The 72,089-nt window shown below is 42.1% G+C and overlaps 2 protein-coding genes across 3 annotated transcripts; both read left to right on the top strand.

Annotated features, from left to right (window-relative positions):
- Positions 1-21,092: 21,092 nt before the first annotated feature.
- LOC124553989 (speckle-type POZ protein-like) lies at positions 21,093-36,655 on the top strand. The gene is made up of 3 exons (XM_047128013.1): positions 21,093-21,187; positions 36,178-36,578; positions 36,617-36,655. Exons 2-3 carry the CDS (start codon positions 36,189-36,191, stop codon positions 36,653-36,655), a joined length of 429 nt encoding a protein of 142 aa, XP_046983969.1. The 5' UTR covers positions 21,093-21,187; positions 36,178-36,188.
- On the top strand, positions 36,616-58,887 carry LOC124554117 (GA-binding protein subunit beta-2-like). 2 transcript variants are annotated; one of them, XM_047128182.1, is made up of 3 exons: positions 36,616-36,751; positions 53,350-53,487; positions 58,343-58,887. In XM_047128182.1, the coding sequence occupies exons 1-3, from the start codon at positions 36,660-36,662 to the stop codon at positions 58,833-58,835; spliced, it is 723 nt and encodes a 240-aa protein (XP_046984138.1). In that variant the 5' UTR covers positions 36,616-36,659; the 3' UTR covers positions 58,836-58,887. The 2 variants fall into 2 exon arrangements, with proteins under 2 accessions (XP_046984138.1, XP_046984139.1); XM_047128183.1 differs by lacking the exon at positions 53,350-53,487.
- The last annotated feature ends 13,202 nt before the right edge of the window (positions 58,888-72,089 follow it).

Below are 72,089 nucleotides of genomic sequence, written 5' to 3'. Positions count from 1 at the left end.
GTTGTGCCACAAACTTCTCTTCTCCCCAGTCCTATTCAATACTTTCTCATTAATTATGTGATCTACCCATCTAATCTTCAGCATTCTTCTGTAGCACCACATTTCGAAAGCTTCTATTCTCTCCTTGCCCAAACTATTTATCGTCCACGTTTCACTTCCATACATGGCTACACTCCATACAGAAACTTTCAGAAACGACTTACTGACATTTAAATCTATACTCGATGTTAACAAATTTCCATTCTTCAGAAACGTTTTCCTTGGCATTGCCAGTCTACATTTTATATCCTCTCTACTTCGACCATCATCAGTTACTTTGCTCCCCAAATAGCAAAACTCATCTGCTACTTTAAGTGTCTCACTTCCTAATCTAATACCCTCAGCATCGCCCGATTTAATTCGACTACATTCCATTATCCTCGTTTTGATTTGTTGATGTTCATCTTATACCCTCCTTTCAAGACACTGTCTATTCCATTCAACTGCTCATCCAAGTCCGTTGCTGTCTCCGACAGAATTACAGTGTCATCGGCGAACCTCAAAGTTTTGATTTCTTCTCCATGGTTTTTAACACCTACTCCGAATTTTCCTTTTGTTTCCTTCCTGCTTGCTCAATATACAGATTGAATAACATCGGGGAGAGGCTACAACTCTGTCTCACTCCCTTCCCAACCACTGCTTCCCTTTCATGCCCCTCGACTCTTATAACTGCCAGCTCTTTTCTGTACAAACTGTAAATATCCTTCCACTCCCTGTATTTTACCCTTACCACCATCAGAATTTGAAAGAGAGTATTCCAGTCAACATTGTCAAAAGCTTTCTCTAAGTCTACAGATGCTAGAAACGTAGGTTTGCCTTTCCTTAATCTATTTTCTAAGATAAGTAGTAGGGTTAGTATTGCCTCACGTGTTCCAACATTTCTACGGAATCCAAACTGATCTTCCCTGAGGTTGGCTTCTACCAGTTTTTCCATTCGTCTGTAAAGAATTCGCGTTAGTATTTTGCAGCTGTGACTTATTAAACTGATAGTTCAGTAATTTTCACATCTGTCAACACCTGCTTTCTTTGGGATTGGAATTATTAAATTCTTCTTGAAGTCTGAGGGTATTTCGCCAGTCTCATTCATCTTGCTCACCAGATGGTAGGGATTTGTCAGCGCTGGCTCTCCTAAGGCTATCAGTAGTTCTAATGGAATGTTGTCTACCCCCCAAAGCCTTGTTTCGACTCAGGTCTTTCAGTGCTCTGTCAAACTCTACACGCAGTATCATATCTTGCATTTCATCTTCATCTACATCCTCTTCCATTTCCATAACATTGTCCTCAAGTACATCGCCCTTGTATAGACCCTCTATATAATCCTTCCACTTTTCTGCTTTCCCTTCTTTGCTAAGAACTGGGTTTCCATCTGAGCTCTTGATATTCATGCAAGTGGTTCTCTTTTCTCCAAAGGTCTCTAATTTTCCTGTAGGCAGTATCTGTCTTACCCCTAGTGAGATAAACCTCTATATCCATACATTTATCCTCTAGCCATCCTGCTTAGCCATTTTGCACTTCCTGTCGATCTCATTTTTGAGATGTTTATATTCCTTTTTGCCTGCTTCATTTACTGCATTTTTATATTTTCTCCTTCCATCAATTAAATTCAATATTTCTTCTGTTACCCAAGGATTTCTACTAGCCCTCGTCTTTTTACCTACTTGATCCTCTGCTACCTTCACTATTTCATCCCTCAAAGCTACCCATTCTTCTTCTACTGTATTTATTTCCCCCATTCCTGTCACTTGTTCCCTTATTCTCCCCCTGAAACTCTGTACAACTTCTGGTTTAGTCGGATTTTCCAGGTCCCATCTTCTTAAATTCCCACCTCTTGGCAGTTTCTTCAGTTTTAATCTACAAAATATGTACTACAACCACGAAATAAGTACATCTTGTCTTACTCTGAAAAGAATCGAAATAAATAAATCCTTTTTTTCGTCTGAGTTTCCAACAACGTGGAACATTTTTGATCTCAGAAGAAAAATAAATGATTTGAATCTTCTTGTTCGAGCCCACTCCCAACGAAGTGTAGCTTTCAGCAACTTAAAATAATACGTTGTACTATTTTTGTATTTACTAGGTGCATTCAAGTTCTAAGGCCTCCGATTTTTTTTCTCTGGACTGGAAAGAGATAGAAACATGCGCATTGTTTTAAAATGAGGCCGCGTTCATTGTCAATACGTCCCAGAGATGGCAGCACCGTACGGCAGATGGAATTTTACGTCCAACGGCGAGAATGAGAACTGCTTTAAATACTTAAAATGGCGACGTTTTCCTTAGTTGAACAGCGTGCAATCATTCGTTTTCTGAATTTGCGTGGTGTGAAAGCGATTGAAATTCATCGACAGTTGAAGGAGCCATGTGGTGATGGAGTTATGGATGTGTCGAAAGTGCGTTCGTGGGTGCGACAGTTTAATGAAGGCAGAACATCGTGTGACAACAAGCCGAAACAACCTCGGGCTCGCACAAGCCGGTCTGACGACATGATCAAGAAAGTGGAGAGAATTGTTTTGGGGCATCGCCGAATGACTGTTGAACAGATCGCCTCCAGAGTTGGCATTTCTGTGGGTTCTGTGCACACAATCCTACATGACGACCTGAAAGTGCGAAAACTGTCATCCAGGTGGGTGCCATGAATGCTGACGGACGACCACATGGCTGCCCGTGTGGCATGTTGCCAAGCAATGTTGACACGCAACGACAGCATGAATGGGACTTTCTTTTCGTCGGTTGTGACAATGGATGAGACGTGGTTGCCATTTTCCAATCCAGAAACAAAGCGCCAGTCAGCTTAATGGAAGCACACAGATTCACCGCCACCAAAAAAATTTCGGGTAACCGCCAGTGCTGAAAAAATGATGGTGTCCATGTTCTGGGACAGCGAGGGCGTAATCCTTACCCATTGCGTTCCAAAGTGCACTACGGTAACAGGTGCATCCTACGAAAATGTTTTGAAGAACAAATTCCTTCCTGCACTGCAACAAAAACGTCCGGGAAGGGCTGCGCGTGTGCTGTTTCACCAAGATAACGCACCCGCACATCGAGCTAACGTTACGCAACAGTTTCTTCGTGATAACAACTTTGAAGTGATTCCTCATGCTCCCTACTCACCTGACCTGGCTCCTAGTGACTTTTGGCTTTTTCCAACAATGAAAGACACTCTCCGTGGCCGCACATTCACCAGCCGTGCTGCTATTGCCTCATCGATTTTCCAGTGGTCAAAACAGACTCCTAAAGAAGCCTGCGCCGCTGCCATGGAATCATGGCGTCAGCGTTGTGAAAAATGTGTACGTCTGCAGGGCGATTACGTAGAGAAGTAACGCCAGTTTCATCGGTTTCGGGTGAGTAGTTAATTAGAAAAAAAATCGGAGGCCTTGGAACTTGAATGCACCTCGTAATACTTCTGAAAACAAAGCACCATTCGTGGCATGGGGTAACAAGAGGCATAGGCAATTAGGCACGACGCTGGAACATGCGTTATCCGAATGGAGAGAGAGAAGCAGACTTCAGAGAAAGCGGTTGTGAGTCACGGGCTGGGAGCGACCGGCTGTGTGGCGCATCTTGAAACGGGAAGTCTAAACTAAATCAACAGCAGCGGGATGCTAAGGGCGGACAAGTTCTGTTACTTAGGAAGAGTACTCAGTAATCTGTGGGTGGCGACATGGCACTCTGTGGATAGATTAACATGGCGTCACTGATCGGTGACTGGGACACGGTACTGGACACGCACCTTACGACTGGCAGGATAGACTCTGCTGCAGGTGGAGTTTCGGAAATTAGTACGCTTTCTCAAGCGGGGAGAGATTCCAATGTTTCTCTTAAACAGAAACACATTGACATCCGTCTTTTTCGTACAAGATCAACTTTTGAATGTAAATAATTAAGACATGTTATGTATCTAATACTTCTACAGATGTACCTGGTAAAAGCGGCCCATGTTTCAAAAGTACACGTAATTTGCTTGACGCTAATTGAGTGTAGAAACAGAAAGTACAGTAACTAACGGATAAGTACTTGACAAAAATTGAAAGTAAAATTGTTAATAATCATGACACTCGTAAAGGAGTATTATACAAAGCCTTTAATATCATTATATCGATACCAAGAAAAGATACCGATGTTTCAAATGTGCAAAATTAGCGAAATTATCGATAAAGAGAAATAATTAAATGCAGGGAAACACATCACGCGTGGTCTACGGGGTCAGGGTTGCCACGTGACGTCACACGTCGGTGTGGGCCGCTGCCGTCTGTAAACGCACCTCAGCCGCTGTGGTCACCGTTAAGACTTCGTGAACGACTTAGCTGTCACTACAGCTCTGTGATGGAAGAGATCTAACACCAAGTCTTGGTATTATGCGCTTTTCTGTCGTTATTGCCGCCAAAACTGCAACATCTATTAACACTATGCGGTACGTAATTCGGTTCGCCCTTGTACTAAGTATTCAGTTTATAAGGTTACATATAAATTCTATGTAGAGGTAATTAGAAAATCATACCTGCGTCGGAACAGTAAATGCTCTGGCTGGAGACATGGTGTTCTGGATGATTACATGCTGGACACAAGACCGCTATCTCGTTTGAGCATTTTGCTCGTTCGTTGCCTAAGGAAGATACGAGAGCAGTAATAGTCGACTCCGACACGAATTACAGCCTTAGTTAAGAGTAGTTCTTAAGAAATACTCGAAGTCAGTTGTGTGTGAAATGAAATTGGCAAGGACGATAACTTTAGTGAATTGGTGTGTGGACGGCGCTATGTTTAAATCCGGGTTTGTGTACAGGTATTAACTAAGTCCCACAACGTGATTTATAGTTTAAAATAGCAATAAAGTACGAGGAACGTGCAGTTTCACTGCTAGCTGCCATGTTTGTTACTTCTTTACGTTTTTATTCATTTAATAGAATCCCAATTACTCCGGAGAAAGTCTCAATTTAACTGCCATCATTCCGTGGCGCCAACAGCAACAATCGACCGCTGATGCAGCGACAGAGCTCTGTGGTCTGCACGAGACGGAGAATTAACGGAAAGATGGACTCGGCCTCTGCAATACTGCGACTTGCATCTGCGATTAATGTCTAAATGTGCTGACAATCAGTACAGCGTCACTATGCGAATGTGATGCTGGTTTCGCGATTTTGCGGATCGCGTGCTGGCAGCATGGGTATGTGATTGTCTTCATTTTTTAAAGAAGTACTGCCTGGTCGGTCAGGTAAGAACGATACACGTGTAAGTAATGCTTTAAACTTATCTTGTTCTCATCGTGGCGATTTATTAGTCCAAACATTCTGTTTATGTATACATCTACTATAAGTTACCCATCATTTTGGGTAAAGACATCCCTCTGTTAGACTTCAGTTGCGTTCCTGTAGCGCCGAAGATATTCAGTTGCTATCCCTAGTTGCTATACTCAAATTCCTATGTTTAATGCTGCCTCTCCACCCTACACTTTTGGTCAAATTGTTTTGCCGCAGCCTGTATGACGATGCTGGATGGCAAACCTCGCACACCCAGCGCTGTTTCAATTATTCATTTTTTACCTGCGTTATACACACGTCTCATTGGCCCCCAGCCCGGTCATCCGCCTACATTCTGCCACGTCACTGGAAAGCCAGCACGCGATCCGCAAACATGTTGCGAACATCGGTTGTCCATTACTAGTCACGAACAATGTTATGAACAATGTTGCGAACTCAGTGTATACGCGCCTCAATATATTTTGTCTCCATGAATTTTGGTGCTCGTTTGTTGCAAGTCATATGTTCTGTCTTTTCAAAAGATACTTGCTGGTCGACTTTTTCCGCAGCTTCTTTCAGGAGTTCAATCTATTTTTTGCCTGTTGAAACGCTGCGAGTTATGATGGCCGGATCATCTGCAAATGCTAAGCAATCTACTGTTAATTTTCCTCTGCCGAGAGTAATTGCTTGGTCTATCTTGAGGACTGATTTCAGTTAGCGCTATTCTTGTATCACCTTTTCAAGAACGCATTTGAACAGTAGTGGAGAGAGTCCATCTTCTTGTCTTACTCCTGTTTTGATCAGAATAGGTTCAGAGATTTCTCCCATAAATTTTGTGTCTATTAATGTCTGTTATATGATTGCAAGTGTTTTCAGATCTAAAACCTGTTCTTTTAATATTTGGAATAATGATTGGCGATCAACTGAATTGTAGGCATTTTTTAAAGTCAACTAATATGCAAACTACATGTTTGCCACTTATTCTACGTTGTCTTAAGATTAGTTTTAAGTTCAGAATTAGCTCTGGACATGAACGGCCTGCTCGGAATCCAGCCTCATATTCTGCAATTTTTTGTTCTAAATGTTGTTGTGCTCTATCGAGAAAGCACTGGGATAGAATCTTGTAAGCTGCTGATATCAATAAAATTCCCCAATAGTTGTTTATATGCGAGCTATCTCCTTCCTTGTGTAGGGGATGAATTAATGCATTTTTCCAGAAAGCACTGGGATAGAGTTTTGTAAGCTACTGATATCAACAAGATTCCCCTATAGTTGTTTACATCCGATCTATCTCCTTTCTTGTGTAGAGAATGAGTTAATGCGTTTTTCCAGTCGTCCAGAATTCCTTCTGTTTGCCAAATGCCATGTATTATTTCGGTGACTTCTTTTATAGTATTTGGGCCTGCTGATTTGAGGATTTCCGCTACGAGTCCATCTTCAGCTGCAGCTTTATTGTTTTCAAGTCGTTTGACCTGTTTGGGGATTTCCTCAACATCCGGTGATCATGAGTTTGAGTTTGTGGATTCAGGTTCCTGAGGCGGAAATCTTTGTGTTTGTTCTGCGCAGTTCAGCAGTTTTGCCAAATAACTTGCTAGTTCTTCGCAATTTTATTGATTGTTTAGTGTAAATTACCCATTTCCTTTCTTGAAACAACGATTTTGCGGCTGATATCATGTGAGTTTTGTTTTGAAATTCTTGTAGAAATTTCCCATGTTATTGCTTTCAAAGTTTTTCTCGATTTCAAGTAGCTGGTCCTTTTCGAATTTCCTTTAGGTCTTTCTGATTAATTGGACTGTCTCTTTTCTCACTGCCAAGAATGTTTTTCAATTCTTCTCAGTCTTTCTGCTGTTCCAATTACTGTATGCTTCCTGTCGAGACTGGATTGCTTGTTCACATTCTTCGTTCCACCAAGGGAGGTTTTTTTCCTTTTTTGCAGAGGTATCAGTGTTTGTGCGGTTTCGATTAGTTTGCTTCTAATTGTTGGAGAGTTTTTTCTCTAATTCTTTTGTGAAAGATGGTTGGATCCGGCTAGTGTCAAATTTGAGGATTAGTGGATTCCTTTATGTGAACCTCTGAGTTTTTAACTGTAGTTTGATTCTCGTTAGGTAATGGTCTCGGTCTACATTTGCACCCTTTCTTACTTGGATATTCATCGTTTCTCTGTGGTTTGGATAGGAAATTGCTACATGATCAGTTTGGAATTCACCAATGAGTGAGTTAGGTCATCTCCGTGTCATTTGTTTTCTTGAGATACATTGATCTGATTTTAAGGTTGAATATTCTGAAGAATTCGACCAAGCCCCGTCCATTTTGATTAGTCCATTTATGTGCTGGGAAGTTTCCTATTGTTTTCCTGTATTTTCTTTCTTTGCCTAGCTGGGCATTGAAATCACCTACTAAGATTTTGACGTGGTTTTGTGGAATTTTTGATATTATTTCTTCTAGTGTTTCCCACGATTTGTCTACCTTTGCGTGATCTGTTTTATTGTCATCATTGATAGGCATGTGTACATTTATCAGTGTGTATGTTTTGTTTGCACACTTTATTGTGATTGTTATTAGTCTATTATTTACAGGCTTCACATAAGTTACCGAGTTGAGACACATGAGTTACCGAGTTGAGTATGCTCTTTTGACTGCAAAAGCAACTCCTAAATGTGGAGTATTTTTGAGAATACGTTTCTCTCTTTTGCTTTTGAAAAGTCTATAGTTCCCGAAATCCATTGCCTTTTCGTCAGTCAGTCTTGTTTCTTGGAGTGCCGGTATTTCCGATTTTTGTTCGTTAAGGATTTTCTCTAGTTCATACAACTTCCCTACCCGCAAGATAGTATTTCTATTTAAGGTTCCTAAAAATCTTTTGGTATTTGGGCGAAGTTTGCCAGAGGTCTCCGACTCCCTCTGTATGCGTGTCAAGCCAGACTCCACAGAATCCGACAGTCTGGTTGTCCTGTTGATGGCAGCTATGGATTGGTTACCATCTGGGGTAAAAATTTGTTTCCTGTCACGCCTCGTAGTACTTGATCATCACAAGTTTTGGACCGTAGTCCAGTTTCATAGGACTGGAGTGGATAGTTCCAGAACATACATTTCCAGCGGCTCCTCTGGTGATCAGACGCTGACCACTTTGCTGCTTGTTGCAAGTCAGACGCAAAGTGGATTTAAGTCAGTTCATCCGTCCTCTCTGCCATTGGGATTTCGCCTCTTCTGCCTTCGAGACCGTTGACCATTTTCCTCATTCCTCAGTTGATCCGCAGGTGCTTATTTGCAATGCCTTATTCCCACGTCCTGCATATCTATCAGCCATTATTATTATTATTATTATTATTATTATTATTATTATTATTATTACTACAACTACTAAAAGGAAGTTCACTAAGTTCAGATTCCACTCACTACATTAATGTAGAGTTCAAGCCACAGAATTTCATTTTCCATCTCATCCTGTAGTAGGCTGTCTGCTGAAGTACTAGGACCGGGTGGAGATACCACTGGGGCATATCCTGTCAAGGTGCCGATTTCTTGGAGAACATTCTCCAGCAGCTCATAATCGTGACAGGACTTAACAACTCGATTAAGACCAGCTCTTATTGTAATCATGGCGTTCACAATAAGAATAGTTGGTCTGTTCTGGAGAGACCTTCTTATCAAATGTAGTTGGCTAAAGCCCCTTTCCACCTCTGCATTGGACCGCGGTAAAACCGAAAGCATAATAGCAAGATCAGAGTTCTCGGAAAGGATTTGAGCCTCTGGCATCTCTGTGTGACCTAATTTCATTCCAGAACGCCGCAGTATTGTCGATTTGTTTCCATTGGACAGTAGTGAGCTTGGACCACTGAAAATCAACTTTTGTTACAGTACTGTCTCACAAGCCAAATTCCTTAGCCCGCTATACTATTGGTTCTTTTATAGCTCTCGAGCATTCTCGTGGAGCAATTAAGGATACTTATTGCAACACTTTTACGTTTTGGGGCAAGCGGCGTTGCAGCTCAGAAGCAAGGAAAACAAGAAATGTTTACATCTCTTCCTTATGACTTTCTCAATCTCAGATGAAATTTTCTTGAGAGCACTCATATTCTGCAGTAAGACTTCGACTTCATGACCTAAGTATATTCTTGGCGACTTATAACTGCGAACGTCTGCTGTTAAGAGATCGCCTCTATACCCTGGTACAACTATTCTCCTTAGGAGCCCACTGAGTAGTAAAACAATATCGTTTAGGAGCCGTGATTGGTCGGCAGAATTTGACTGAAATTCCTTGTTTACCAGCTGACATTCTTCCAAATAATGTTTCAGAAAAGTAAGGTAAACTTTTTTTCACGTCATCACTGTACACATTATGGAGGACTTGGACAGTGTAGCACTTCTCATGAAGCGCTGCTATCTCAAACTGAGTGTTTAGTTCGACCCACTGAGACAAAGCATGAGAAACAACCTCTAAAATAGACATCCGAAGTGTATTGCACTTCTGAACTATTTTGAACGGATTAGCTCCGTCGCACTTCTGAACTATTTTGAATGGATTAGTTCCGTCATTTATTGCACCGAATAACTTTCTACAAGCAATTTGACGAGATGAAAACTTGGAAAACCAAGAATACGTTTCTGACAACAAAATTTCCAAATTCTGGGACAAAGTTTCAGCTGCAGCAGAAGATGCCGCCAGGTGCACGAAATGGCAGAGACCAGGAATTAAGACAAGATGAGGGACTTCTCTTCTGAAATTCTGATGCACACAGTTATTGATGCCTACCATAACTGCTGCATTGTCAGTACCTAAACCACGCATTAAATGAATGTTCAAACCGTACTCATTAAGCAAAGATTTCAAACCATTAGTTACTGCCATTGTGTTGCCTTCCTCTAACTCTACCATTCCCAAGAATGTGGAAACAATGCGACCTTGGGCCTCAGAAAAGTATATGACACACGCAGGTAACAATCTACTGGCACTAATGTCTAGATTCATCCAAAAGTAAACAGAAATATCAGTATCCTATATCCTTTTCAGACTGGCCTTGAAATATAGGTAAACAATGTTTTTAATCGCACCACTACACTTGCTTCTATGCAAACGCATCTGAGAGACATGGTCAGCACCTATAAGGCACCTTTTTGAAAGGCAGCAGAGGTGATCCACAGACCTTATTGCGGAATGTTTAGCCACAAATCAACAGAATGTAGCTTCTGCAACAGAAATTTCATTTCATTTGACTGCCTAACTGCATGAGCATCTAGTTGCAACTGCCCCTGTGAGGAAAAGGATTCCGCACCTTTTACATGCTTTTTGAATGATTCAATAAATCCGACAGATGCGAATTTAAATTGCACTGGCAAAATCGACATCACACACTGGAAGGATCGGCGGGGATCTCAACAAGCCGGTTTTTCAATTGTTTGTGGCTAAGAACCTCTTTTCTACGATTTTGGGTGTATTTTTTGTCCTTTTGCTTCGACATTTTGATGAGACAACTAATAAAATGCAAAGAAAATCACTGATTACAATGCGATTAACTGCGCCATAAACATTCACAATTCAGCTCTATGTACTGTAACGACTTCTGACCGCGGTAACTTGCAAGTGCAGTGCTAAAAGCAAAGAACTAAGACAGGAAAGAATTGTTCTGTTTGTTGAGGCAGGGGAAACACTATATCGAAATCTGATTATTAGAAGGAGCTAGAGCCGTATTGTTGCCAGTTTAGGATTTTTCACGCTGAATATAGTTTCAAAATGTATAATCGAAAGACTGACTTAAACGGACAAATATGGTTGCAGACATCAATCCACAAATCCGTTAAAAAATCCATTGACCGCTAAATGCAAAACTTCTGGGGAGTGTTTGAAGACAGGTAAGCGGCCAGACATTCCCTCAGAACGGCTGTGTCGAATACTGGGCAAAGGTATTTGAATTTTAGTTATTTGTTGAACTCAACAATTTCCTTGTGATAGATGTTTCAATGGCGATTATTTAGGGTCCGGTTATGCCTTTTAGTCGAATTAACCGCATACAGAGTATTCTGAGAATGTGATTTCCGTCAGATGCGACCACGAAATCCATAAATTCAAATCTAAATCTTCGTTATACTTAGCAAGAGATGTTACAGCTTGCCTTCTATTATTGATGAACATTTTTATTCTTGCGTCCATCTCAGAGTGTTTTATTCCAAATTTGTACCGAGTGCGCGTTTTGTGAGACAAGTCCGTTTCTTTACAAGCGTTTCACGCTAGCAAAACGTCGCCACAAAATCCTGCTCGATGGCAGCCATGAGGTATAAAAAAAATCTTCTCACTGAAATGCTGTCGACATTTGCCTGCCCGTGTTGGTTATTTAGTGCATGTGAATGTCTGTCGTTAAAATAGAACAGTGACCACGTGTTCTCCAAGACTTTCCGTTCCCCACAGGGCTATGCAAATTGGAGCCAACACGGCTTGTAATTCTCAGGTGTGGTATTGTGAAATAGAATTTCGAAAGGTATTTGATACCTTGTAAATAATATCATGAACGTTTGTCAAACTGTTAAGTGCAAAAAGATTAATCGAAAGTAAAAATAAACTTGTAATTTGAAAGCAACTTCCGTTTCTCGCTACCTTATTTCTAACAATGGCTGAAAAGAGAGTCACGTTAATACACTCTTGGAAATGGAAAAAAGAACACATTGACACCGGTGTGTCAGACCCACCATACTTGCTCCGGACACTGCGAGAGGGCTGTACAAGCAATGATCACACGCACGGCACAGCGGACACACCAGGAACCGCGGTGTTGGCCGTCGAATGGCGCTAGCTGCGCAGCATTTGTGCACCGCCGCCGTCAGTGTCAGCCAGTTTGCCGTGGCATACGGAGCTCCATCGCAGTCTTTAACACTGGTAGCATGCCGCGACAGCGTGGACGTGAACCGTATGTGCAGTTGACGGACTTTGAGCGAGGGCGTATAGTGGGCATGCGGGAGGCCGGGTGGACGTACCGCCGAATTGCTCAACACGTGGGGCGTGAGGTCTCCACAGTACATCGATGTTGTCGCCAGTGGTCGGCGGAAGGTGCACGTGCCCGTCGACCTGGGACCGGACCGCAGCGACGCACGGATGCACGCCAAGACCGTAGGATCCTACGCAGTGCCGTAGGGGACCGCACCGCCACTTCCCAGCTAATTAGGGACACTGTTGCTCCTGGGGTATCGGCGAGGACCATTCGCAACCGTCTCCATGAAGCTGGGCTACAGTCCCGCACACCGTTAGGCCGTCTTCCGCTCACGCCCCAACATCGTGCAGCCCGCCTCCAGTGGTGTCGCGACAGGCGTGAATGGAGGGACGAATGGAGACGTGTCGTCTTCAGCGATGAGAGTCGCTTCTGCCTTAGTGCCAATGATGGTCGTATGCGTGTTTGGCGCCGTGCAGGTGAGCGCCACAATCAGGACTGCATACGACCGAGGCACACAGGGTCAACACCCGGCATCATGGTGTGGGGAGCGATCTCCTACACTGGCCGTACACCACTGGTGATCGTCGATGGGACACTGAATAGTGCACGGTACATCCAAACCGTCATCGAACCCATCGTTCTACCATTCCTAGACCGGCAAGGGAACTTGCTGTTCCAACAGGACAATGCACGTCCGCATGTATCCCGTGCCACCCAACGTGCTCTAGAAGGTGTAAGTCAACTACCCTGGCCAGCAAGATCTCCGGATTTGTCCCCCATTGAGCATGTTTGGGACTGGATGAAGCGTCGTCTCACGCGGTCTGCACGTCCAGCACGAACGCTGGTCCAACTGAGGCGCCAGGTGGAAATGACATGGCAAGCCGTTCCACAGGACTACATCCAGCATCTCTACGATCGTCTCCATGGGAGAATAGCAGCCTGCATTGCTGCGAAAGGTGGATATACACTGTACTAGTGCCGACATTGTGCATGCTCTGTTGCCTGTGTCTATGTGCCTGTGGTTCTGTCAGTGTGATCATGTGATGTATCTGACCCCAGTAATGTGTCAATAAAGTTTCCCCTTCCTGGGACAATGAATTCACCGTGTTCTTATTTCAATTTCCAGGAGTGTAGTATTTGTGATTAGGCTGCCCCAGTCTTAAGTTCTCGGCACAAGATTAATTCAGGTCACCACGTAGTTTTCTCTGACTGACCCCGATTTCCTACTGCATTATCCGTTGCGACCTTATAAAACATCCGCAGGTGCAAGAGAGCACACGAGAATAAAGTTTAATCGGTGACAGATTGTTATCAAAATTTAGGTGGGCCGAAACCTTAGTCTATTAACGGGCATAATAGCCAGAGAAGGTTACGTCGGCGATAATAAGGTTGTGGCCCAGATCTTCTCTCAAAGCATGAAAGAAACTCCTGCTATCAAAAGTAAGCAACTTCCTCTTTAGCCTGCCATTATAAATTAAGTAATTATATAGAACGGACAGGCAGAGTTAATGAAATGCAAACAAAACTAGTGTGACGCCCCTGCCAGGATTTTCATTCGGACACCGGTTTTTTCAGATCGAGCAGTCAGTTGTGATAGGATGTACTAATTAAACTTCTTTTTCAGGCATCCACAATTCTGTTTTGTGTCCTCTTGCAGCGTTGATAACGGCGTTGAAAATACGGCGGTGCTTTTGTTTTTATTTTGTTTTTTAACTGTGTGAAATCTTTTGGAGGGCTAAAGAAATTTGTGGACAATTAATTAGTTTTTTCTTTCCTTTTGGGGTGTAATTTCGTTAGGCGTATAGTGGTATGCGAGTTACAAGGGCGCGAGCGCATAGTCGTAGAGCTACAGAAAACGCAGAGTGCAACTTAGAGGAAATGGAGACCGTAACGGCAGCCAAGAAAGCGAGAGCACGTAAACGGTGACACACACACAGGGTATGCAGGGCTGCACAAAGGAGCCCGGTAGCGGGCTGCAGTCGGGCGAGCAGGAACCGTTAGAGCAGGCGGGGGTGGGGGCGGCCGAGAGCACGCTTCTGCAAGATGAAACTCTGGAGAGGGCGGCGTGTGTAGAAAGCGCGCAACCAACATTCGCGGTTACCGCCGGTACCAATAATGACATTTTAGGAGAAATTCTTAAACTCGTGCGAAAACAAAACCGTAAATTAGACCAACAGTCGGAAGAACAGAAACGAGTTTCGGAAGATTTAACAAATAAAATTGCTGTCATAGCAGAAGACTTGAATAAACGGTTCGATGAGCAGGAACAAAGATTTGCGGAACAAACGCAAAAGTTTTGAGAACTCGAAACCCGCGTGAACGCGTTGGCGGCAGATAACCAATCAAGTAATAGGGCAATAAGTACCGAAGTCGTAAAATACGTAAAGATATGGAGGAAATTACCGAGCGAATAGAAAATCGAATTCACCAGGAAACTCTAAACAGTGTTTGCCAGTAAGTGTGTCCACAACAGGCTGCACTGAAGGCGCAAGCGGGCGCTATGGCCCAAGTCACGCAGAAAATAGGCGTACCGACTTTGGCAGTCGAAAGTGCGTCCGAACGGAGGGAAAATGGATCTGATAGGACACTCCCTGTGGCTGTTCGTGATAGCGAAGAGGCGCGACCACTATTACGCTTGAAACAGACGCAGAATGACATAAATAGAAGAAACCGTGAGTTGCCAAATCAACTGCTGCAAGTGAACGACGGCGAGGCAGCCAGGCGCGGACACGTAGTAGATGGGGGATCATATGATAGGGAAACGGACACAAACCAAAGTCAGGTACATGACGAACTTCGTCAAATGGAAGCGCGCCTGTTCAATCTACAGATGCAGATCCGAGTTCCGTTAACGAAACTGCGGTCACGACAACAGAAGACGAAAACTGTTGGAAACATTTCACTTCGGTACTGAAGTACTCGTTATTTCCAGACCCAAATACTTTGCAACACTCCCGAATTTGGAATTCACAACTTGATAACGGGGCCATACCTACATGATCGGGGGAGCTGTTAACAAATGAAGTTCGTGTATAACCACCTCCGAGACGAAGCCTATGCTTCATTCGAGAATTCTGGTCAGAGACCGAACAAGAAAGAACAAAATTAGTGACTCTTACGAACGCAGACTATAACGACTGTGATCATCCACTTACTTACTACTCCTCGGCTCCACAGCCCTTGAAGGGCCTTGGCCTGCATCGCAATATTCTATCCGATCCCTGGCTTTCCGTCTCCATCCTCTGACACACAGCTTTCTCGTGTTTTCTTCAACTCCATCCACCCATCTCTTTCTGGGGCTTCCCCTACGCCGTCTGCCTACAGCCTTGCCATCAAAAATCCTCTCACATGCTCTGTCTTCTTCCATTCTGACCACGTTTCTGACCAACTGTTGCGAATGCTAGCGAAGGTGATCGTCCACACCCTGCCGCTTACTCCTGCGACTTAGCTCGACGAAATCAGGATCTCGATGCACCTTACTTACCTTCTCAGCTCATTTGAATATGTTTAACAAAACTACGTGAAAAGTTCAGGAGCGAAATAATGATAGCAGGAAGAGGACTAAACATCTCCTGCAAGAAGTTGGACGACCGAGAGTCCAAAATAATTCGAATGAAAACAGAAATAGCATAGAAAACGCGTCCCCATGTCATGGTGACCACCGGAATTGGCCGTAACATTCCGCACCGCGCAGGAATTATGATCGGCGGGACAGAAACCGTGGGAGGGGAAGTTGGAGTTGGCGTCCGTAGGACAATCAGAGACCACGTGATGTGGGTCGCTGACCGCCAAATAACGGCCGAGACTCGGAACGAGTAGCTGAGATGCGATGTGCGGACCCACGCCACAAAGGCCGTCAGCGTCAAACGACACGCAACACGCAAGAATGACTGGATAATAGGACGGAGGGTACGCAAAGAACAGGAGGTAAACCAAATCAGTATATTCTCCGTGGATTTTGAAAAGATCCGTGAAGAATTACTGAAAGAAGGAGACGATATAATTTCGGAATAGTCCCTCGTAATAAATTTAGAAATTAACGGAATAATTGTGCCTTCTGTGCTAGACTCAGGCAGCGAAACGTCTGTGATTAGGGAAGACGTTTTGAATCGTTGCAGTACAAAGTGTGAGTGGTCATCCTTACCACTGCAGAAAACAAAAGCTAGGGGCGCCGTGCAGAGGAAATGTGTAGATGTGCGGAGACAAGTACACCTAAAACCACGTGCCAATCACATGCATTTAACGGTGTATTTTTGGTGCTACCGTTTCTGGCAGCTGAGATGATTCTCGGACGCGACTTTCTAATTACGTATCGAGCTGTTCTTGATTTCAAACGGAGCTGTGTTTCATTAGCTCTGCAAGGGCGCACAGCATAAATAAATTTTAACAACGAGACGAACACCGACGATCTCGTGTCCGAATTATTCGGTATGAGAATAGAATCGGATGAACCTTCAGGCAGCACTCGGTTTGTACGCAGTATGCAAAACTAAAACCAAGACGCAGGTGTAATGAGAAACAAAGCGGAGCATATCGTGACGGAGGAAGACAGGAGAGAGCTGCAGAAAATTCTGCAACACAACGCAGCAGTGCTTTCAGAAACTTCAGTAACAATATGGGATTTTGTCGACGAATTTCGTGTCAAGCGACATCGCCAATTTTCCGTTCGTCCATATGGGATACCGTCAGTGTCTCGAAGTAAAGTCGAGGCAGAAATGCAATCAATGTTATCACAAGGCACCATAGAGACAGCTGTGAGGCCCTGCAACAGCCCGTTGCTCCGTGTGGCAAAGGAGGACGGTTCTGTCCGACTCGTGCTCGATTCGAGAAGGATTAATACAATAACTGAGCCGGAAACGGACCGCCCTGAAACGCTAGACGGATTATTACAACGATTTCACGGAGTAAAAGTGTTGACCTCACGCGACCTTCGACGGAGCATCTGACAGGTCAATCTCGCTCCCTCCTGCAGAAAATGCACTGCCTTCTCATGCTACAGGCGATGTTTTCAATTCCGCAAACTTCCGTTCGGGCTTGATGTTTCGTCTTCTGCATTCGTGCGGGCGCTGGACACTGTGATACCGAGGGAAATTAGGGACAGGGTGACTCTGTACGTGGGCGATGTGCTCACTGCAGAGGGGTCGCGGTCAGAGCACAGTAAATTGCCCGACGTTCAACTGAACTCATTCAGAGGTAAAGGTGTCCCTGTAAATTTGAGTAGATCCGAATTTGGTAAAAGGGAAGTGAAACTCCTGGGACACATTGTGTCATCAGAGGGAATCTGTCCCGATCCTGAAAAACTCAGTGCAATACAGGGCTTTCCCGTATTCAAAACAAGAATAGAATAGCGCAGTTTTTTAGCACTAGTAAATATTTATAAACATTTTGTGAAACTAGCGTGCGTGACGGCCCCCGTCTATGCACTCTAACCAGGAAGAAACCCTTTTGGAACTGGGATGGAAGGGCGCAGGTCGATTTCGACGAATTGAAGAAGGCGCTTCTTGCTGCTCCACTGCTCACACATCCCGATGTAAACAAGGAGTTCTGCCTATGGACAGGTGGTGCACGAGCTGCATTGGGGATGACGCTGTTTCCAAACTTTGAACAGCATTTGCTAGCTGTGTATTAAAGAAGCCCGAGAGAAACCGTACCCTCACAGAATTGGAGGCTTTAGCAATGATTTCGGCCTTTACCAAATTTAGATACTAACTGTTAGGCCGAAAGACAAATATTTATGCCGATCACGAGGCCCTGCCGTTTCTCATGACGGCAAAATTAAACCATGGTAGACTTAAACAAGGGCAGTACACATGCAAAATTTTCAATTCTCCCTTATCTGTGTTCGTGGGTCACAAAATATCGTGGCTCATGCCTTATCGCGTAGTCCTGACGGACTCATGAGAGGCGCAGATGGAACAAAATGAGATGCCGTTCCATGTCTTATACATGAAACAGGTTCCATTTGAAAATTTTATAATTCTAACACTCGCAGGGATAGGGAAACAACAAGATAAAGATCCTACATGATCTCTGATAAAAAATAAACTGAAGGGAGAAAGAACTTCATCTTTGAGGGAATAATATACAACTGAAAATGGTGTTCTTTTCTTCCGAAAATGCCCTAATGAGATAAACTGGCTCTTTGCATTCCAAATGAGCTCATTAACAAACTAGTCTGGTAGTGTCATCTAAGCTACGGAAACTTTGAGGCACAAAATTGTTGGAAAAAGTTACAAGAGTCAGTTTTTTTCCACAACATGGCCAGTCGCATTAGAACTGTCCTCAACACTTGTAAAAGTTCCCAAAAAGGCAAAACCACCAACTGTGTCGTTCAAAGCACCGTTATATCCGATAGTGCCAACACAGTTGAATCAATTAGCAGCAGCTGACCGTTTCGCGCCTTTACCTAAGACAATAAATGGGTGTCGATATGTTGTGGTAGTGGTAGAGCTGGTGTCAAAGTATGTCGCATTCACTCCGCTGCGCCGCGCGACTGCCAAAGCGGTATGCACAGCGTTCATGCGAGACTTTCTCGCCGAAGTCGGACGCGCAAAAGGGATAATTTCCGACAGCGGACCACAGTCTGGGTCCAAAGAGTGGAGATCACTGTTACACAGAAGACAAATCACGCCCATCTTTATATCCAGATACAGCGCGCGTTCGAATACCGCCGAACGAACGATAAAGGAACTAGGTAAACTTTGTAGAATCTATTGCCACAAACAACATAAGAACTGGGGTCTGTATATAGAGGAATTCGAGAATATACTGAACAAAATGCCCCATGGATCAACTGGAATTTGTCCGATAACTCTATTAAAGAATAAAACTCCACGTGACAGGATCAGAGAGATCGTGAAGTTTCCGGCGTCACAGAATGTGACACATACGGAAGTATTTCGCCACGCTGTAAAACGTATCACAGTGGAAGCTGAAAACAGAAAACGACGGCACAAAGGTGCATTGCGCCAGATACATGTGCAGGAGGGAGACAGTCCTAGTCCGTTCTCACCGGTTGTCAAAGAAACCTAGTTATCACAGCAGTAAACTTTTCAATCTGCATGACAGACCATTTCGTGTAAAAAGGGTGGCACACGAAAATGCATTTGAAATACACACTCTTCGTACGAGGAAATCCCGTGGTTTACACCACATCAGCAACCTAAAACTGTGGAAGTTCAAAAAAATGGTTCAAATGGCTCTGAGAACTATGGGACTTAACATCTGAGGTCATCAGTCCCCTAGGCTTAGAACTACTTAAACCTAAATAACCTAAGGAGATCATACACATCCATGCCCGAGGCAGGATTCGAAACTGCGAGTGTAGCGGTCGCGCGGTTCCAGACTGTAGCGCCTAGAACCGCTCGGCCACTACGGCCGGCAACTGTGGAAGCAATAGGGTACTAAGAAAGGAGCGATTGTGTTTTAGTGTAATCATTATTAGAACGAAGGTTTATGTCATACTATGTTTTTCAACTCACAAATAAATGTTTAAATCATAGTTCTCTGAATGTTTGTCACTTGCATATTCAATAAGGCAAGTTACTCATGTAATTTGGTTGATGTCTGGTTGAGTGTCAGTCCAAGGCAGCATGCCCGAGTGAATGAGAGGCAGGTCAAGGTGCATTTTCTAATAAAAGGAAACAGAATAGACGAGCACTGGTCACGTCGATAGTAGTAGTAGATTTGCACCGTATAGGAACGCCTTAAGCGATGGTGAAGCGGAATGCGCAATGTAGAGAGTGGATGCTGAGAAGCCCATAGAGGCGATATGTTGTGTGCCGTAAGGAAGCACATGCGTTGTAGAAAGAGTGCAGATCAAGAAAGTGAATTCCGATAGAGGGAAGAGCCTGAGAATTCTGTGTTTCAGGACGACAAAGTGTATCTGGGACTGTGCCGACGGAAACCACGACCAGACCATATCGTGCAGGAGATCTACTCGCAGCGACAATGTTCCACAACTCTCCTTACACTGAGACACATTTGAAGGCAAAGAAGAGAACAGAGAATAGAAAATACAGTGTTTATAAGTGTGTAAAAGTAAAAGAATCGTAATGGTTAACCTTGATAAGCATAAATATTTAAATAATCATTAACATGAGAAATTTTATCGTTAACTACCCTGATTTAAAATTAAGTTTAGACATAAATTTGCATTATACCAGGTAGCTAAATTTGTTGCCAACTTTTGCCATAAGCACAATCGCAAATAACTAGCAAAGAAAATTATCCATGAGGTATTTATGAACCACCCCACCCCACCCGACCCCCTGCTCTCACACCTGATGCGGCCCCAGGCCGAGGGACTGCAGCTCACGCCAATGGACCAAATGATACAGCCTTACATTACTGGCCTCCAAGGTCACCGGACCGGACTGTTTGTGATTATTCCTTGTGGGGGCTTACGAAAGACTGTTTATGTGGTTCCGTTACCAGCAACAGTGAATGAACTGAAACATCGCAGAACAGAAGCTGTGACTTGAAACCTGCTCGCTGCAGTGTGGGAACAATTTGAACACCGCATTGACAAATCGCATGCATCTCAACGGGTGCTATTGAACACCTGTGCAAAGGAAGGGAAAAAAGCGGATTTCCAGAGTAGATTTTAAAGTGTTTATATATGACTACGCAGAAGCGGTATTGGGAGTTCGGTTTACGAAATCATGTGTTGGGAGCCCCACGTAAACGGGGTTTGCCTTGCGAACAGCAAAGCGCACTACGAGACACCGTGGTGTGGATGGAGGCAGGCGGCCCGGCAGTGCGCACACCGACGTAGACGCCTCGCCGGCCGGCTCTGGCGCAGCCGCTCCCTCGCCTGCCCTGGGCCCAGCTGGCAACGCCGCCCTGTGACGTCAGCGCTGGGTGGCGGCAGCCGCGCGCCCCGGCGGTTTGTACAGCCCAGTTCTGGAGTGAGGAGCCAGGCGTGTAGAACGGCGAGACGCGGTGCTGTCTGCTCGAGAGCTGCTTTCTATCACTTCTCCGGGGGAATACCAGAGGAAGGTAAGGCGGGCAGCCAGCCTCTACTGTAATTTCTGGAAGCTGCGGACGTTGTTCCGCTGTTTTCCACGCTTTTGTGTGGTCCGTCGCCTAACTCGCAAACTCAGCAAAATTGCTCCTCTACAATACGGCGTCGTACTTTGAAAACAGAAAATTAGCATCGCTACGAATGGCGAATAGTGTGTTAATTTACCGTGTCGAGTGTTTAATAATTTTTTTCTCGTTATTTCCTGCCTTTCTAGAGTCATTTAATCGCTGAAAACCTGAGAGAGAATAACGTGGTACAAATGGAAAATAGCGCCACATTCAGTCGGTCAGTGTTTCGATGTGCCAGTGTAGATTCCTGCAGAATTCTCCTACCACACATATTTAAAGTCAAAACCACGCGTTCTTTATTATGTCGCTGCATCGAAGTAACATATGTCCGTAGGACCAAAGTTGGCGATAACCATCAAATGCAGCAGACTGAGTGAGTTTTAGTGCGACACTAGGTCTTCTGCCTCTGGTTCCATCAGCCGTAGCCATCTCTGTTACGGAACTCCCAGCAGAAATTTAATTTTGGATGTTTCACATAAACTGGCCGAATTTAAACATCTAAAATGCCGTCGTAATCCAGTATTTAAGAGGTACAATTTTGTTACGGGTCTCACGCAGTAAGAAAAGTATCACAGTCCACTTAATAGTGGTGGGCAGGAAATCGCGTATCTGTTAGAAATCACAGTGACTGAGAAGTCACAGATATCACAGTAGCAACTTTACAGAATCTAACTGCGATTTCAGTCACAGTTAGCAGTCGCAAGTAGTATTACACATTCAAAGACGTGAGCCATCTATTGGTCGAATTTAACACTGCTTTCTGCGATTTCAGTGACAAGTCGCAACTAAGAGTCGCAAGTAGCAACTAAAAAGCGCGGTTAACAGTGGCATCTGTTGGCCAAAGTTCGTACTACGTCCATCTCTGCGGTACGCAATGGAGTCCAACTGCGATTTCCGTGACAAGTCGCAACTAAGAGTCGCAAGTAGCAACTAAAAAGCGCAGTTAACAGTGCCATCTGTTGGCCACAGTTCGTACTACGTCCATCTCTGCGATACGGTATCGAGTCTAACTGCGATTTCCGTGACAAGTCGCAACTAAGAGTCGCAAGTAGCAACTAGAAAGCGCGGTTAACAGTGCCATCTGTTGGCCAAAGTTCGTACTACGTCCATCTCTGCGATACGGTATCGAGTCTAACTGCGATTTCCGTGACAAGTCGCAAATAAGAGTCGCAAGTAGCAACTAGAAAGCGCGGTTAACAGTGCCATCTGTGGGTCAAAGTTCGTACTACGCCCATCTCTGCGATACACTGTGGAGTCCAACTGCGATTTCCGTGACAAGTCGCAACTAAGAGTCGCAAGTAGCAACTAAAAAGCGCAGTTAGCACTGCCATCTGTTGAGCAAAGTTCATACTACGCTATTCGCTACCGAGTCAAACTGCGATTTCTGTGACAAATCGCAACTAAGAGTCGCAAGTAGCAACTAAAAAGCGCAGTTAACATACTTTTCCTAGTGTCATCTGTTGACCGACGTACGTACTTCGTTATGAGAGCCTTGTGCCTCACGAGATCGATGTGCTGTGTGTGCATATGAACGGCTTATTTCAATAGTGGTACAAGTCCATTTTTGTTCATTTTGAGATACAGAGTCGTAAAGTTAAATGAGAGCTGAAAAATCTGCAGTTGAGATACCAGAAATATTGAAGCATATAGCTTCTTGCTAGAGATGAACCTTTATTTATGTTTGTTTGGATCATTAATTTCAGAAGCATTATAGACAGAAAAGTGGAGGTAATGGACTTGTACCACTATTGAAATAAGCCCTTCACATTATATGACGACATGCACATTCAGCATCAGTTATGGTTGGTCAAACACAGCTGTGACTCTGGAAGTATTATATTAATAAGAAGCAACATTGCCTTTTTCTCCCGAAAATATCGAGTAACGTAACAAATGTGTTTGATTCTGCTTCCAATATGACAGTGTTGCTTAATACTCCACATGCCTACAGGACTTTGCAATGTTAACGCAGAGGAACTCAGACATCTGTATAAGTGTAGTGAAATGAAAACAGTGTTATTGGGTCATATGAATGCCTCACTTTTGTTCCGACACAGTTCAAGACTCAGGATAAAAGTTTTACACCTGGTGTTCCACATGGCAACTTCACACACAAGAACTTTTTGCCGACACTACTACCACCTACATAAGTAAGCTTTTCCTGTGTTACTTTCAAGTAATGCACTTAAGCTATTCCTGATTTAAATGGAAGATCTGTACTTCCCACTTTCATATCAACAGCCTCAAAATGCATATTGTAGACTTTGCGATATGTTACAGGTCAGTGTCACACCAAGATCGTGGAGACGGGGAAGGGGGGGGGGGGGGGGCATGTCACTCTCCAACTAGTGTTTACCAGTAAATAAGTGGCGGAAAATTACGGGTATAGGACGGCTTAAACATGTGGAAAATGAGATTTTCATTATTCACTCACTGTATTTAACATTTATTATTCCTTTAAAATCGCACAACAACTTCAATAAAACGCAGTTTAATCACTCATCTGCACACTTATTTCGCAATTATGTCACTTTTAAACTGCAAAATCTTCTAAGAGCTGTCTTGAATCTTCACGAGTCTCTCTCAACAGCCTTGATGTGGACAGATTCGTACAGCAACCAGAACTGTGTCTGCAAAATCACAAGGATTATTAAACAATTTTTGCTGTCACTAATTACAAGTAATATAATTGACAGAGTAGATTGCTAAAATTTGCTCTAATGAAAGCCACTCAATGGGGTATATTTCACATTTGCAAGAACGATCTCACTGAAGTAATTAAGTCCATCGAAACACTTAGAAACTAACCTCTCGTCTGACGAAAACGGTCTAAAGACGCAGTGGCAATTTCTCCAGATCTGTTGACAATGATATTTTGAGTTATCACTTTACTGAGTGACTAAAATGTAGTTCGCGTACCTGTGAACATAACAATATGTTAGAATTCATTTTATAAACACGAACTATTACGCTACTGTATGGCTACTTACATATTAATTACACTATTAACATTTTCACAGTTGTTTCTTCAATACAAAATTAAAGCCAACGGAAGAACAAACGTAAAACATACTTACCAATGACAGGTTTGTTGAGATGCAATTTTCTGTGTGGACAGATGTAACTTTTTCATACGGTAGTAAGTCGCAGAAATCGCAGGAGTCACAGACATCGCAGAAGTAGCAGAAGTCGCAGAAGTAGCAGAAGTCGCAGAAATCGCGGAAGTAGCAGAAATCGCGGAAATAGCAGTGGCGGAGGGATACACCACCTAGGTTCCTTAACTGCGACTCTTAACTGCGACAAATCACAGTTAAGAATAACAGATACTGAAAAGTAGCATTCACAGAAATCACTGATATCGGAAAATCGCAGTTTAGCCCATCACTACCACTTAATGTCTCTTGCAGGCGTTGAAACTGCTGGACGTTAGTCACCCAGTATTTGAGAACGAGACAGCTTAGCGATTTGCGATAAACTCAACAAACTTTCAAAGACTGTTATTTCTCTCGCTAACCTTCTTCCTTGTGGCTCTATAAACGACAAACGTGAACAACCACACTTTCGCTGCTCGTGCAGTCAACTTCGGCATCAGACATGGCGTTTTGTTGCCTCATTAGTACCGACGCTGTTTGCAGCGCACTTCGCAGGCAGTATCCACATACACCACCGAAAGTATCGGCTAAATTATATCATTGTACGGCAAACGCGCCAGGAGATAAGTCATAAATATTTAGACGCGACAAAAACTTGTTTTTGCTTAAAACGGAGTGCAAATTAACGAGAGCATATTCATACAGCGTTTCATAATGAGAATGGCTCTGAGCATTATGGGACTCAACTGCTGAGGTCATTAGTCCCCTAGAACTCAGAACTAGTTAAACCGAACTAACCTAAGGACATCACACACATCCATGCCCGAGGCAGGATTCGAACCTGCGACCGTAGCGGTCTCGCGGTTCCAGACTGCAGCGCCAGAACCGCGCGGCCACTTCGGCCGGCTCATAATGAGAATACTGGCGGCATTGGAGACACGTTCAGAATAATTTCAAATCGTTCTTCTCTTTTCCTCGCTTTTACACGACAAATATTACACACGTTAACTCATTTCTAAAGTAATCAGACGTAGTTACATTTTTGTGTACATGTATTGTTATGTTATGTTCATAAATAAATGCAAAAAAATGTGCGTTACTTGGGGAAAAGCTGTTTCGTGCGCGGGCGTTCCGAATCGACTCGCGAAGCAGAACACGTGGCGACATGCCGACATGATTCTGGCGGTGAAACACAGCGCTTGCGTGAATTTCAGTATTTTTTACAATGTTCTGGAACTGAGGCTGTGGTGAACGTGCGATCTGTTGCGTTCCCCTTTATCTTGGTTAGACTGAGGCGAAGATGGGGTGACTAGTTCGAGAATCCTTGAAAAGTTACCGTAATGTTCGTGCTTCATGAAATAAATCTGTTTTTTTTTTTATCGTTCTGTCACGTCTCCTCTTTTGAGATTTGCTGCTGAGGGGGAAGCGATCAAATACCACACGTTTTTTGTTCTCTGCAGTGCTGCAGCGCTTCGTTTGGCTTTTCTCGTGTTAAAAGTTGCGTGATACGAGAGCATGCTGCGTTTACAACGCATCAGAGATCTCTTTGAGACGCGTCGAGTTGTGTGCGGCTTGCTGTGCAGAAAAGTTGTTGCAGTCATGCTTCCGCATTAGTCGTATCTTTCTGTACGAAGCAACGAATGTTGCCGGTTCTGGAGCTGTCACTTACCAACTTCTTTACTTGAATTGAATTGGATTTTATTTGCCTGTAGACAACCTTTATGTTGTATAAGGCATCGTCATTTGTTACATAATGATAGTTTGTTACACAAATTGTACAAAGAGTAGATACATAAGTCCACAGATGGTTATACAAAAGGTTAACATATAGATACTATTACGTAAATATTGCATATCTTCTACTTGTCCATAATTAGTTACACCGGTTGCACAGACAAATTTTGCTGTATGTCGTAAGATACAATTTTGTTAGTTCACAATCACACTTTGTTATATAAAAGAGCATCTTATTTTTCATTATATAAAAGACTATCATATTTTTCATTGTATAAAAGGTTTTATTACATATGAATTCACTTGTACTAGAGAATGCTTTCTCCTTCAGCCATGTCTCTACCACCGTTTTAAATTTATTTTCATGCAACTCCGTTGTGCCACCACAAAGTGCGTTAAAAAATGAGTCAAATGACGAGATTAACCCTTAACTATCAAAGTGACTTGTCTGTAACGTATACTACGAGATAGTGTCTCTGAGATCCCTGTGTTTTAATCTGAGATTTAAGGCGCAAATAATTTGATATTTTTAAGTTAAATGACGTTTCGTTTTAGCATTACTTCAGTGTTTTTTAAATAATCTTTATTGATTTGCAGGAGTTTACTTTTTATTTCACATTTTGTGCGGATTTTTAAATAGTAGACATAAACGAAGTTTTACAGAAATGAATTTTAGATTCTCAAAAATTACAGTACAACTGTAGCAAGTAAATTCTCCCATCAACTAAATGCTGGGATTTCAACATGCACATAAAAATTGCTCTATAGATACAAAACGAAAGTCTGAGAAAGTGACATTCAGTGTTGGGATTCAGTTTTATCACCACAGTGAACATATAATTTTAACTAAAGCATTAAGAATTGTATTGGAGAAACAGAGGACCACATCACTATTGTCCGGAAGTTCTTCCTCTGAATGACCCTTCGCCAGCAGAACTGCGATCACTGGCTCTCATAAAATCCGGCTATTTGTCGGCCTTTATCACTGACATCTCCCTGCATCCACTGACAAATGGTTTCATTAAACTTTCGATCGTTAAAACTGACAAGTTCACGAGACGCGTTCAGAGGAGACATCATTTGTCGGTAACACGTGTAAACAACAAAGAAGACAGTAGTGCAGCTCACAAAATATTGTGGAGTTGGTGCTTGAGGGCAAAGGCAGGTGGCGATATAGAAGCATTCTGCCAGAATTGACCTTAGAGAGACAGTTCCAAATTTTCACGCGGGCTGGGAGATAGCACTTCGTGAGTTAAGGGTTAAAGAGCAGTGTAAATTCTTACGCGCAGCCGATAACGACGGTAGAATTGAAATTGTCATTTCGAGTGTAATAATTGTGAGAATTGAGGTAGATTTATCATCGCGGCTGTGACAGAAAGTACGTTACTTTGCCACAGCACTGTAGGTAAAATTCGAAGCTCAATTTCTGGCTTTGTTCACTTATTCCAGTAAGTGTAGGGCCCTGTAACACAAAACAGAAATATGCCTATACTTCACGTGACCTATTCGTTTACTCCAGTACAAGTTAGTCCATTTGAGGGAAGTATATAAATACGGTAATCGAGTTGAGATCTGGAAAACTGCCACACGTCTTCAGCTACCGACCGGGTCTTAATTTTTTGCTGGAAGAATGACCGATCATCACGTCTGTCGTGGATGCCGCACGTTTGACACTTTTGTACGCATGATTGCTGTGTATGATTACTTGTGTTAACCACGTAACAGATTTAAACTCCTTTTTAATCTATTTATGTATTTCATCGTAGGGTATCTAAATTCTGAGAGACCGAATTAATAGTATTGATGTGCAGCACACGAATTTGAAGCAAGTTCTCTGTAATTTCTTAGTAACGATTTCCTGTCCTGAGAAGTACTTTATCTATCGCTTCGATGTATTGCCTTTATTTACTCAAATATGACTATGTACACATTCTGTCAAATGAGGCAGTAATATTTAAACTTTACGATATATTTTATCTGCCTGCCTGTTTAGACTTTTTTCTTTATTTTTACAATTTAATATCGTGACAGGCAAATATATAAATACATAGCAGGCTACTTGGTGAACGAGGCGGATGGCCACTCAAAGTAGGTTTCGTATACAGCAAAACCTCAACACGGAAATAAGTGCACCTGGCAGAAAGTGTTTGACAGAGTGTATACGATCCGGGAAAAACCCAGGAATAATTTCATCCGGGAGAAAACCGGCAAAAACCCGGGAATTTTTCATTGTTTTCAGTTAAATTTTTGTAATTTTGACTGGTAAGAACCGGTACTCTAACAAAGGATATTACTGTTTCCCGCTACTGCAGAATAATGCTTCAACAATAAAACATAAACGAGAGAAAAAAACGAAAATAAATTGCAAAGGAAATGCGGCATGTACAACGACGACATACAGTGCTCGTGCAAGCGTCTGCGAACAGCGAAATGTGTCAAAGGCTTTGGGAAGACTATACAATGCTTCATAACAACAGATTGCCTCCGATGAGCGTGAAGTCACAACTGTTTACATTTGATTCGTTTTAGCAGTTACGAGCGGGCTCATGCACGTTAGCAGTTGAGTCGCGTTTGAGTAGTAAGTTTCTCCCACTTTGGCCAAAGGAATGTCACTGTCGGCTGTGAAGCAGTCGCAGTAGGCAGCTGGATGCCACCGGGAAAAAAGGGCCTCCAAATTCATATTCTTGAGGGGGGTGGGGGACTTGTTTCACCAAGCGCCTAGGATCCAGCGCACGTTTGTCTATCGTTTATTCTTATGATTTTGAAAAGCTTCCCTTCTGGTTTTTGAACACATTTTAAGTTGATTTCTGAATGAATCATAAGTTGATATTTGAATGCGTGCATATTGTACGTAATGTCTCTGTTAGGAGTATCAAAAAATGGTTCAAATGACTCTGAACACTATGGGACTCAACATCATAGGTCATCAGTCCCCTAGAACTTAGAACTACTTAAACCTAGCTAACCAAGGACATCACACACATCCATGCTCGAGGCAGGATTCGAACCTGTGACCGTAGCAGTCCCACGGTTCCGGACTGCAGCGCTAGAAGCGCGCGGCCACCGCGGCCGGTGTTAGAATCCTCGTCGAATCTAGAAATACACTTCACGCAGACAAAAGGGGACGGGGCTATACGAGCTGAGCAGAGTAAAGCCGAACGGATGAATGCCAATCGCTATCTTAGGGCCGGCCGTGGTGGCCAAGCAGTTAAAGGCGCTACAGTCTGGAACCGCGCGACCGCTACGGTCGCAGGTTCGAATCCTGCCTCGGGCATGGATGTGTGTGATGTCCTTCGGTTAGTTAGGTTGAAGTAGTTCTAAGTTCTAGGGGACTGATGACCTTAGAAGTTAAGTCCCATAGTGCTCAGAGCCATTTGAACCATTTTTGAGCTATCTTAGGATTGTGTGGTTGATTGGGTTTGCGAATGATCAGGGTTGTTATAGTTACTAGCGAAATCCATAGATTCAGACTACCAGAATGGAAATAAACGACTGGCAGGAATAATGGGTGAGAAAGATCACGTATTATCTTCTCGGTGTATTCAAGAAAATTAAATTTTGACAGAAAATTTTTGTCCAGATAGCTACTCTAGTAAGGACCAGTTGTACAGTACCCGGGTAGCAGCCACTAGTTCTATTCTGGAAGTAACGCGGAAAACGTGTTGTACGAACACGTAATAACGCCTAACCGGAAAATAATTAGATAACATATCGATTTTTCATGTAGCAAGACGTTCGATGAACTTTGAGGTAATAGATTCTTTCGCAGAAAGGAAAGCACGCCATGTAAAGCTATAGCAAGATTAGAGAGAAAAATATGCTAGGAGCTAAGGCTTGAAGAAATGTGTACTTTTTTCCTTGTCTCTTGTCTTTATTGGTTTTATGTATCCTATATTTAATTTTGTCACACAAAACAGAAAGTTATTAGCTAATAGGAAATAAAGAGTGCAAATTTTTTCATTAGTTGTTGTTCTCCCGATTACAAATAATCCCATCCACTGTTAACTGCGAGATTTTTAAAGAGGGGCAGGCTGTCAAACCGGCCGACTGGGAGCAGAAGAGGCACCACAAGACGTTTCAATGTCCACTGTCCTGAATATAGTTTGATGGCATCCATTACAAAATATACATGTATCAATTCCACAGAGTGAAATACAGTGACTTGCGATAAAAGAATGCTTTATCAAGAGCACTGCACTTTGGCACACTTAAGACCAAATAATATGTATTAAATTTCCTCGAACACACATGTTATATGTTCGACTTTTCAGAAAGATGTGCGCTACGAGATGAACATATTATTGAAAGTTCGATTTTTAGTATTGACCCGTTTCGCAAATATCCGTAGATCCGGGGCTGATGCGCAGAGCAGTCTGAGTTATAGTGGGTAGTCTCCACATGACCCGTGTTTACATTCAGTGATTTTGCTGTTTCCCCTTCGTTTACTCTCATGTCAAATGAAAACAAAACGAATACCTGTGGTCAGGAGCCATCAAGTGAATTAAAATACATTCACATAATTACGGAAAGCTAAAATATGTCATTAGTTTCAAATTTTATTTCCACCTTTGTGACAGTCAAGCATTAATCGTCTTGCAGAACAATGAAGTTACTTTCATCTGTTTGCTAAAGAAATTTGGCTTTTATTAACCTTTTTTGCAGAAGAGGTCAACGTACCTGAAATGAAATGTTTAATTCCACAGTACTGGCTAGTTTGAACTGTTCGCTGCATTTCTAGTGCACGTTTCCATCTTCTAGTACCTATGGCATAATGCCATAATAAAGAACCAAACATGATATAATACAGTACTGGTGCTGCAAGAAAATTTACATCTCGAAAACCACACTGAAACGCTTAATATCAGGTCGAGGTCTAATTCATTGGGAATCTGGACATACGAATATGCACTTTAAGTATGCACTTTAAATGTGCACATTTTAGTATGGTTCACGAAATTCCGATGCTCTTGGAGTATCCTGTGATGTCTTGTTTCTTTTATGACATATGTATGAGCTTTCAATGTTTTTACACGTACGTACATACGGGCTTATTACGTCATCATAGCTGCGCAAGCGCTGTGTCGCCTGTCATCTATATTCTCTGGCAACTGCTGAAACGAACCTATTTCTGACAGGTCGCGGGAAAATACTGGGACTGGTGGTTTGAAATGCGTTACTTTCAAAGTAAATATCCTTTTACGTAAGTTGAACTATGTGCGAGAATGTACCATGAATTTCTTAAATCGCAGAGCGTTTAACTCTCATTTAGAAATCAACTTCTTGATAGCGAGCCATTTAGAATTTCAAACCCTGAAGATCAGACATTTGTCATTATTAAAAATTTTACTGGCACATTTGTATGATATATCTTAAAGTGTAACACGCACAAAAAAGATCAACATTATATGCGAAAGCTTAGCTTCTGTTGTAGCTTATTAACGTTAGACCAATATTATATGTGTAAGCTTTTCTTTTCTTGTAGCAACGCTATGTATATTAATTTAAACTATTAACTTTTCCTGTTTGTGTGTTCGTGCTACTGAACAGTGATGTTGCTGTTGGCTGACTACATCACGTGTCCTATGCTCTGAATATCCGCTGTCATCGACTGGCGAGATCACCTGACATGAGCTATGACTGGCTTACAATAGCGCTTCGCAATCTAGATTTCAATGATTCGAAAAGTAACATGCAGTGTTTGGTGGAAGTCCAATGTATACTTTCGTAATACGAAAATACGCAGCGTACATATTGCTGCACATCAAATATATTTGGACTTGCATTCAGGATGACGACGGCTCAATCCCGCGCCCGGCCGTCCTGATGTAGGTTTTCCGTGATTTCTCTGAATCCCTCCAGGCAAGTGCAGCGATGGTTCCTTTGAAAGGGCACGGCCGACTTCCCTAATCCGATGAGACCGATGACCACGCTGTTTGGTCTCTTCCGCCAAACAACCCAACTCAACCCCAAATATATTTCCAAAACGTGTTTTTTTTCCCCGAGTTTCGTTTTCTAAAGTGCGAGGAAATTCTACACCCGTGTATAAAACCATAATCATTCAAAAGATTGACAAGGGAAAATATAGTGTCACTTATCACGGAAAAAGCGTGTCTTCACCTGGGAGAAAGTGTATTTTTAACCCGGAAATCCGGGGAAAAATCCGGAAATTGTTTTCCTTGTCCGCGTATACACCCTGTTTTCAGTGTCGCCTAACGTAGGCCTAACGAACTAACTTCAGCCCTCTGTAAACAAAAAGCATCTGTTATTCGTGCAGTAGGCACAAGTACTAGAAGGCGCAACGTAGGCATATCTGTACTTTTATTGCAATACCTCTCGACAAGTTGAGCAGCGCTTCGTCGCCTGCAGTCGCGACTTCGGCACAGGGATCGCATTCTTTCTTCCTGAAAACGGCCGGGCTGTGTCGCTGCCCCGGCGAGTCCATAGTACGAGTAGCCGCGTGTGAGTGAGTGGTGGATGAAGGAGGGAGGGAGGGAGGGGGAGGGGTGGCGCTGCAGGCAGTGGGCGGCGCGAGGGACACAGTGTTCTGGACAGGCCGAAAGCCTGTCCCCAAGTTTGTTTCAAGGTCGAAGAAAAGTTGGTTCCGTTCGATGGTGATAGAAATAAAAAATTATTTCCGCATCTTTCGGTGCGGTGCAGCCCCTTACGCAGTCAGTGTTTCAAACAATTCTTAGCTGTACTTGTAATTCGAATACATCCAGATCGTTTGGGATCTGAGAGTAAACACTCCAAATATGTGAAATAGTCATTAAATTCTTTTTGAAGAAAATGAAGCTTCACTGTGTAGTCTCTCCTTGAAACGGAAAGTAGCTGTTGTTAAAGGAATGAAAAATAGCACGATGGTCGGGTTAGAAACTTCGAAGCGGTCACACACATCGTCATTGTGTCGGTTTAGGATGCCTGCCTGGTGTATATGTGTATTGGATACGGTGGTGTCTTTATACGATCAGTGTTCAATTAGTGTATTTCAAAACTTTGAACAGAACGATAAATTCAGTTAACAACATTACAATAGATTCCTTGCAAAAGACTGAAGAAAGTATTCATCATATAGGAGCAGAGAAATAAACGTCTCAATTTTCCCAGCATTTTCTCTACGAGAGTACATTTGTTTTCAGGGGCAACGCTAAACGAATGAATCTGCGGTTAGGTCGAGTTTCCGTACCGCCTTCCAGCTTGCAAAGGGTTGCGCAGTTTCACCGATTCTCGGGTTACGTCGACAGTGTGGAAACTCGGCCACAGCCAGAACTCAACACACCTGCAGTGTGACGTGTGCGTGATTATTCATAGCAACATTAGTCTCCCAGACTTCTGTGCCCTCCGACGTAAATTTTCACGACTTCACAAGTCTGCAGCTACAAATATGCCGAAGTTTACACTTTGCTCTGCTCGCTGCTTTTTTACGCTTCGGAGAGAACAAAATCCACCCACAAACTCACTTGCAGATTTCAACTTGCGAGCTTTGTTTTTGAATTAGCATTACTCGAAGAACAAGAAGAAGAAGAAGAAGAAGAAGAAGAAGAAATGGTACCAGACATTCATCCTGTAGTGAAATGCGGAATAAGTGATATTCGTTGACATTGTGTTTTTGTGGTTAACGTTTCAATAAAATGGCAACGAAACATAAATTCGTCAATTTAAAATGCGTTCTAAAATGACAGTCGTCGTAAGGCCCCAACACTCCGAGCAAATACTGTGTTTCTTAACTAGCTGCCTCCCCTCCCCCCACCCCCCCAGTTCTTTGCACGATGAAAATATTAAGAGATGTTGAATTTCATTGTCGGTTCTCAGTAATGCGGCAATCTTAAAAGTAAAATTTGCCACGAAACGCATCAATGACCCACCCTGCCGCGGTACACGGCTGCTGGGTGCTGTGTAGAGATGGACAGACACGTTCATCCTTCGGAACTAGTTCACTGGTGATCGTTCTTTTTTGGGAGCCGTTCATCTTTATTCGTTCACCGTTCATTTGTGCATGGTATACGGTTCTTAAGAAAAATTGAAAACCAGTAGTGTAGGTGACTGAAGGATGGAAGCCGCCAAGAGGGGGGCACTTGCCTCTCCTCTGGAGTACAGAGTTTTTATTCATTGCAGAACTCACACACTTGCTGAAGTAATTTCCGTGATTCTGCAGAACCTCTCGTGGTAGCCAATTGAAGCGTTACATGGCTGATCGCAGTGAAATAGTATAGGGTCGTTCACGGAAAAGCGACCCTGGTTACAGACTGCTCGCCAACTAAGCCCGTTACGAGCAGATACAAGAAACAGATAAACATGTAATAATTAGACAATAAAGAAATACCAAATAAGCCAATGCGAGGCCCAACTGCGAAACAATAGATGACGATTGGTGGGCGACAATGAGCAGTCCAGTACTCGGGGCCAATTTTTCGTGCGCCAGCCTGTACCACTGAAATAATGTTGTAGAAGTAGTCATATTCTCCTTAGAGAATGTGACACCAGACATTCGGTTATGGAGCGCGGGCTTCGTTCGGTTGTAAGTCGGTCTGCCTTCAACAGTAAACATGCCATTTTACCTTGGATCATAAAAAGACTGAAAGTAGCCTCTTGTCTGCTGTGTCGACTTCCTTTACTGCCTTCTTTGAAATATTGCTGTGGAGTTGCATATGAGGCATTTAACCCAAGTCTGCGTCACGGGTTTCGTAATGAATCGGCAGTAGCTAAATGTAGCGCTTTGTGGAGCAATGTTGTAACAGAATGCCTTGTGCATTCCACTATGCCTTAAAATTTGTTTCCTGCTTTATCACTTTCCTGAAAGATTACTCAAAGGCTCTTTGACTGATTCATTTTCCTTCTAACAAATACTATTCTCATTTCTAATCGTTTCATACTTCAAATTTTTCGTTTTCGCTGTTGTTACTGGTACTTGATAAAAATGTTTTCTAAATATATTGCAGTTTTATTTCCTAACTTATTGGTCATTTTATTGAACATATGTTGAATGCTATCATAGAATGATAAAATGTTAGATTGTCAACTTCAGAAAAGTGTCATGTCCAGAATCCTATTAACACAGAAAGGTTTACTTCGAAGAAGGTAATTGAGTCAAGCCCGTCTTGTAAGTATCAAAGTAATTTACCCATAATAAATACAAATACCGAGTCAACATCGATCATATCGCGGAGAGTTCTGGAGGCATGATAACATCACAAAAGTGATAAATTATGCCCCCCTCTCTGAAAAAATTTCTGCTTGTACTGTACAAGTACTACGTTTTAGACTATTGGATAAAAATTGTAGAAGCTGTTTTTTAAAATTACAGTTCATGAATATCTTTCTTTCATAACACAAACCCATTTCCAACAAAGTATTATAGGTACTACAAGCATTGTAGTATTTCAATAAATATTTTACATTTTACAAACTCAAGTGGGGTCAGACATTTTCGCATATGTGCTATTAAAGAAAGCCGGCCGCAGTGGCCATGCGGTTCTAGGCGCTCCGGTCTGGAACCTCGCGACCGCTATGGTCGCAGGTTCGAATCCTGCTTCAAGCATGGATGTGTGTGATGTCCTTAGGTTAGTTAGGTTTAATTAGAACTGGGGACTGATGACCTCCGATGTTAAGTCCCATAGTGCTCAGAGCCATTTGAACCATTTGTTAAAGTAATTTGGGGCTCAATTGACTGTAAATGACATTAGAATGAACTCAAAGTAGAGCATGGCCAATTTCCTTCCCCATCCTTAGCTAATCCGAGTTTGTATCCAAACTCAGATGACCTCGATGCTGATGGTATGTTAAAACACTAAGCTCCTTCATTTTGAAAGACTGCAAGATTTGTGCACTTAGCTGGATATTGAAGAAATTGGGTCTCCTCTATTTCTGAAGACATCTTGTGGAAAATTAGGATGCTGCAACAAAATTGAAAACCTTGAAAATTGTGATATTAAAGACTTGTAGCTTTTCACCTGTTGCAACAATATTACACAACAAAGATATATTACAGTTTTAACGAAGTGTCAATCGATACAGGTCTACACTTGTTGACGGTGCTGCGTAACGACCGTGCTGTTCAGTAACGCTGTGTTTCAGAATCGACTACCATGGCAGCCGGCAAGGGAGTTCAGGAGAGCACACCTGCATACCTGGGTGGCCTACTAGACGCTGGGGAAGGTAACATGGTGACTTTGGCGGCGGGGGAGACGCGGCTGGTGGCGCACACAGCCGTCCTAGTTACCGGGAGCCCCGTGTTTGCCGCAATGTTTCGCCACGACATGGTGGAGTCCAGCAGTGGCCTGGTCAACGTAACAGATGTGGACGGACCGGTGCTGAGAGAGCTACTGACGTTCATGTATACCTTCCATGCCCCCCAGCTGGCGAGCATGGCTGCACAATTACTAGTCGCCGCCGATAAATATGGCGTGCTTAGCCTGAAGGCTCAGTGCGAGCAGCAGCTGGCCACTGGACTGGCTGTGGACAACGCGGCGGCCACAGTTGTTCTCGCGGTGCGTCACTGCTGCCCCGGCCTCAGGCAGACCGCCATCTCCTACATAAAGGGGCGCACGCATGAAGTGATGGCCACGCAGGGCTGGGCTGACGCAGTGCGCACCCAGCCAGAAGACGTCATAGAGGTCAGCAAGCTGCTCGCGGAGACACCAGAGTCCAGGTAAGCACGAGATGATCACCATTAATTGTGTGTGTGTGTGTGTGTGTGTGTGTGTGTGTGTGTGTGTGTGTGTGTGTGCGCGCGCGCGCGCGCGCGCGCGCGCGCGCGCACAATAGACAAAACTGTTTTCAGATTGTGTTCAAGCAATTTTAGAACAGCTGTGCAAATGCATGTGTCTGACACATTTTATGTGACTGCAATATGTAACAAAATAATGCTATGGCTTAGCCCAAAGCACATAAACCTGAAATATCTTGTTTAACCCTGTAAGTTCAGCTATCCACTGTTCAAAACACTGTTGGGGCAACTTCTTGAGACGAATAAATCTGAACCTCACTGCAGTGATACATATCTGAGCAACAGAATGTTCATCTAACTTCCAAACAAGGTCGTCATGACGAAAATCGGGGCACAATTTTGAACACAGTTTGAAACACAGTCAGTACATGTCAGTTCCGACAGATGATGGAGAGAAAGCAATGGGCATCATAGCTGTAACGTTGTATGTGTCAAAGTGGGCTTCGACTTGTGTGTGATATTCAGACCAATCCTCTTCATTACCATTAAACTAATGGTGCTTGGGAGGAGTGACTGGCTGTGGAGCAACTTAGTCATTTGTTAGATGCTGAGCAGCAGTTGCTCAGTGTGCTGTACCTGAAATTGAAGAACTTTATGTTGAGAGGTAACCTGTTATGGCTCAGACACAGTTAAATGCTTTCTGGCATACACAGGGTGAAACAGTACACACAAAGAATAGTATACCCATTGTCAGATGTCACAGGCTGCACAGATTGCTAAAGCAGGACAAGTGGCGAACTGTGGTGACACTAACATCAGTCTTCAATGCTTGGAAGAGTGCAATTGTCTCAACACAGTGTACTGAACACCTCTAATGATAGGCTCAACAGGTAATGACTGCATGTGGCAATGTTAACACTGTGACATCAGCAACTAAAACTGAAATGGGCACGTGACTATCGGCACTGGACGTTGGTGCAGTGGCAGAGCATTGTACAAGTGTACAGTCTGATGAGTCCCAATAGCTTCTTCGTCAATCGGATGGTAGGGCATGAATGATATTCCAGGGGAAAAGCTCCTCCCATCTGTTCTGTGGAGAGACAAGCTGGCAGTGCCGCCGTCATGATGTGGGGAACATTCACAGGGGCATCTTGTGGGTCCAGTGGAGCTTGCTCAAGGCACCATGATAGCAAATGAGTATTATACATTGGTTGCAGACTACGCATAGCCCTTTGACTCACATTTATTGACAGTAGTGGCAGTTTTCAATAACATGTGCCAGGTCACAAGGCCAGGAGTGTGATGGAGTGGTTTGAGGAACACATTGGCGAGTTCCAGTTGATATGCGACCCGATCGCACACATCTGGCATACGATGGAATGTGGCATCTGAGCTGATCTCCCCCCCCCCCCCCCCCCCTCTGGAATTGATGGACATTAGGTGACTTAGGCTGTGTCCTACGTGAGCGACAGAAGAGACTGACAGTGCGCAGCAGTTTCAGGCGACAAAACACAACCGTAGGTGTAGTTACGGAAGTGTCCTACGTGAGCGACATCTGTGTCGCTGCCTGTCTCCCGCTGCAACTCGCGACGTTTGAATTCAAACGTATTTGAATCTTGTTGCTGCAGCATGTGCAACAGATACACGCGACGGCAGCCATTGAAATATTTAGGAGATTATAAGAAAACTATTTGGTGAAAAAATTTGGTTCATCCGCATATTACAGCTTGATATCGTCGCTTGATAAAGGTCTCAATTTATTTTCGTTATTCGTCATAGTTACTGTGCTGCACGAAATTGAGTACATGGGTGCACGAAATTTTGAAGAATTTGCAGAGGTAAAATCACATTGCATAGACTTTCCATATAGTTCATTTAAGTCCATACATTGTGTATGAAATGTTCAAATGGTTCAAATGGCTCTGAGCACTATGGGACTCAACTTCTGAGGTCATCAGTCCCCTAGAACTGAGAACTACTTAAACCTAACTAACCTAAGGACATCACACACATCCATGCCCGAGGCAGGATTCGAACCCGCGACCGTAGCGGTCTCGCGGTTCCAAACTGCAGCGCCCAGAACCGCGCGGCCACTTCGGCCGGCTGTATGAAATGTAATAATATATCTAAACTGTATTTAAAATTGAGACCGGAATATTTCTTTTCATTCTTGAGATATTGGTTTTTACATCTATGGACGGGGCGGAACATTTCCTGCGCTTTGGGAATCAAGTGGTCGTAAAAATTGTTGTATTTCATAAACGGTTAAAGATATCGAAAAGATGATATTTGGAAATGACAACACGCAGAAAGGACTATTTATCATATGATTGACACTCGATTCACTTTTGTAAACGCGTGAGCAGAGCAAAAACAAGACTCCCTCTAAATAACACCATGAGGTTTTTTCTGAATTTTCATAGCCAAACAAAGGGAAAGAAACAGTAAATGGGGTATCAAAGTGATCAGCGTGAGGTCTAGTTTTGCATGAACATACGTAACTGCTTGAAAGTAATCTGGGTAATTATAAAAAACTTGATTAATGAGGTGAGGAAAAATTGAAATATTTCACAAAAAGCTGCTGCCAAGCTATGTAAATGAAGTGTCAAAAATTTCGTCTGTTCAAGGCCTAGCTATTTTGCACATAAAGATACATTGGTATTTAAATGTCAAAAAGGATTCCATCGAATCAAGTATGTTACATAGGCAAACGAGGAGTCAGTAAATCATCCCTCCTGAATAAAACTTGAAAATCAAAAATGAAAGAAATCATCCAGATAATTTATGAAATGATTTGTGTAAAAGAAATAAGTAGATCAGAGAAATGTTCTACATGCTTTTCAATGATGCTCAAAATCATGAACAGAAAATGAGGTGCTCCAAACATTTCCCTAATATTTTTTATATCTTATTTTTAGACAAATCATTACACAAAATCTTTGACTTTCTTTTTAAAAAATTTGTATGCTTTACCTTTACACACTATTTAGATTAATGGTAACGCTTGGCCTTAACTCTGACTGCTGATGAATTACATTTGTAACAGCAGATATCTGTAAAATTTCATACTTCATTGTAATTTGTTAGGAATTTAATGTTTGTGATATACTGGGAGAGGTGTGTATACACTTAAAGACAAAGTTCTTTGGCAAGACCTTAAAATATGCTTAGCAACGCAGTGTAAACAGTATATATAAAGTGTATTATACAGAATTGTAACGGAGTCAGTTAAAATATAAGATGCAGCTGAAATTGAACCTAGGACAACAAATCGTACTCATGTTCTGTAACGCTACCTCTACACATCTAACTGTCCTTCAGTTATCAATCTACGTACTTACATGTCTATTTATGGTAGTCAGTAATGTAGTCAGTCATTCTTCTGCATTTATTGGCTGTTAAAAGTTCTTGATCACGTAAAAAACATTTGTATTTAATGTACTGGTGAGATAGTTGAATGCTCCTCTGTTCATTCACGTGTCTTTGAAGATTTGTATGGTGATCTTGGTAGTTGATATTTATGAAATACTCCATGGAGATTCCTCCCTTTGTAAATTTCATGCACAGCATTCCTTTTCGCTTGATTTTCTTAGGTAAATATAATTTTGTAGACTTACTCTCCAGCTACAGTATTCTACAGTTTGAGGGCGCTGTTTTATAGGGACAGCTGGTTGGCTCTAAGCAGCCTTCTTGTAGCGCGACATGGTCGTTCGCACGCAGGAAACTCGAGCTCTTGCCTGATGTTGCTGCTTGTCGCTGGAGTGTTACTTATCCAGAAGTTGCTCGCTTCTGTCACTCACATAGGACACTGCCTCAAGTGTGCAGATGCAGTGCCAACTCCCTCCAGTGACCTACCAAGGCCTCATATTTCTTCCATGCAATTAAGTTGCTGCTGTTGTCCATGCCGGCTATTAGGTAGGTGGTCGTAATGTTGTGGCTGACCAGTGGCTATATAATACATCTGTTGTTGGTGTCTGGAGTTAGTCACTTAATTTGTTTTCTTCTTCCACCCTATGCGTTCTCATTTTGCTGCCCATTAATGTCCCCCTCCCTCCCCCCCCATTATGGCACAGTGCGTAGGGATTCTTGATAAGTTGTATTAGAAATTTAGTCTCCCAATTTGGTTAGCTGGTTCTATTGTTTGAGGTCATGGCTTCATATATTTAATGTTCGGTGGTTACATTGTGTACTTGTCAGTGGTATCTGAAATTTCTTTAATTCCTGCAGAATAGGTCTGTGTTTTAAGGCATTCCTAATTTTTTAAATGTGAAACATTCTCTGGTTACTCATGCAGTTGAAGTGCTTGTGGTAATGTCAGCTTCCAGATTAGAAGTACAGCGTGCCAGAGCTCATATCGACATGTTTGATTCTTAACCTTGGGTGAGATGTGGGGAGAAATATACAGACTTGTTGCCCCTTATTGCCTGCATTTTAATCACCTTCCCAGGTCTCCATTTTTCAGAGTTTAAGTTGGTACTTGTTAGTGAATGCACAGTTGATTAGTTCAACTTCGTCTATTCTAAGACCAAAATCTTGTGGGCCGAGGCCCCGAAGCCTGGAGGCAGCTGTACAGTAGCTTGTGCGCCTTAGCCATTCTGGTTTTTGAGGAAAGTTGGCCTGCATTTTCTGGATGATTCCTGCAATTATGGTTCCCCAAACTGTAAATAGCGTGCCTAGCCTTAAGGCATCATATATTAATTCTGGTAAGTACAGAGTGATCTGTGATGCTAGTCTTTGGAGTATCTGTGAATGCATCCATTCTGGATCTGGAGTTCGTTTATTCTTTAGTTCTATTATTTCTACCACAACTTTGTAATGTGCAAATGGGTGGGTGACTAGCTGAATTGCATGGAGTGTGTTTGTGCTCCCTGAACATGGTCTGTTGTGTGTCAGTGACATCAAGGTAGATCATTCAGTAGGAATTGTTTATTTCTTCATCTTCCTGTCACTGTACTCTTATACTGCTGTAGCTTACACAGAACACAGGGCAGCAATACATCCACACATTGCAATGTTGTACATGATAACCTGTTGTAACTTCTAGATGTAGTGAAGCATGTCACCATGCCTAGTTCAGTCCCACATTCACATCTCACAGTACACATTCAGCAGCCGAAACAACACTTGGAACTGACAGTTGGTCCTGTGCACACGACAGCAGCCTGACTTCTGGTAGCCCCAGCTTTCACAAGCATCTTTGAGGTACTGACAACTGGGAAGTTTTCCATCAGTAATTGTGATTGGACTGAAAGACAAAAGGGGAAAGATGTTCTTGTCGGAGCACAAAAGGGTGAAAACATTGCTCTTTGAAGGACTCGTGCAGAAAAATGGAGAACTAGCTGCTTAAGCCCTCATTCTGCTTTACGTACCAAAATTTTTATCATGCAAAGATATTTATGCACACTCCCACTGCCCAGATATCTCTCTATCTCTCTCTCTCTCTCTCTCTCTCTCTCTCTCCCTCTCTCTCCCTCTCTCTCCCTCCCTCTCCCTCTCTCCCCCTCTCCCAGCAATAAATGGAAACCCTTTCTTACTTACACTGTCTCCCTCTCTTTCTTTTGCAATGCCACTGTCTCCACCTAACTGCAACGGCTCAAAAATGCTGTGGTGTCAATGTTATTTTTTCCCATCCCCATGTGTTCAAAATTTCAGTCCATAATGTGCTGTCCCCCTATACCTGTGTGTATTAGGATGCAGACCCACAAAGCATGTGTAGGGTCTCCACGCATCTAGTTTTCATTTCCACTGTCATCTCTCCATTTTTCTCCTATTGGGTATATGTCCATCCATCTCTCTTTCACTTCTACCGCTATTGTCTCACACTGACCAGCAATATCTATCTCTTTTGGTTTCATTGCTGTTGTCTTCATGCATTTCAATTTTTCACTACGACTTTATCACCTCCATCCCGCCACCTAGCCTCCTCTTTTTCTCCCACTGGCACTGTCTTTCCTAGCTTTTGCCATAACTCTCTCTACTCTTTCAGCACAAAAAAAAATTGAGTATTTCCAGACACCAAAATTTTTGGTGAGGAAGGTGCAGTGAGGACTGAGGCAGCTGGTTCCCTACTTTGCTGTCAGTCTTTCAAAGAGTTAAATATTTTCACCCTTTCATGCTCTGATAGCATTTTTCCCCTGGTAGTCTTTCCCTGTGCATCTAAAGTTTCCACAGCCAATATCTCTGGAACCACGATACATACTGACAAACGGCTTTTCCGGCTATTAATGTAAGGCAGGGAGTCGCGAATTTAAATTCTGTGAGACATTTTAAATTGTGTGGAAATACTGGTATCAACTCACTTACTTTTTTTAAAAAAAAATGGACACTCCATATTATTCCATACACAATCAAGAGCAATCACAATAATAATGGCGTTGGTTGCATTGCAATACATAAATTACATTCCAAGAAATTGAAACTAAAGTTGCTGCATGAAATGAACAAAATGCGCTGTTATTGTACTTCCTGCTAAACGAGAGTGACCCGCACATTGCTCGTAATCACGAAGTGATTGACGTGCATGTTCTTACATTCATTTTTTAATTTTTTTTATTTATACAGCAAGTTCTGTAGGACCAAATTGAGGAGCAAATCTCAAAAGCCATGGAATGTGTCAGTACATGAAATTACAACATAAAAGTAATAACAGATAAAAATAAATGACTTTGTGACTAACCTAGGCCTCCTAATTGCTGAGGACTGCTGCATATTCCCTAAATCTACAGCTACACAAGGCTCCTCTCCACTCAACTCTGACAGTTGGTCAAATCTATTGCATATATGCAAAGTAAAACTGTCTGAATACCTCCTCTTCCTAGCTGCCTTCTTGCCAATTGCCAGTTCCCATTCCCCCACTACCCTTCACCCGCCTCAACCTATCTAGTTCCTCCTTTGCGTGTTGTAACTGCTCCTCTATCAACTTATTTCTACTACAGATTCTGCATTCCCAGGAGAGGATCTCACTAAAATGACCACTGGCTTCGCCACTGCATTCCCCCCGATGAAAATACTTTGAACAAATCCTACACCGTAGCCCACTATTCACAAACCTACGACAGAACCCACACTCCTCACTCATGGTAAAATTTTACAATTACTGAAAAAACTATATGGCTAAGTTACCAAAGTTCAGTTACACCACTAGAATTATTTATAGAACTAACAATAAAGGTCTTGAAATTCTCTGCCTACTAAGAAAGCAACTACTTGTATAAATACTACTACACAACAGCTAATACCAATACCAACAAAACTTCACAAAATTATTAGCTAAAACCAAAAAATTCGAAAGGCTACTGGAACATTAAACGAAGTTAAAACAGCAAATGAAAATTTTACTGAAGTATTTCACTAGAAACAATAAGAAACGTCGGGTGAAAACTAATGTACGGAATTTACTAAACAACTTAAACGCACAGAAAACTCTAAAAAACCCAGCAAGCGAACTATTCCAAAAGTTTATTAAATCGTTATTTCGCTTCAAACAGCATGAAACACTGCCAAAAACTATTAAATTTAATAACTGTATAACAGTGGACAAATACGTTTGTCAGTACTTAGCTTTCTAACTGCTACAGCTGTAGTGCAAGCTGCAAAATGTACACACACATTGCTATCATGAGGGCCTAAGGAAGTAATAAGGGTTTATGCCACAACCATTGATATCTACATAAGTGTCCCTCATACTTGTCGTATTCATCTCCGTACAGATTGTGGAACAGTACCTGCCAGTGTACGCTGCCCCGTTACAGTGTCCAGGTCAACCTTTCGCCTCTGCAGTTGCGTACAGCAGTGGGCTGCAATCGGCACTGTATGTGGGAATGGCTCACTGTGATGCGGGTTGTTCATTGTGAAAGTATGTACAGGTACATGGCACTGGTGTACTGTACACTGTGATTGGTGTCAGTTGTAATTGTGGTATTAATTTACCTGTCAATCTGTTCTAGGCATTTGACATGGTATTCAAAAATGAGGAAACGGTTGACATGATGTTACTGTACAGAGAATGCCACAAATATGGCACATCTCCACAAGTATTGTCAGAAGGCTTTGTGTGACAGGGCAGTTCTGTCCATGAACGTGATTCTGCAGCAGGGGCCTCACACGTGAAGCAACAGATGGAGTAGTTGTAGTGATCCCTGCAATAAAGCCTCGTGCAAGTATTCGTCAAATGGTGACGGGTGGGAATTCCTCAAATGAAAGCATGACATGTATTCTGCACAGGCATAGATACCACGCGTATCATGTGGCAGTTCATAGTCCTCCATAACGACTACGTTCAAAATCACCAAGAATACTGTCAGTGCAGAGTTGCCACAAGCTGTGGAAATCAGGGAATTTCAAAAATGTTAGGGAATAAGGGAAATTTGAAAAAAAATTAACACAGGAAATATCTTGTTTTGGTCCCAGTAGATGAAATGGTTTGTTTACTGAGGTGCCAAGCAGTCACTGGTGGGGCGCAGCCACTTCCTTCCCTCGTTCTTTCTGCTTCTCCCTTTCCCACCTGTCCCCTCGCTTGCAGTCAGTGCTGCCACCACTTCTTTCCATTAGCCTAGCAGCTGCCAACAAGAGGCAGGGAGGTGTGAGGAGTGGTTTGTTTGGCTCTGATTCTCAAGAGACTGTAGACACAGCGACTGGCTGTGTGTGTGTGTGTGTGTGTGTGTGTGTGTGTGTGTGTGTGTGTTTTTGTTTGTTTTGGTTTTCAGACAAAGGCCATGGCCGAAAATATAGTTGAGTGTGTGATTGGTCTTTTTTACACACCTGTCTGCAGCTCCGTATGGGTTGATCACCGTGGACTCACTTCATCAGCATGGTTTCTGTGACACGTAAATAACTGACCACATGGGTGGACTTCCACGACAGGCCAAAATTGCAGGCCGTTGCTGAAGGTATCTCAAGGGATCGGGCCTGCCAATATGAAACCATGAAAAACTCGAATTTTTCATTGTTTTAGTTTCAGTTAAATTTTTTAAATTTTGACTGGTAAGAATTGATTCTCTAGCGAAGAATACTACTGGAGAACAATACTGCAGCAATAAAACATAAACGAGAGGGGAAAAAGTAAATCTTTAGTTGTGAAGGAAATGCTCCATTTACAACAAGAAATCATGTTGCACGCACAAGTATCTGCAAACAGCAAAAATGTATCAAAGGCCTTCGTAACAATAAACTCCTTTCTGTAAGTGTGGCGTCACAACTGCTACATCAGGTTCATTTGAGCAGTTGCCAGCGGGCGGATGTGCAGTTGACTTGCATATGAGCAATAGCTTCTCCCTCTTCTGGCTACTTGAAGTGCGGCTGTTAGCTCTATCGGCAGTAGCAGCAAAATGCTAATGAGAAAATTTTTTCTTACGTTCCATAGCTGCCAGCTTCACGCATTGTGCAGAGTTACCCGAGTTGTAGTGGGGAGGGGTTAGCCTCCACGTGACCCGTATTTGCGTTTAGTGATATTGCTGTATAATCTTCTTTTACAGCTCCCAAGTCAAATGAAAATAAAACGTTTTTCTGTGGCCGGGAGCTATCAAGCGAATTAAAATACATTGACATAATTATGGAAGGCAAAAATATATTAGTTTCAGTCTTCTGGATTTTATTTTATTTCAAAGATTTTAGCAGTCGAGCATTAATCACTTTGCAGATCAATGAACTTACCGTCTTCTGTTTGCTAAAGAAATTTGGCTTTATTAATCACTCCCACTGAGGCAATCAATTTATTTGAACCAAAGTGTTTCATGCCACAGTATTGGCTAGTTTCAATTGTTCACTGAATTTAAAGTCCACTTTCTCATGTTGTGACATGTATGGTATTATGCCATTATAAAGAACTATACATGAGATGGTACAGTACTGCTACTCGAAAAAAATTTACATCCCAAAAACCACACTGAAAAGGTTAATATCACACGGGACCTACTTCATTTTGAATGTTGACAAATCAATGTGCACTTCAGGCCGGATTAGGAGTTTCAGTATAGTTTACAAAATTCTGATGCTTTAGGTGTATCCTCTGACGTCATGTTTCTTTTTGGCGTAATGTAAGATCTCTTTATGCTTTATACATACATACATACGTGCGGGCTTCCTACATCATTGCAGCTGCACACGCGCATTAATGCCTGTTTTCGGGCGAGCTCTGGCAACTGCTAAATCGAACCTACTTCTAACAATCTCGGGATAGTTTTGCAAATGGTGATTTGAGAGGCGTTACTTTCAAAGTAAATTTCTCTTTATGGAAGATGAATTATGTTACGTGTGAGAAAGTGGGATGAATTTCTCCAATCAGAGCATTTGACTCTCGTTTAGAACTGAATACTTTCAGGCCCAACCATGTAGAATAATTTGTGTCTCAGGAGACCAGACACATCATTATTCCTAATTAGTGGCACATTTGTGTGAAATACCTTAAGTATAACACACGCGAGAAAGATCAATACTACATGTAAAAGCTTAGATTCTCTTGTAGCTTATTAATCTTAGAGACCAATATTATATGAGAAAGCTTGGCTTTTCTTGTTGCCACACTACATATATTAATGTAAACTGTTAACTTTTCCTCCTTGTGTATTCACGCTATGTAAGTGATCTCACTATTGGCTTACTACAGGGTGTGCCCTATTCTCTGAATATCTATCATCGACTGCCGAGATCATGTTGCATGAGATATGATTGGCTTACATAAGGGCATCGCAATCTCGATTTCAAAGCTCTGGAAAGTAACGTGCTGTGTTCGGTGCAATTCGAATTTATACTAATATGAAAATATGCAGCGTATTTGTTTCCAAAACCTGATGGAAGACCTACCCTTCAATTGCATCAAATAATGTGGTGTCAACATGATGGATGCCCTGCGCATAATGCCACAGTGGGACAGTAGGAGCTAAACTAACCACCCCACATCGATGAATTGGACAGAGCAATCGTATCGAGGGATTTCCAGGAGGATTGCCAGACCTCACGCCCATGGACATTTTTCTCTGGGGAAATGTGAAAGACGTGGTGTACCAGCAGGTCCCAACAACAAGTACGAACACTACAGCCTATATTCGTGCTGCATGCTCTGCAATAGCATCACAAACACTGATAGCCACGAGTGGATCAGTGATGGAGTGGGCACAGCTGTGTTGCCAAGGATATAGTGACAGCAGTCACTAAAGATGTTCAGTGACACGTCCTGTACATGGCATGTACCATTGTGTAATTGATAAACTACATACAAATAGCATGTATCCCTCTGTGTGACCCTTTGACAGCCATTAATTTTGTTTACCCTGGTCAGTGGATACCAGTATTTTCTTACAGTTATGTGTACTGTAGTAGTATGAAGCACATACGAGTAAACCATGCCCTTGTTTATCTTGCGCATGACTGGACATCTGTGTGTTTCCTAGGCCACGTACTAACAGTGTACATAGCGATACGTAAATACAGCTTTGTTGTATCATAGTACTTAAATCACATCGCGATTTCGAGCAACATGTGGGTTTCTCTTATATTGTGAAAAGTGCAATAATGTCATGTTCTGCTTATTTCAAGCGTCAAATTCATGTACCAATTTCTCAATGTAATTTATGCATTGCGGTGAAATCAATGCCATTACTGTCTGCCCCTGGTAACTCAGTGGTCAGCGCGACGGAATGTCATACCTAATGGTTCGGGTTTGATTCGCGGATGGGTCGGGGATTTCCTCCTCTCAGGGACTGGGTGTTCTGTTGTCCTTATCATTATTTCATCCCCATCCACATGCAAGTCACCAAAGTGGCATCAGCTCGGAAGACCAGGTTGAGATTCATTGGGAGAGTGCTTAGAAAATGTAGTCCATCAACAAAGGAGGTGGCTTACAAAACACTCGTTCGACCTATACTTGAGTATTGCTCATCAGTGTGGGATCCGCACCAGGTCGGGTTGACGGAGGAGATAGAGAAGATCCAAAGAAGAGCGGCGCGTTTCGTCACTGGGTTATTTGGTAACCGTGATAGCGTTACGGAGATGTTTAATAAACTCAAGTGGCAGACTCTGCAAGAGAGGCGCTCTGCATCGCGGTGTAGCTTGCTCGCCAGGTTTCGAGAGGGTGCGTTTCTGGATGAGGTATCGAATATATTGCTTCCCCCTACTTATACTTCCCGAGGAGATCACGAATGTAAAATTAGAGAGATTAGAGCGCGCACGGAGGGTTTTAGACAGTCGTTCTTCCCGCGAACCATAAGCGACTGGAACAGGAAAGGGAGGTAATGACAGTGGCACGTAAAGTGCCCTCCGCCACACACCGTTGGGTGGCTTGCGGAGTATCAATGTAGATGTAGATGTAGATGTAGACTTGCACCAGACGAACTGTCTACCCGATGAGAGGCCCTAGCCACATGGCATTTATATTTTAATGCCATAACTACTACTTTCTGTTGAAACCAATATTTCTGCACAGTTTAGAATGTCCCATAGTTTTTACTTTCTTGAGCCCCTGCTGTACATTCATACCCATGAAAGCTGTTAGTCAGTATCTGTTGGTGGTTCCACAGATAATGGCGGTGAAAAGTTTAGGTGGTACGCCACGTATCAAATTCTGTAAGTCAACAACATTTAGACAGTTTACTTACGTACTTCGGCACATTTAGGTACTTCGTCATATATAAACAACAAATAAGTATGCATAATATGAAGTTAACACAAAATCATTTGACTTAGGTTTCTTTTTGTATACCTTGATCAAGTGAAATTTTTGTCTTAAGACGTAAAAATGTTGTTAGTAATTACAGAATCAACAGCTTTTCCAGTGATATGTTTTTAACAGTAATTTTAAGTTATTTTCAACACGTGAAAACCCTCATGAGGCCATTTTTAGCACTGTAGTACAGCTTCCCATCTATTTATATACGTGCGAAGTGCCTATTATACAGAGGTAGTATGTCATAAGGTTTTATTGATGGAAAAATGCTGGGTAAAAACAAAGTTTCATGACCTCAGAACCTATGCAATGGCCCTAAAACCCTTGCCATGTGTTCATTACATCAGTTAAAACTATATGTGTACTTCAGATGGGATATCACACACATACTTTGAGTGGATATAGACACTAAATATGAACTCTTAGATATCATAACAGATAATGATATCCAAAAAGTTTCAATCTTACTGAAAAATGTCATCTTAAGAAGACATGGCAAAGGTGCTGTCATGAATAGAAATTACTGTCCCCACAATTGGTGCTTTCCCTACACAAAAATCTTGGTCCTTTGTGGCTTTCCCAGGAACTGCCCATGAACAAATTGTGCTTTCATAAGCCACTTAAGGTCCAGTGTGAGCCACACCTAATGCAAAATAACCAGACGATTTCCTCAGTTTGCCTGGGCTGGAAGGAGTGTGTGGTGTTTAAATTTTGACGCTGTACTGAAGGATAGCAACAGTATGACATATCTTCTGTCTGGTATACAAATGGCTTTCAGGCTAAGGGCTATCCGAAATACTACATGCCTTGTCTCTGTCACCAGCGGAACACGAGTTATGACCCGCTGAAAATCCGTATTTTGGGGCGCAGCATTTGGAGCATAATGGTATCTTGAAGTGCGATCCATGGGATGACTAAAACACAGCGTCCTAAAAGTGTTAAGTTGCTTGCTCAGAAGTGTGATGTCAGTCAGTGTAATCACCAACTGGTGTTCCTTATGCTCTTGCCACTGAATGCTTCTGCTGCAGTACAGACTTTACTTTGTGTAATTGTCTTTCATTTCCTTGGTATGTGTATGGCGTATGCCAGCAATTTCTGTAGCCAATTTATTCTACTATGTACAAGGAGTACAGGGGAATGTGGCATAATTTTATATATAATTTTATATATAATCAAATAAAAATAGTTGTTTCTTGTAATATGACAACAGATGATCCTCGTATGTAATTTAACATGATTATTAATATTTGAAACGGAAACACATCACTAGTGTTTGTCTTTTCAAGAAATCTTGTTACTGATTCATTACATGTAAATATAGTTCAGATTGCCACTCAGCTTGCAGACATTAGCTTCTAAATCTCACAGGAAAAAGTCACAGACAGCTGATGTTACAATTACTTCCTTCAAAATTTTTAGATAACATTATTGGGAGACATCGGTATATGAGTTAAGCAAAATTTGTAAAAATGTCTCGACGACACAATCATTTATTAAAGATATGACCGTTTTCCACCTCTAGAAGTAGGCCATTTTCAGATAATGTTCTGTAGAGGTAAAAATTAAAAATTCTCATTCACACAGGGTAGTCAGCAAACATCAAAAAGTGTGTGCATTGAAACAACGTATCGTCAGACGTGGGGCTGCCAGTGAAGACGCTTAGAACAGCTGTGCTCACCTCAGCTGTGTAACTGCTGCCGATGGCTGAGGTTAAACAGCATCAGTGTTAGCCAATGGGAGGCAATTTATGTTTTCTATGTTAAGATCTGAATATCCATTTTTAAAATGTATAAAATTGTAACTGTAAATGGCCAAAACAGGGGTATGTATAATCTACAGATTTCGTATGTCTTAAAAACAGTTCTGATACATTAAATAATAAGCCAATATGATAGGTTAAAATGTAACCCAGAACACTGCCTCGAGGCAATAGTTAGCATTGCGAAGATGCTGTTTGCATAGCAACTGCCATAAAGTCATCACTTATGTACAGGGCTACTCAGAAAGAGGCAACAGATTTCACATTTATTGCTTCCATAATACAAAAGACACACAGCTGCAGCATTCCTGGAAATAGAAATCAACTTTTAATGCACTGAATGAATGTGAGCACCATGTGATACACAAAAAATATCAGCTGGCCGTGGTGGCTGAGCAGTTCTAGTAGCTTCAATCCGGAAACGCAAAACTGCTATGGTCGCAAGTTCGAATTCTGCCTCGGGCATGGATGTGTGTGATGTCCTTAGGTTAGTTAAGTTTAAGTAGTTCTAAGTTCAAGGGACTGATGACCTCATATGTTAGGTCCCATAGTGCTCAGTGCCATTTGAACAAAAATATCAAAGCAGGGGCTCATTTCCTGCCACACACAAAGCAGCTGGTCTCTTGTTATAGAATTTGCAGATTCAACAGTGCGATGTTGCAGACTTCGAAGAATGTCAGGCATGGGGAGGTAGAAGTTTGATGTTTTACGTAGCCCCACAGATAAGTGACAACGTGTGAGGTCTGAGATGCTGGATTGGAAGAGAAGGACCGGAAGATGAACGTCATTGTCGGTGGCCCCCTAAGTCTCCAGGCCGATGGGCCAGTACGAATGTGAGATAACTTAATAGCAGTTGCTATGGAAACAGTGTCTTTGTATTGCAAACGATCGCCTCAAAATGAGGTTCTGGGTTACAGTTTAACCGATTAGATGGGCTTATTATTAGTTTTATAAAACTATTTTTAAAATACACGATATCCGTAGGGTGTAGGAAGCCCTAATTTGGCTAAATTGTTGTTTATTTTTAAAAATAGATGTTCATAGCTTTACATGTGAATTGCTTCCCACTGTCGTCACACGCCCTCTTCCATGAAATTTAACCCATGGCTCCTCAGCCATCAGCAGCAGTTTCACAGCTGAGGTGAGCATAGCTCCTCAAAGCTTGGCACTGGCAGCCCCATGGCTAACGATACGCCATTGCAAAGCACACTCTTTTTAGTGTTCAGTGATTTCCCTGTGTAAATGAAAATTTTTAAATTTTATCTCTACACAGCATTGTTTGAAAATGGCCAAACAGTAAAGACAAGAACCAGTCATATCTTCAATAAATAAACGTACAGTTGAGGTGCTGTTCAGCAATTTTACTCCCTTCGTGCAATCATGATTCCTGGAGCTATCACAGAAATCAATTATCTTAGCTTGTGTAGGTGTTTTTCCTTCAAAAACATGTAAATATGTTTACACTGAATACAGTGACAAATTCGAACTTTTAATTCTCATTCAGTGGCAGCCTCTTACCAGATGTCGGTAACATATTTACGTTGTCCTCATTACCGATCTTCCTCGTACTCATTCAGCATTGTAGTCTGATGTTTAGTATGGGCCTACTGAGTCAAGTGTGTTGTTTCCTCATGTCTATCAACACTATTTAGTGGACAAAATTTAAATGTTATGATGACGTTTTAATGACTAAAAGTTTCCACTGGCTTAGCTCCATTCTCTCGTGCCTTATCTGAAATACCTTCCCTGCAAAGTTAAGTATCTGCTGTCTTAATGTTTGTTATGTGTGGCTGTTATAGTTCAGTCTTTGATAAATGAGCTAGTTTGAGTATTGCTTTAGTGACATATTTGCAGTTTCCTGTTCGATAATCCTGTCAGTCCAGGAATACTGGGCCCTTACATTTACCTTTGGTTTTTATCTTTCTGAACAATTTTTTGTTTGGTACACTTAGCTGCTGTTATGGTGGAACTTGGGAAAACCAGTGTGTAAACTGACAGAACGGTGGGCTGTTGAACTCAGGCTCCCCACCAGCGACACACAGCATGTGTCGTGTTGCCACTGTGGACAGGCCCCCGGCTGCAGTAAGCGGCCTTCTGCACCCCCCCCCCCCTTCCACAATACCCTGTGCGCCCACCCGCTGACACAGTGCCTCTTGTTTTCAGCGTGCCGGCCACTGCAGACTGCAGGCCCACCAGCACCAGCCACGGCACTCAGCCGCTCAGCGACCGTGGCCGCACTCCCACTGCAGCTGCACGCCATACTCCCCCGCCACCTGACGACTCGGCCGTCTCCCGCCTGCGGTGAGTACCATCACTGCCAACACACGACTTGTACATTCACAGTAACTCTCAGTGCTGCGTCAACCAAATGTTACAATGAAAAGATCTAATTTAAATTTTTTAAATTTTCGATGAAGCTGAGCTTGGAGCTGTCAGGAAAAATTACTTCTTCATTTAATTGGTGTGTTTAATGTGGCTGGGGCTCTTGATGGTGTTGACGTACCTTAAAAATTAGTGCTAAAAGAAGTTGGTGAGAAGACAAGGTTTCAGTGCACTGACATTCAACGAAACTTACATGTCACGTGAATGTATTCTCACAAGAAACCTCTTTTAAGTGTGAGGTCACAGACTGTCGAGAATGGTAGTTGCAGTGGTCAGACGTGTGAGGGGAAATGCTGACATAATTGGCGGCCAGTGCAACCAACAGTAACTGCAAATGTTTAGATTCACCATACAATTTTGACACTACAGCTGCTAGGTCGCTGGCATTTGCGGAAATGAAAAAACAGGGAAGGCGACATTAAGTGTATCAGACAAATCCTATATATGCGTCAAAACCGAATGATTGACCCATCAGATGCCTTTCATTGTGCCACTTGCGTGGAGTTGCCACTTTTAACAAAGTGTTTATCGGCATGCGTGAACATCCAACATTTCGTTTCAATCTAATTTAAATTTTTTAAATTTTCGATGAAGCTGAGCTTGGAGCTGTCAGGAAAAATTACTTCTTCATTTAATTGGTGTGTTTAATGTGGCTGGGGCTCTTGATGGTGTTGACGTACCTTAAAAATTAGTGCTAAAAGAAGTTGGTGAGAAGACAAGGTTTCAGTGCACTGACATTCAACGAAACTTACATGTCACGTGAATGTATTCTCACAAGAAACCTCTTTTAAGTGTGAGGTCACAGACTGTCGAGAATGGTAGTTGCAGTGGTCAGACGTGTGAGGGGAAATGCTGACATAATTGGCGGCCAGTGCAACCAACAGTAACTGCAAATGTTTAGATTCACCATACAATTTTGACACTACAGCTGCTAGGTCGCTGGCATTTGCGGAAATGAAAAAACAGGGAAGGCGACATTAAGTGTATCAGACAAATCCTATATATGCGTCAAAACCGAATGATTGACCCATCAGATGCCTTTCATTGTGCCACTTGCGTGGAGTTGCCACTTTTAACAAAGTGTTTATCGGCATGCGTGAACATCCAACATTTCGTTTCAATTCTTGCTCTAAAGGAGATGGGCGGGTTGCTACCTTGTTGATGTACAGAATATGTAATAATAAATAGATACTTCTACAGCTCGAAAACCAGCAGTAAATTTACAACGTGTAGCCGATATTTTTATAGGCAGGAGAGCCCCAATATTTTGTCCACCGATAGACACAAATGTTTCAATATATCAAGAGTCTATATAAACATATCCATGTATTGGATACTCCATATTCTTAAAAATATCAACAATTCTAGTCTAGCTCTGACTGCCATTCTGCAATCAGTCTGCTTATTCCCGTCGTGCAGCCATTAAGGCGACGGCAATGTTTGCATGTGAGTCACCTGAGTAAAAGTGACAGCCCGACCAATGCACAGCCCTTTTATACCTTGAGTGCACGATACTACCACCATTTGTGTATGTAGACATCGGTATCCCACGACTTTCGTCAGCTCCGTGTAATACTTGACCTGTCTTTGCTTGAAGGCACACAAGTGCTTGTTAATGGTGAAACATATACTGTCAGGTCGAAATTATAAACTACTTGCCATTATAAACAGAGACAATAAACTTTAAGTAAGTTAAACGTTTTGTTCAAAGTAACTGATGACTTTTCACCCACAAACTACATACTTTTGTTAACAAAATGCGATTTTAAATTTAAGTATGTACTCGAGTTGTGGACCATCCACCTCAGGCCACATGTGGAATTGCTGTTTGAGAAATAGATGAACAGAAGGAGATGTGTTGGATGATATGCAGTTGCATTGTATGGCGGCGGTTCAATGGCTCATATCATCTGACATAGTTGCAGTTCACTACAGGCTGCATATCTCAGTGCTCTCCATAGAGAGTAATAGAGGAGTGAAATCAGGGTAGCTTGCCTGCTGATGTGCTGCAGCATTCCATCCTGCCCAGAAGTCAGGAAACTTTTCATTTGGTGGTTGCTTTACAGCAGGAGAAGAGTCTGGGCAATGGTCGTGTTCAAACCACATACACTGTCAGTTATCCAGTGGTACTTCATCTGGAAGAATGGGCAGAATGTTTGTAAGAACATGTCCATACGTACTTCCATTTAACCTCCCCCCTTTGATGAAGTAAGGTCCCACAATGTAATTTCCTATCATACCACACCATACATTCACAATTCAAGATCATTAGTATTGTACCTGACCAAGCCAGCATGGATTGTTAGTGTCATGTGCAGGCACTGCAGATCAGATAGATATAAGTGTATGCTATGTTCAAAATAATGTCTTCGACTGTTTCTGATGTACTGACAGACGGTAGGGATGACATTTATGTGAATGTGGGGTGAGAATGACACTCGTCTCCCACATTCCTATCGGTACGTCTCATGCTACTGTTTGAACTGACAAGCGTCGTAGCTGGAACAGTGTCTTCAAGTGCTCTGTCAGCCACAGTCTTCGTCCTTGTCCTCTGTGTGATGATGCTGGAGCTCTCTGATCGCACCGGTGACCTGATTATTCGTGCAAGGCTCTGGCGCAATGGACAATGATGGAAAGAAGACATTCCTGTTTCAACAGAATTTCTTTGACATCCTTGATATAAAATTAGCATGTCTGGCTTCTCATTGCTGTACATATCTACATTCGAAGAATACTGAAGCACAAGACTCGCATATAGACTTCGCAGTTCGTGCTAGTTCTACGATGCAGTCAAGTAAACAGTTGAAAGGTCACTTACATTGGTGCAGCCTTGCCTGACTATCTTTTGTTCGTGATGCAGTGTTGTCTGTCAGTGGGGTGAGTGAGTGAGTGAACGAGCCAGTGAGTGCCCACTCTGCCTACCCACCTACGTCATGAGATGCTTCTGTGTGCTCTTTCAAAGTGCTGTACCACAGTGCATGTTTTAAATCAGCAGTGACCCAGTGTGGAGACACATCCTGGCAGTGTTTACTGCTATGTAAATGAGTTGACACTATCATAATGCAGCAGACGACTGCCCACTCCTGAAATGCAACGTTATGGAGTGAATTACATTAACATGGGAACAGCAATCAAAAGTCAGGGCTCCCGTATATGTTACAAATATAAAACCGAATGCCTGTTCCACTGAATATGTGTTTGTCTACAACTTCCTCCAAAATTGGCATATATATTCCGTCTGATACGATATTAAACAAAAAACACTGCAGGTATGCTGGAGAATTAAGGCTTTCCTTTGATGGGATGCATTGAAATGCGACAATTCTTGTGACAAGAGTTGTGCTCAAAAGTGATGGAAAACTTGTTTTGTGTGTTCAACTCATTTGCATGACTTTTTTGTCATGTTGATAAACATATCTCAAAAGTATGTGTACACCAGGCATATAGGATATTTAGTGTGTTGACAGATGTTAACAGGGTTATTGGTGTGTTAGTAGTAGTGGTGATTATTTGTTTAATGTAAAAGCAGTTAGTGCATTTGTATTACATGTTGTTACAAGAATGGAATGAAATGCATCAAGGTTTAAGAAATATTACATACTGCTTTTGGTGAGTCTACCATCAGTAAAACTGGTCTTTACGACTGATACACATGTTTCGAAGATGATGATTATGAAAAGGTTCATAAAAGAAGACGAAATAAGTTTCACAATATGTTGTTTGACCTAACAATCAATCGTCTGTGACAATATTCCATATGGCCAACAACGGTCAAAACTGAATGTCATGTTTCTCACAGTGTTCTTAGATTTCAACAGTTTAGTGCACCATGACTTCCTGTCACAAGGTGAAATGGTCAGCAAGCAGTGCAACTTTAAAACTCATCGCCAGTGGCCTGAAGAAAAAAAAAACCTCCAGATTTGTTGTGGAACAAACATCTCTGCATTGTGATAATGCACCTGCTTACAATTTGTTGCGTGTTCTTGCATGTTTGGCTACAAACCATACTGTAGTCATGCCCTTCGCACCACGATCATCCTGTATGAAATTTTGTTCCGAAAAATTAAGACAAACCTTAAAGGCCTGTCTTTTTCATACACAGATCATATTCGAAACACATCCCTGAGAGATAAGGGTTATCTCATAGACAATTCCAGAATTGTTTCAGTAACTGGTACAAACACTGGAATAAATGTATAACATGTAATGGGAAATGTTTTGATGAAGACATTGATGTAGACTAATACATAAACCCAGTAATAGATCCAATATTCACTGCTTTCATTTTCAATAATGTTGTCAGTGTTGGCACCTACGTTTTGTTGACAGGCGATGACGTATTTCACTACTTAGAAATGTGATTAGTTACTTGTGTTTTCTTCCTAAGTATCAGAAGGGATTGCTGCCAACAGAAGGTAGTGTTAGAGTTGTATTCCTGTGGAGGTCAACCATTGGTTACCAACAGGATTCACAGGTCAAAGGAGGTGACTCTTTGGAGTGAATTAGGAGAAAGTTACAGGTCATTTAGTAATGAGATGGAGTGAACCAATTTTTAATGGGAAGTGGCTGCAGATTTGTATTGTGGGCTACTGGTAAGTATCTGTCAGCAATACGCTGATAGATCTGTATTGTAGAGGGGAGATTTCTAGATTTGTAACTTGTCGTTAAGCAGAAGTGTATACACGACTGGTCACAGTTTTACGTCTGTGATGGTTTTTTCATTTGGTGTCTGAGTGTTTATAGCAGAGTGTAAGAGTGTTGATGTTTTGTGCAGGTTGCTTTCCGAAGCAGAGAGAGGGAGGAGGCTGATAGAAGCAGCCAAGGAGGGGGCGGTAGAGCAGCTGTGCAGGTTGCTGGCAGCAGGAGCGGACGTGGGGGTGAGGGACAGAGCGTGGTACAGCCGGACTGCCCTGCACTGGGCAGCAGTCTGGGGCCATGTGGGGGCAGCCAGCTGCCTCATAGGGGCCAGCGCGGAGGTCGACGCCAGGGGCAGCAGGCAGACGACACCCCTACACTTCGCTGCAGCAAATGGCCACACGGCTTTGGTGCAGGTGCTGCTGGATGCATCTGCTGACCCAAATGGCAGAGATGACTTGGGGCTCACGCCACTACACTTGGCGGCAAGGTGGGGCCAGACAGGGGTGGCGGTTGAACTGCTGCAGGCGGGAGCTGACAGTGTGGCCAGGGATGGCGGGGGGAGGACCCCTCTGGACCTCGCCATGCAGAACAATGAGCAGCAGCTGGTGGAAATGCTGCAACAACGCTGATGTGCAGCATTACACAACACATAATTAGTTTTACCATATGTCTTAGTCATAAATAAAGAACACAGAAAAATGATCTTTTGTTCACTCATTTATACCTAACATTTCGTGCTGCATACCACTACTCCGGTAACACATGACAACTGCACCAATCAGAGATAGCTGTAAACTAACATGAGCAACCATTATTTTGAGGATTCAGTTTGTAAAATACTTCACGATAGATTTTTCAAAATCTCAACAACTGAAAAACACTCCATTATTAGTAAACATCACCTCTGTCTCATCATATACAACATATTCAAGTTACTTACAAGGATACAGACAGTACCTATCATGACTGCCTGTATTTTGAAATGTGAACACCCAATCTCTTTGAAGACACTAATGGCACAATAGTGTTGATTGTCTAGCACATCATGCAGTTGCATTAACGTCTGTTGTTCGAACCAGTCCCTGACATTACCTGATTACTGGCAGCATGCATGGTGCAATGTTGCACCAGTGTAAACTGCACGATACTCAAACTACTGTCATACGAAACTATGTGCCTGACTGAGACTTGAACTCGGGATCTTTGCCTTTTGTGGGCAGGCGCTCTACCAACAGAGCTACCCAAGTGTGACTGATGCCTCGTCCTCAAAGCTTCACTTCTGCCAGTACTTCTGGTAGAGCACTTGCCCGTGAAAGGTAAAGATCCCAAGTTCGAGTCTTAGTCCGGCACACAGTTTTAATTTGCCAGGAAGTTTCATATCAGTGCACACTCTGCTGCAGAGTGGAAATCTCATTCTACTGTCATAAAAGTTGTTCAGTTAGAACGTATCTTCAGTTGCGATCTCATTCTGAGTGTACTTCTGTATCTCTAGTATGCAAATACTTGTCTTTAATCACAATCTCACATTTGTAGCAGCACTTCTACCACACACTTCACAATACTGTACACGGAATGTGTCACAGATCAGGGTGATTCATACAGATGACATTATCATCAAAATTAAAAGAAATAAAATTCTCGACTTTGGCCCATAAGTGAAGTAATTCCAACTGGTGTGAACCTAATAAGCGACTTATTGTTAGGTTAGTTAATTGAACTATAGATGTCTGTGTCAATGTAATTTGCATCGAGTGTCAAACTCGCATAATTTTTTAGAATTTTTGAGGAATATCAGTCATTCTGTGTCAAAGCAGGTGACCATCTCTGCAGACAGCAAGCATTTCACAGTTCAGACTGTCGCACTCTCAGTAAAGGCTCTCACGTCGGTCATCTGCTGCCACAGCGCATTAATGCTAAATGTCACCGCACTGCCCTAATGGGTACGTTCGTTGTGTGTCCCACACTGATTGCTGTGGTCATTTCAGGCAGTGTTCCTTGTCTGTCAGCACTGGCAACTGCATGCAAATGGCACTGTCCTCTGTTGTTAAGTGAAGGCCATCAGGCACTACCTGGAATTCGGTTATCTCTGTGCGCTCTTGACACTGTGGACTTGGAATAGTGATTTCCCTAATGATTCCCGAAATGGAATGTCACATGCATCTGGGTACAATTACCATTCTGTGTTGAAACTAGTATTGTCGTCATGGCCGTAATCACATCAAACATAAATTTCTTGAGTACAAGGAATAGCTTCACCAAACAGCTGCCCTTTCATACCCTGTGTGTGTGGTACTATTGTCATTTTATATATGCATATTTCTAGTCCATTACTTTCCTCACTTCAGTGTATAGTGTTTAATAAAAATGATGGAACAACCAGTGGGTATGTGAAAAACAAAACACACTATGACAAAGTTTTACTAGATGTTGCCTTTGACGGCAGTACTACATGATTGGTAGTTACAGAGAAGGAAGAGATATGTGTCCTGTGTGCAGAGAAGAGGTTCTTTTAAAGCATCAAGTGATGTGAAAGACTCGTAAAGTGTTGAAGTTGGAAATGAACTGTCTGAATTGAGCATGTGGGGTTGCTTTTACTATAAACAACAATTTTGTAAATTTTACATTTTAATGTGACACTGCAGCTAATGGAACAGTGCAGAATACACCAGCGGTGATGAACGAGAAGTCGTTTCCCATGCAGGCGGCTGCAGGAGATTCATCATGCGGCATGACGATGAGTCAGCCGTGGGGCCGTGAGACAGACTCGCAGCCCATGGCCTCTGTGATTGGGTGCCGCCAGTACTCAGGTGAGAGATCTGGAACTTTCCTTCAGTAAGTATTGGTCATCAGTGCACCTGTGGCATGGTAAGTGGTCATATGTATAACTGCTACATGATGAAATAAACAACTTATACTCAAAACTTCACACCACAATAGAAATAGAAACTGACAACACACTAAGTTTTCTGAATTTTGCCGTATGAAAAAAAACAGTCCACATGACTTCACAATATTTGGGAAACTGTCAACTATGAGCATCACCATTCACAATGTGTCTAATCACAAGCAAGCAAGCAAAAGAGCTTCAGATTCATGCTCCATGGGTTGAACAGAACATCCATAAGCAAACAGGATCAGACACAGGAGCTAGACACAATAAAACATGTAGAAGAGGAAAATGGTTGCAAGCCCTGTATGATAGAGAAATCAAACATTTGTAGAGCACACGCACACACACAGACAGAGAGAGAGGGAACAAAATTCAAATTCGTTTATAACAAATGAATGCCAACAGAATTAGAAAACACAAGAACATTGTAAGAACAAAATTCCACGAAGTACATGAGTGTGAGAGTGTGAGGGTGTGAGAGAGTGTGGGAGTGTGTGTGAGGGAGTGTGTGTGAGGGAGTGAGAGAGTGTGTGTGTGTGTGTGTGTGTGTGTGTGTGTGTGTGTGTGTGTGTGAGTGTGAGAGAGTGAGAGAGAGTGTGTGTGCGTGTGTGTGTGTGTGTGTGTGTGTGTGTGTGAGAGTGAGAGAGAGAGTGTGTGTGTGTGTGTGTGTGTGTGTGTGTGTGTGTGAGAGAGAGAGAGTGTGTAAGTGAGAGTGTGAGTGCCCTCATAAAGCAAAAGGAGACTGTCACAATAGAACCTGAGTAATAACAAATATGTACGCAAAATATTTTGACACACCAAAATCACGTCGTTTAGGAATGAAGACATGTTAAGTTGCTGATGAACCTCACATTTCCAGCATTTGGTTTGCAGATTACAAGCTATCAGTCCAGGGCACCATACAGATGGTCCTGCAAAAAGTGTATAATGTAAAAATCACAGAAGAAGAATAAAAATTTTCTTTAGATGTCACTTTCTTAGATTAATTGAAACATAAAATATGTTCACTTTTTACAGTTTCCAATAACAAAATCCCACTGAGATGGTACAGAGGTGCCGAACAATATTTGGGTACCAAGAAACAAGTGTTTTTGCATAAAAGGCGGACCAATTTCCAAAAAATTAATGTATCTTCGCCGTTTACTGTAAAAGTTATTTTCCACAGTTGCAATTTCGGCTTTGGGCACAGAAAAATATTTCATCCAAGCACATATCACAGTGAACTCCTGACATATACGTGTTGATTTTTAGTAACTTATGTTGAACAGTTTCACCAATTTAAATGTTAACTGTTTCATTGCATTCATTATTAAATGCATTATAATGGCTTCTCTGAATTTATTTCAAATGGGTTAGCTATCCTTACTCTCAAATTACACAGATTGTCTACTTGCTTCTCAATAGGAATCCATAGTGCTACATTACAAGAACTGCTTAAGTGACTACATCGAGAGACCCATGAAGAACAAGGAGGAAATGCGGTGCTTCAACCCATTAAGACTATACAGGAAATAGTTGACTGGGTGGGAAGTAATGACCAGTGGAGGAGTATGGTGTGTACAATTTTTTTAGTCATGGCTAAATTTAGGAAAATGTTCAGAGACTGGGTGGCAATTGGGGGTCAGCACGTAAGAAAACGTTGGAACAAAGCTAAGGATTAAATATTTGTACAAAGAATGGGTGCGAAAAATTAAAAGATGGGTACGACCCAGGACAACCAGAAATCTGGGAAGAACCCGGAAATTTTTTCATCCGGTAGAAAACAGTGAAAACCCAAGACTTTTTCATTGTTTTAGTTTTCTGTTAAATTTTTGTTATTTTGACTGGTAAGAATTGATTCTCTAGCAAAGAATGCTGCTGTATCCTGGCACTGTAGAATGATACTGCAGCAATGAAACATAAATGAAAAAATAAATAAATCTTTAGTTGCAATGAAATAATACCATTTATAACAAGAAAACACTGTGCTCCCACAAGTCTGCAAACAGCCACTGACGAGTGGCTTTAGGGCGAAGACTATGTAATACTTAGTAACAATAAACTCCTTTCTATGAGCATGATGTCACAACCGCTTACATCAGGTTCATTTGAGCAGTTGCTAGCGGCCTCATCCGCATGCGCAGTTCACTTGCATATGAGGAGTACCTTCTCCTGCTTCCGATTACTTAGTGTGGCTGTTAACTGTATTGGCAGTAGCAGCAAGCAGCCAAATGCTACTGAGAGTTTTTTCTCGGGCCCCTAGCTGCCAGATTTGTGCATGTGCAGAGATGAGTTGTAGTGGGGAGGGGGGTAGTCTACACATGACCCGTGTTTGCGTTCAGTGATTTTGCTGTTTCCTCTTCGTTTACAGCTCCCACGTCAAATGAAAACAAAATGTATTTCTTTGGCTGAGAACTATCAAGAGAATTAAAATAATTTCACATAATTATGGAAGGCAAAAGCATATTAGTTTGTTTCCTGGGTTTTATTTCATTTCAAAATTTTTAGCAGTCAAGCACTATTCACCGTGCAGAACAATGACTTGGCATTATGCCATAATGAAGAATCGACATGAGATTAGTACTGTACTGCTACTCCAAGAAAACTTACGTTCCAAAAACTACACTGAAAAGCTTAATGTCAGGTGGGACCTACTTCATTGTGAATGTGGACAAACAGAAGTGCACTTTAGGCCGAATTATGCACTTTAGTACAGTTTAAGGAATTCCGATGCTTCTAGAATATCCTCTTTTGGCATCTTTCTTTTATGGCGTAATGTAAGAGCTCTTTATGCTTTATACATACAAACATGCGAGCTTCCTACATCAGTGCACCTGCACACACGCAATTACGCCTGTTTTCTGGTGCTCTCTGGCAACTGCTAAACCGAACCTATTTCTGACAGTCTCGGGATAGTTTTGTGAATTAATGGTGATTTGAAAAGCGTTGCTTTCAAAGTAAATTTCCTTTTATGGAAGATGAATTATGTTACGTGTGAAAAGGTGGGATGAATTTCTTAAATCAGAGCGTTTGACTCTCGTTTATAACTGAACACGTTGAGGACCAACCACATAGAATAATTTCGAGCCCAGAAGACCAAACACTTACATCATTATTTCATATTTACTGGCACATTGATGTGGCGTACCTTAAGTATGACACACGCAAAAAAGATCAATATTACATGTGAAAACTTAGATTCTCTTGTAGCTTATTAATCTTAGAGACCAATAGTATATGAGAAAGCTTGGCTTTTCTTGTTGCTACTCTATGTATATTAATGTAAACCATCAACTTTTCCTCTTTGTGTATTCGCACTACGTAAGTTATCTTGCTCTTGGCTTACTACAGCACGTGTCCTCTTCTTCTTAAGTTGCCAATCCTAAGATTGATTTGCAGCAGCTCTCCATTCAGTGCGATTGTCGGCCAGCCTCTTCAATTCCGTGAAACTTCCGCATCCTAGGTCCTGCATTATCTGGCTTATGTACTTTCTTCTAGGTCTGCCTCTTGCCCTTTTGCCCTCCACAAGGCCTTCTGTTATAGAGTGGAGAAGACTTTCATGTCTCAGAATGTGTCCCATCCATATATCTCTCGTCTTCTTGACCGTCTTCCAAAGAACTGGAACTTCCTCCGCTCTCTGCAGGACTTCTTCATTTGTCATCCTGGCCGTCCATGGAATTTTTAACATCCTTCGCAGACACCACATTTCGAATCCTTCAATCCTTCTTCTTTCGTCCTCTCCAAGTGTCCAGGTTTCGCTGCCGTAGAGAAGCACACTCCCAACAAAGGTCTTTATTAACCGCTTCCTTAACGACAGACTTATCATATTTGATGTGAGGAGTCCTTTCCTTTTATAGAATGCAATCTTTGCCTGATTTATTCTACTTATTACATCTTTCCTACTACGACCATCTGATGTTATTCTGCTTCCCAAGTAGACAGTCTTGTATTTCTTTCAGCTTCTCTCCATTCAGGATTATATTCGTAATTGCTTGATTTATTTTGTTTGCTTGCAACTAAGATTTTTGTTTTCGACTTATTAATTTTCATGTTGTACCGTGTAGCAAGAGTGTTTTCCATTGCCTCCAACACTACTTGTAATTCTTCCTCATTTTCCGCTAGGACAGCAATGTTATCCGCAAAACGCAGCATATCAACTATTTTTCCCTGGATCCTGATTCCATTAGCTTGTCCTAACTTTTCTCTGACCTCGTCCATTGCTTTCTGTATGTACATATTAAAGAGGACAGGGGAGAGTGCACATCCCTGTCTCACACCCTGTTTAATTTTTGCTTGTTGTTGATGTTCCCCACATCTCACTATTGCCACCTCTTCTTTGTATATGTTTCATATCGTTCTCCTGTCCTTGTACTTAGCTCCAGTTTCCCTCAATATCTGGAATAGTTTTTTCCATTCAACCTTATCAAAGGCTTTTTCGAGGTCAATAAATGCTATGTAGGTGTCCTTTCCTTTTTCCATTCTTTTTTCTATTATGAGCCTTAGGGCCATAATGGCTTCTCGCGTACCTCTCCCTCTTCTAAAGCCAAACTGGTCTTCTGTGAGCATGCATTCCACGTTCCCTTCAATTCTTCTGAGGAGGATGGTCGTCAAAATTTTTTATGCATGTGATGTTAGGCTGAGGGTTCTGTATTGTGCACACGATTTTGCTGGCATTTTCTTTGGTAATGGAACAATAATACACTTTTTGAAGTCCTCAGGCAGCTCTCCAGTATCATATATTTGGCAGATCTGAAGAAAGGGAACCTTGAATTAGCATACAAAACAGTGAAACGCTTCTTCTCTGGAGGACAAAGGATTAGATGTAATGCCCTAATAAGAGAGGATAATAAGATGGTGTATAATCATGAAGATATAGCACTTACATGGAAGGAATGCCTAGAGAAATTATATGGAGGCACGTGTCCTATGCACTGAATATCTGCTGCCATGAGCTGGCGAGGTAACTTGGCATAAGATATGATTGGCTTCCAAAAGGGTCTCGCAATCTCGATTTCAAAGCTCTGGAAAGAAACGCGGTGTGTTCGGTGCAATTCGAATTTATACTTTTGTAATACGAAAATACGCAATGTATATGTTGCTGGTATCAAGTCTTTCCAAAACTTCTCTCCTTTTCTTTCATCAACCGCCATTTCAAAACCTCTCTCCCCCATTCCATTTTTTCCCAGGAAGGTCTTCGCCAGTGTATAAAACGTTAACCGCTCAAAGGATTGATGGGCTTTACAGTTCCGACGGAAAATCTACGGAAAACCTTGTCATTTAGCACGGGAAAGGTGTATTTTCGCCCGGGGTAAAAAGTATATTTCTTAAACGGCTGTCTCTCTCCCCCCTCCAGTACTACACGGCTCTCGCTAGCCTCGCCGTTCTCACGCTGTGCGACCATCTGGCGCGTCTTCCGACGAGTCTGCCTTGTCACCCTACCTACTCGCCAGCCTCCCGTAATAGCAACAGCTTATGATATGATACTTGTTTGGGGTACTCTGGAAATTACAGTTACATCTACATGGATACTCTGCAAATGACATTTAAAGGCCTGGCAGAGGTTTCATCGAACCACCTTCACAATTCTCTATCATTCCAATCTTGTATAGCGCACGCAAAGAACGAATACATATATCTTTCCTTATGAGCTCTGACTTCCTTTATTTTATGATGGTAATCGTTTCTCGCTACTTAGGTCGGTGTCAACAAAATACTTTCGCATTCGGAGGAGAAAGTCAGTGATTGGAATTTCGTGAGAAGATTCCGTCGCCATGGAATTCACCTTTGTTGTAATGATGTCCAGCCCAAATCCTCTGTCATTTCTGTGACACTCTCTCCCTCATTTCGCGATGAATCTAAACGTGCTGCTCTTCTTTGAAGTTTTTCGATGTACTCCCGCAATCCTATCTGGTAAGGATCCCACACCACGCAGCAGTATTCTAAAAGAGAACAGACAGGTGTAGTGTACACAGTCTCCTTAGTAGTTCTGTTACATTTTCTAAGTGTCCTGTCAATAAAACGCAGTCTCTGGTTAGCCTTCCCCACAACATTTTCTGTGTGTTCCTTCAAATTTAAGTTGTTCGTAACTGTAATTCCTAGGTATTTAGTTAAATTTATGGGCTTTAGATGTGGCTGATTTATTGTGTAACGTAAGTTTAACGGATTCCTTATAGCACTCATGTGGATGACCTCACATTTTTCTTTTTTAGTATCAACTGCCAATTTTCGCAGCATTCAGATATCTTTTCTAAATCGTTTTGCAATTTGTTTTGATCTTCTGATGACTTTATTAGTCGATAAACGACAGCGTAATCTGCAAACAACTGAAGACGGCTGCTCAGATTGTCTCCCAAATCGTTTATACAGATAAGGAACAGCGAAGGACCTGTAACACTACATTGGAGAACACCAGAAATCACGTCTGTTTTAGACGATCACTTTCCATCAGTTACAACGAACCGTGACGTCTCTGACAGGAAATAGCAAATCCAGTCACATAATTGAAACGATATTCCATAAGCACGCAATTTCACTACAAGCTGCTTGTGTGGTACAGTGTCAAAAGCCTTCCGGAAATACAGAAATACGGAATCGATCTGAAATTCCTTGTCAATAGCACTCAACACGTAATGCGAATAAAGAGCTAGTTGTGTTTCACAAGAACGATGTTTCCTAAATTCATGATGACTGTGTGACAATAGACCGTTTTGTTCGAGGTAATTCATAATGTTCGAAAACAATATATGATCCAAAATCCTGCTGTATATCGACGTTAATGATATGGGCCTGTAATTTAGTAGATTGCTCCTACTATCTTTCTTGAATATTGGTGTAACCCGTGCAACTTTCTTGTCTTTGGATACACATCAATAATCGAGCGAATGGTTGTGTATGATTGTTAAGTATGGAGCTAATGCATCAGCATGCTCTGAAAGGAACCTACCTGGTATATGGTCTGAACCAGAAGACTTGCTTTTATTAAGCGATTTAAGATGCTTCACTACTCTGAGGATATTTACTTCTACATTACTCATGTTCGCAGCTGTGTGTGATTCGAATTGTGGAATATTTACTTCGTCTTCTTTTGTGAAGGCATTTCGGAAGGCTGTTTTTAGTAACTCTGTTTTGGCAGCACTGTCTTCGATAGTATCACCATACTTATCATCCAGAGAAGGCATTAATTGATTGTTGCTGCTGACATGCTTCACATACCACCAGAATCTCTTTGGATTTTCTGCTAGGTTTCGAGACAGTTTCGTTGTGGAAACTGTTATAAGCATCTCGCATTGAAGTCCACACTAAATTTCGAGCTTCTGTAAAAGATCGCCAATCTTGGGGATTTTGCATGTGTTTAAATTTGGCATGGTTTTCTTCATTGGTTCTGCAAAAGTGTTCTGACCCGTTTTGTGTACAAAGGAGTATCAGCTTCATCGTTTGTTAATTTATTTGGTACAAATCTCTCAATTGCTGCTGATACTATTTCCTTGAATTCAAGCCACATCTGTTGATTTTGTTCCATTAAGAGAGACGTGTTGGTAGTAGGACAACAAGGACGCCAGTGAATTTCTTTAGTGCAGTTTGCCTACATCTGGTGCCAGTATGCTCTCAGGGGCAAACCTATTGTTCTGCTTTGATTGGCAGATAATTAACCTGTCATTCTGCTTTGATTGACAGGTCATGAACCTGTTGTTCTGCTAAAAGGATCCTTCCTTTTGACTGACAGGCACTTAACCTATGGTTACCCTCCCCATTCCACTCCCCTCCCCCTCGTCAGGAAACCTCCCCCATCGCTGCTACGGGTACAGTTTCAGGTCTGAGTTACTGGAATAGCCCCTCTCACTCTTAATAATTTGTTGACTACTTGATTAAATTGATCTCCCCCTCTGGTAAACCCCCTCCCTTCCCATCCTCCCTCCCAGAAATTAGCAGGAAAAAGACTGAGTTGATTGGTCATTTGGAGGAAATTCGGTTGTAATATGTGGAATATTGTTTAGACAATGTATAGAATATTATTTAATTATTTATGGCACTGTATGGAACATAGTTTATTTAATTAGTTAAAGAATTTGTCTGGAAATCGATTGTTGTGTATGGAATATAGTTTAAACAATTTAGACAATATGTGGAATATTGTTTATTTAAACAGTTCAGGGGACTCAAGGCAGTGTATGGAATACATAGAAATTGGAGGCTCTTTGGTGGAGAGGAAGGATCTCATAACAGGAAATTCAAGGGTATATTGTTTATCTATAAAAAATTCAATTTGTGGGAGTTCGATTTCTCTTGCTCATCATTCTGTGCTGTTTGGAAACATGTAGGTGTTGTAAAAACTAATTACATGGGGCAAACATGTTGCATGACCCGATGTTTGGCACTGTACTCTGGGTATCTTAGCCTTATGTTTGGTCCTTTGTCGGCACTTAACCTATTGTTCTGTTAAGTGGTTTGCCATGTCACCTCCATTTCCTTAAGCTATTGTACCGCCTTTGATACCAAATTAAGTAATTAGTTATGTCCTCCCACCATTTTCTGGTACACCTTTCGAATTTCACATGCTTTTGAATGACATTTCTGGTGCATTTATCTTTGTCACCCACCCCCTTAAACTACTGTACTGCATTGTACATAAAAAATATGCAACTTAACCTAATGTTCTGCACTTAACCTGCTGTTCTGCTCCATGTCACCCACTCACACACAGCCTCCCCTTAACTATTGTACCGCTAACATCACATTGATATAAAAAATTTATGCAAATTAAATAAATCGATATCCTTCACATAGAGGGTGGTCCATTGATAGTGACTGGGCCAAATATCTCAAGAAATAAGCATCAAATGAAAAAACTACAAAGAACGAAACTATTCTAGCTTGAAGGGGGAAACCAGATGGCGCTATGGTTGGCCTGTTACATGGCGCTGCCATAGTTCAAATGGATATCAACTGCGTTTTTTAAATAGGAACCCCCATTTTTATTACATATTCGTGTAGTACGCAAAGAAATATGAATGTTTTAGTTGGACCACTTTTTTCGCTTTGTGATAGATGGCGCTGTAATAGTCACAAAGGTATAAGTACGTGGTATTACGTAACATTCCACCAGTGCGGACAGTATTTGCTTCGTGATGTTAAAATGGACCATTTCTAATTGTGGAAATGGTCGATGTCGTTTCGATGTATGGCTATTGTGATCAAAATGCCCAACAGGTGTGTGCTATGTATGCTGCTCGGTATCCTGGGTGACATCATCCAAGTGTCCAAACCATTCGCCAGATAGTTACGCTATTTAAGGAAACAAGAAGTGTTCAGTCGCATGTGAAACGTCAACCACGACCTGCAATAAATGATGATGTCCTAGTAGGTGTTTTAGCCGCTGTCGTGGCTAATCTGCACATTAGTAGCAGACAAATTCCGAGAGCATTGGGAATCTCAAAAACGTCGGTATTGAGAATGCTACATCAACATCGATTGCACCCGTACCATATTTCTACGCACCAGGAATTGCATGGGGACGACTTTTATCGTCGTGTACAATTCTGCCACTGGGCACAAGAGAAATTACAGGGCGAAGACAGATTTTTTGCACGCGTTCTATTTAGTGACAAAGTGTCATTCACCAACAGCGGTAACGTAAACCAGCATAATATGCACTATTGGGCAACGGAAAATGCACTATGGCTGCGACAAGTGGAACACCAATAAAGCTTGGTGGGTTAATGTATAGTGCGACATTATGGGAGGAAGGATAATCGGCCCTAATTTTATCGATGGTAATCTAAATAGTGCAATGTATGCTGGTTTCCTACGTAATGTTCTACCGATGTTACTACAAGATGTTTCACTGCATGACAGAATGGCGATGTATTTCCAACATGATGGATGTCCAGCACATAGCTCTCGTGTGGTTGAAGCAGTATTGAATAGCATATTTAATGACAAGTGTCATTCACCAACAGCGGCAACGTAAACCAGCATAATATGCACTATTGGGCAACGGAAAATGCACTATGGCTGCGACAAGTGGAACACCAATAAAGCTTGGTGGGTTAATGTATAGTGCGACATTATGGGAGGAAGGATAATTGGCCCTAATTTTATCGATGGTAATCTAAATGGTGCAATGTATGCTGGTTTCCTACGTAATGTTCTACTGATGTTACTACAAGATGTTTCACTGCATGACAGAATGGCGATGTATTTCCAACATGATGGATGTCCAGCACATAGCTCTCGTGTGGTTGAAGCAGTATTGAATAGCATATTTAATGACAGGTGGATTGGTCGTCGAAGCATGCATTCTCACAAATGATAAGTTCACAAAGGTACATGTATCACATTGGAACAACCAATATTAAATGTACAAACGTACCTACGTTCTGTATTGTAATTTAACAAAACCTACCTGTTACCAACTGTTCATCTAAAATTGTGAGCCATGTGTTTGTGACTACTACAGTGCCATCTATCACAAAGCGAAAAAAGTGGTCCAACTAAAACATTCATATTACTTTACGTGCTACACGAAAATGTAATAAAATACGGGTATTCATATATATATATGCGATAGTGTAACATCTAGGAACATATTTCTGTTTCAGATCTAGTTTTTCACACGTACTTCAGTGACGGGTGGTAAGCCAACTTGTGCCTGTCCTTTGAAGTTTCATTTCTTTGAGAGGTCATATTAGTACACCTGAACACTTCTGCTACAAGTGTTGCAAACCTGTAATGAAAAAGCACCAGTCGGTACTTTTAGATTTACATGTACAAGCATGAGCTGTACAAAGGAATAACAATGAAAATTTGGCCAGACAGGGACTCGAACCCGAATTTCCCACGTTTCACGAGCACTCACCTTACCACTACGGTACCACAGCACGCTACACGCACTGACCCAAACTTGTGTATGTCGTCAACCATGTGTCTACAGCCACATACGGAAGTTTGCCTCTTGCCGTGTAGTATGCTCAGATAGCCTAAACGTGCCAGCACGGTAGCTCAGCGTGTTTGGTCA

The sequence above is a fragment of the Schistocerca americana genome, chromosome 11 (assembly GCF_021461395.2).
Source record: "Schistocerca americana isolate TAMUIC-IGC-003095 chromosome 11, iqSchAmer2.1, whole genome shotgun sequence".
NCBI classification, from domain to species: Eukaryota; Metazoa; Arthropoda; class Insecta; order Orthoptera; family Acrididae; genus Schistocerca; species Schistocerca americana.
Note: the sequence above shows the minus strand (reverse complement) of the source record. Positions and strands in the feature narration are given on the sequence as shown.

What these genes read in the sequence shown, in the direction of transcription:
- LOC124553989 (XM_047128013.1), top strand. Translation starts at nt 36,189, where the DNA reads ATGGCAGCCGGCAAGGGAGTTCAGGAGAGCACACCTGCATACCTGGGT. An exon ending in TGGACAACGCGGCGGCCACA is followed by an intron (nt 36,579 to 36,616) that starts GTTGTTCTCGCG and finishes CCCCGGCCTCAG; the next exon opens with GCAGACCGCCATCTCCTACA.
- LOC124554117 (XM_047128182.1), top strand. Translation starts at nt 36,660, where the DNA reads ATGGCCACGCAGGGCTGGGCTGACGCAGTGCGCACCCAGCCAGAAGAC. An exon ending in GCGGAGACACCAGAGTCCAG is followed by an intron (nt 36,752 to 53,349) that starts GTAAGCACGAGA and finishes TCTTGTTTTCAG; the next exon opens with CGTGCCGGCCACTGCAGACT. An exon ending in TCGGCCGTCTCCCGCCTGCG is followed by an intron (nt 53,488 to 58,342) that starts GTGAGTACCATC and finishes TGTTTTGTGCAG; the next exon opens with GTTGCTTTCCGAAGCAGAGA.